At 41.6% G+C, this 70,047-nt stretch overlaps 5 protein-coding genes across 9 annotated transcripts; 2 read left to right on the top strand and 3 right to left on the bottom strand.

Annotated features, from left to right (window-relative positions):
• The first annotated feature begins 21,659 nt into the window (after window positions 1-21,659).
• Window positions 21,660-37,225, top strand: rpn2 (ribophorin II). 3 transcript variants are annotated; one of them, XM_066702568.1, is made up of 18 exons: window positions 21,660-21,718; window positions 22,305-22,492; window positions 22,759-22,854; window positions 23,365-23,540; window positions 23,965-24,040; window positions 24,220-24,354; window positions 24,696-24,872; window positions 25,980-26,098; window positions 27,196-27,301; window positions 30,635-30,726; window positions 31,049-31,163; window positions 31,304-31,498; window positions 32,066-32,152; window positions 32,700-32,795; window positions 33,231-33,306; window positions 33,938-34,067; window positions 34,632-34,727; window positions 36,148-37,225. In XM_066702568.1, exons 1-17 carry the CDS (start codon window positions 21,706-21,708, stop codon window positions 34,681-34,683), a joined length of 1,929 nt encoding a protein of 642 aa, XP_066558665.1. In that variant the 5' UTR covers window positions 21,660-21,705; the 3' UTR covers window positions 34,684-34,727; window positions 36,148-37,225. The 3 variants fall into 3 exon arrangements, with proteins under 3 accessions (XP_066558665.1, XP_066558668.1, XP_066558667.1); XM_066702570.1 differs by lacking the exon at window positions 21,660-21,718 and adding an exon at window positions 21,734-21,865; XM_066702571.1 differs by lacking the exon at window positions 34,632-34,727.
• Window positions 37,226-37,495: 270 nt separating this feature from the next.
• ghrh (growth hormone releasing hormone) lies at window positions 37,496-39,945 on the bottom strand. Its single transcript, XM_066702881.1, has 5 exons — window positions 39,941-39,945; window positions 38,811-38,918; window positions 38,520-38,624; window positions 38,076-38,210; window positions 37,496-37,767 (listed from the first exon to the last, which is right to left on the bottom strand). Exons 1-5 carry the CDS (start codon window positions 39,943-39,945, stop codon window positions 37,689-37,691), a joined length of 432 nt encoding a protein of 143 aa, XP_066558978.1. The 3' UTR covers window positions 37,496-37,688.
• Window positions 39,946-42,625: 2,680 nt separating this feature from the next.
• On the top strand, window positions 42,626-68,186 carry cdk5rap1 (CDK5 regulatory subunit associated protein 1). 3 transcript variants are annotated; one of them, XM_066702565.1, is made up of 14 exons: window positions 42,626-43,459; window positions 43,818-43,921; window positions 44,049-44,083; window positions 44,299-44,399; window positions 44,563-44,773; window positions 45,036-45,156; window positions 45,601-45,831; window positions 46,505-46,602; window positions 47,281-47,336; window positions 47,634-47,764; window positions 47,897-48,046; window positions 48,167-48,307; window positions 48,614-48,772; window positions 65,683-68,186. In XM_066702565.1, the coding sequence occupies exons 1-13, from the start codon at window positions 43,171-43,173 to the stop codon at window positions 48,728-48,730; spliced, it is 1,785 nt and encodes a 594-aa protein (XP_066558662.1). In that variant the 5' UTR covers window positions 42,626-43,170; the 3' UTR covers window positions 48,731-48,772; window positions 65,683-68,186. The 3 variants fall into 3 exon arrangements, with proteins under 3 accessions (XP_066558662.1, XP_066558661.1, XP_066558660.1); XM_066702564.1 differs by lacking the exon at window positions 65,683-68,186 and adding an exon at window positions 49,898-50,215; XM_066702563.1 differs by lacking the exon at window positions 65,683-68,186 and having other exon boundaries at window positions 48,614-50,215.
• LOC136748645 (bactericidal permeability-increasing protein) lies at window positions 50,173-58,896 on the bottom strand. The gene is made up of 17 exons (XM_066702566.1): window positions 57,795-58,896; window positions 57,023-57,188; window positions 56,222-56,336; window positions 55,792-55,923; window positions 55,318-55,473; window positions 54,978-55,041; window positions 54,739-54,799; window positions 54,021-54,112; window positions 53,469-53,645; window positions 53,239-53,301; window positions 52,683-52,844; window positions 52,433-52,500; window positions 52,250-52,292; window positions 51,955-51,999; window positions 51,058-51,142; window positions 50,549-50,625; window positions 50,173-50,309 (listed from the first exon to the last, which is right to left on the bottom strand). The coding sequence occupies exons 2-17, from the start codon at window positions 57,123-57,125 to the stop codon at window positions 50,268-50,270; spliced, it is 1,485 nt and encodes a 494-aa protein (XP_066558663.1). The 5' UTR covers window positions 57,126-57,188; window positions 57,795-58,896; the 3' UTR covers window positions 50,173-50,267.
• Window positions 59,033-67,102, bottom strand: LOC136748646 (bactericidal permeability-increasing protein). The gene is made up of 15 exons (XM_066702567.1): window positions 66,992-67,102; window positions 66,415-66,529; window positions 66,042-66,173; window positions 65,784-65,939; window positions 65,252-65,315; window positions 64,049-64,109; window positions 63,797-63,888; window positions 63,382-63,558; window positions 63,006-63,065; window positions 62,456-62,623; window positions 62,113-62,180; window positions 61,947-61,989; window positions 60,184-60,247; window positions 59,874-59,950; window positions 59,033-59,203 (listed from the first exon to the last, which is right to left on the bottom strand). The coding sequence occupies exons 1-15, from the start codon at window positions 67,092-67,094 to the stop codon at window positions 59,162-59,164; spliced, it is 1,422 nt and encodes a 473-aa protein (XP_066558664.1). The 5' UTR covers window positions 67,095-67,102; the 3' UTR covers window positions 59,033-59,161.
• Window positions 68,187-70,047: the final 1,861 nt, after the last annotated feature.

Genomic DNA, 70,047 nt, shown 5'->3' with positions numbered 1-70,047 from the left:
GAAATAATGTATTATGTACTAATAGCTAGAGTAAGAACTGATCTTATGTTATTACCCCCAACACACAACAATACCCATGAAGTTATATATTTTGTTAATTTAAGAAAACTGGGTGAGTTTATTGGAGAGGGGAATGATTGGAGCAGCTCCATGACCACAGCTCCGGCTCCGCTCTGGCTCCAGCACAGCCAGCTCCAGCTCCAACGAACAACTAAAAATCTGTCCAGCTCCGCTCCAGCACTGTCACTACTAAAAAACTGTCCAGCTCTGCTCCAGCTCCAGCACTGCCAGCTCCAGTTCCACTCCGATCCGGCAAACAACTAACAGAAACTGTCCAGCTCCGGCTCCAGCTCCAGCTCCAGCTCCGCACGGCCAACCCTAACTTGTTCCCTTTAACATTCTGTGTGGCGAAGACTCCAAGGCCAAATCATTTCCTAGAGAAGGAAGGACACAAACGAAAGCGGACAGAAAAGAGAAAGTGTGTAAAGAAAACAATATTTTGCTCAGACCTGGATCAACTACGGAAAATAATTGGCATTTGTATTTGGAAATATGATTTTCCATGTATGAGAGTGTTTTTAAATAACCTGCCAAAAAACAACTATTTGAATAAATACTTATGACAATCAAATACTCCTGTCATGCTTATTCTTCATGTTTTTTCCCCTTCAGTCAGCTCAACTCTCATTGGCTGCTGCTGGGCTCTGTTCTCAGAATCCCAAATCAGCCTACAAGTATTGTAGTGTGAGCCTAGCTTTACAGTATGCAGACAGAATGGTTACTTATATAGTCAATAATGTGCTAAGTCAAGGTTCACGAATAAAAACTAGAGGTCAATAAAACTGGCTCACAAAGTTGACAAAAGTATAAATAATACCATTATCTAGAATTGCATTCAAAATGTTTCCAGGTTATTCTGAAATTTGACTTACCTTTAAGATTGCATCCATACAACTGGCCTCTCTGGACACGGACGCCTGGGAAAGCAAAAACATTTCTTATTAAAATGATTAAACTAGAGCTAGGCCTAATTTTAAATGCTGATTGCTGAATAAAACCTATTAACATTCATTCCAATGATACTGTTATTTGGAAACAGCTAGGCAAAGACATATTTAAACACATCATGCACCTGGGATGTGATCCAAGCACCAGCCAATCTCAGACAAATGTTTCTGTAGCCACTGACCTATTTCACAGGGGGGGGTTCACAATACGATCAGTGGACACCCTTACTACATCATTTAAGATATTAACAAAATAAGGCACGATTTACACTGATAATGTGATTGCCCAGGAAAAAAAAGACATGCTTCAGAAGAAACACTTACCTCCAGCGGCTGGGACGGGATGTTAAGCTTGGAAAGAGACGCCTTGCTGCCGGACTTCTTGTCTCTCACACTGCTGCTGTGCGCCCGACTGCGGTTTTCAGACGACGTCTTGGGTTTAGCTTTCTGGCCATCCACAGGGTGCACACAGGCTGTGGGCTTCTGCATCCTGGAGTCGAGCTTTGGGAGGAAAGCCTGGCTGGAGTGCTGCCTGTTGGGTGCGAGTGAGTGGCTGTGGGAGGGAGCGCCCCTGTGGGTTTTGCGGTCGCAGGGGAACCTGGACCGATGGCGCTGCTGCTCCCCAAGAAATGACCGTGTGGATTTCTTCTCCGGGGTCACAGTGGATTTGGGGACCATAATGGGCTTCTCAAGACCCTTGTCTCCAATTGGGTCCTTCACTCTGCACTGTAAGAAGAAAAGTACTACCGTTACCACAAGAGAAAGCATACAAGACAGGTCAATTGTCGGTAATTTGATCAGTGTAACTAGAGCAACCAAGGAGCACCGATTTTGAATGGAAATAACTTGTTACAATTGCTGGATTGGTTATCTATGATATTGATTATTTCTCCCCCTTGCAAAATCATGGCACTGGCCTGCCAGTAACACGTCACGAGTAGCTCCAGACTGTTTTAATGTATTTCTTTGTTTTATGTGTATTTCTAAGAAAAAACAATGATGTATTTATTTATCAGAGGCACTACTATGATCTCTTTAATCATCATATGTCTTATTACTCTTAGTGGGGCACAGACGGATAATGGACTTTGTATGCTTAGCTATGGCATTAAAGAGCTTCATGGTCTCTTAGGAGATTCCAATCTTGACTTGCAAGAGGAGATGCAAACGAGAAAAACTACAAAACGGGAGGAGAGGTGGAATAAAGCATCGCAACGACGCACAAGATTTTAAACCTTTTTATCTTCGGTCATTATGGGAAATTTGAGATCTCTACCTAATAAGATTGACAAGTTGTCAGCAAAGAGTGAAAACAGAGAGACTATCAACAATGCATTCCCATTGCCCTGACGGAGACGTGGCCAAATGCGGAAACTCCGCACTCTTGAATGTCAATAGATGGTTTTCTATTGTCTGCGCGGACAGAGACTGTATCAAGGCTGGGAAGAAGAGAGGAGGGGGGCTGTGTTTGTATGTCAATAGACAGTGTATGTCACAAAGGCCATGTGTGTGTGTCAAGGAAGTGTTGTGTTCACCTCATGTGGACTTTAGGACTATCGGTCTGAGACCCTATTATCTGCAGAGGGAATTCTTGCAGAAGGAGTTAAAGCAGAAAATGGGGAGGGTAAGGAGAAGGATAGACAGAAATTGGAAGCAATACACCAGCAGAACATTATCAAGGAGGTTTGGAATGGCATGAACAGGATCACTGGACACAACCAGATCAGAGAAGCACATGCATCTGAAGGCCGGGTTGATCGGGTGAATGAGCTCAATAACTTTGTTAACAGGTTCGAGACACACCCTGTGTTGCACACTGACAATGGGGACTTCCTTCCCAGGGGCACAGTGGAGTGGGGTAGCTACCTCTCTGGTAATTAGCCCACATCACATGAGGAAGGAACTTGGGCACATTAAAGTCAATAAGGCTTCTGGGCCTCATGGCATCTGTCCCAGAGTTTAAAGGACCTGTGCCAACCACTTATGCCATGTTTTTGGAAATAGTTTGAATATGTCCTTGTGTTATTACTTTTCAAGTGCTTTTTATACAGTCCAGCCCCATGAATATCTCCTGTCTAGACCAGTCTGTTCGACTCAATGGCACTACATCAGACAGACATGTTGCTTTGCAACACAGGAGCCCCACAGGTGACACTGCTATCACCTTTCCTGTTCACTCTGTAAAGTATAGATTTCAAATACAGCCAGGAAACCTGTCATCTCCTGGGATGTGATCCAAGAACCAGCCAATCTCAGACAAATGTTTCTGTAGCCACTGACCTGTTTCACAGAGGAGGGTCACAATACGATCAGTGGACACCCTTACTACATCATTTATGATATTAACAAAATAAGGCACGATTTACACTGATAATGTGATTCCCCAGGGAAAAAAAGACATGCTTCAGAAGAAACACTTACCTCCAGTGGCTGGGACGGGATGTTAAGTTTGGAAAGAGACGCCTTGCTGCCGGACTTCTTGTCTCTCACGCTGCTGCTGCGCACCTGACTGCGGTTTTCAGATGATGTCTTGGGTTTAGCTTTCTGGCCATCCACAGGGCGCACACAGGCTGTGGGCTTCTGCATCCTGGAGCCAAGCTTTGGGAGGAAAGCCTGGCTGGAGTGCTGCCTGTTGGGTGCGAGTGAGTGGCTGTGGGAGGGAGCGCCCCTGTGGGCTTTGCGGTCGCAGGGGAACCTGGACCGATGGCGCTGCTGCTCCCCAAGAAATGACCGGGTGGATTTCTTCTCCAGGGTCACAGTGGGTTTGGGGACCGCAATGGGCTTCTCAAGACCCTTGCCTCCAATTGGGTTCATCACTCTGTCGTAATCACCAAACAGCCTCTGGATGCGGCAAGCTAGTGCATCTCCCTTCCTGCACTGTAAGAAGTACTACCGTTACCACAAGAGACAGGGTACAAGACTGTCTGTGATTTGATCAATGTAACTAGAGCTACCAAGGAGCACCGATGTTGAGTGGAAATAACTTGTTACAATTGCTGGATTGGTTATCTATGGTATCGATTATTTCTCCCCCTTGTATTATTGTTCAGAATTAAATCAGCAGGTTAGTACCACCCTCAAAGTAAGACAGCGATAAATCTTCCAGTGAATTCACTATTACTTATCTTTGGAACGAGTCTCTTGATTCCACTTAACGACAATATTAAATGCTACAGCAGGCTGCAGATGACAACAGTGTCAGGTAGCTTCGGTGGACCTACACTAACAGACTCTTGTCTGCATACAAAATCTAACTGCTAAGAAATAACTTGAATTAATAATAATGTGATAGCTGGAATTAAGTGCTTGTATAGTACTCTGATCATTCTTCGTTGTACCATATCTCTATTACTTCCATCACTCTATATCACAAATGTGAAAACTAATTTCTTTCCAACATTTTAAACTGATTTCTTTCAAAAATGTCTACATTAAATATTTCCATCTATATATTTAGTTTTACTCAGAAATGTTGTTTCAAATAAATTAGAATGTGCTGCGAATGTTAAATCAATGGATTCAATGTTTCACATGTACATGTACATTACAATAAATTTGCTGTTTGTCTTCCCCCGTCTCTAAAACACGCCACTGCAGTGCATGCCGGGACTTGAGCCAGGTGAGCATTTACACTGTCAGAATCAAATGCTACCGGTGCATTTGATCCGGATCAGAAATGGCAGTGTACATGCGACTAATGTAATTTTGACTAGAGAGAACGCCAAGTAACATTATCCATGTCATGGCACATACTGTTACAATGCAATCAAACTCACTTAATTTAAAGCAGTAGAACCAGTTTTTTCCAACATTTCTTAAATCAACCACAGAGATTAATATGACCATGTGAGAAGTAAAACTGAAATTAAAAATAAAAAGCAAAAAAAAAAAAAACTTACAACTTTATAAGGTGCAGGAAAGAGAGACTCTGGAAAGGTCTCAGAAGCCAGCTGGATTTGTTGTCTTCTCCTCTCACTTTCTTTCCAACGGAGCGCACTGTGGTCTTCACGGTGCATGCTGCTAACAACAAAGACATGGCCACTAAGTGGAGAACAACTTTCAAGGCTTTATTTTTTATTTTTTAAACAGCCTACTTAAATGTACTAAGTTTTCAAAAATCCAAAAGACCAAATGAAAATATTAAACACATTCAGAAAAACAAATGAAAAAGGAAAATAAGATCCATGCTATCATAATACTCTACTTCTGCAGTAATGGCAGGACAGAAGCTACAATTAGGTTGGATCTGAAAGCAATAGCTGTAAGCACTGCTGATTTGCAAAGCACACAATAAGTAGACTAAATGTAAAGGCTTGCATAATATTGCTCACAAAAATTCAACAGAGGAGCGATGTAACAATTAGTTAAAACTGATAATGTATCCCGAAGGAGGAAACAAAGGGAAAAAGTGTGTGTATTGTATATAAAAATATTTATACACAAATCACACCCAACCCGATTAGACACTGCCTGATGTGAAGTAGGACCTGAGTGGAAATCACTGATGCAGATTTTGTGATGTAGAATATCAGATTATTAAACATTTATCCCATGAGTAGACCAATCCCATAAAAACCATCTCAAAATACCCTGCAATTGATAGCATCAGGTATGTACAATGGGTTTGAGTCAAAGTCAGCTTTAGATACTTTTAGCATGTGCCTTCTTCTGCACAAAGCCCAAAACACAAAGAGGGCAGTATCTGCCAAACTAGAATTACAGTGCAAGAAAGGTAGATTTGCTAAACAACTTTTCCTACAATTACAAACATCCTACTGAATGTGCACACGCATACATATACACATTCATACATTTACACACACACACACACACACACACACACACACACACATATATATATATATATATATATATATATATATATATATATATATATATATATATATATATATATATATATACACAGTACAAAGCTTATCCATCAATGCCACAAATTGCATACCTTATTTTGTGCAACTACTTACAAACAATAAACAAACGATGTAGTTGCTGAATTATTCTGTGCCTTCAAACTGCCGTAAAAGGTTCAACTAATTTAACTTGTAAATATTTGTTAAATATTTTATGAAGAGACAATGAAAACTGTGTACTCACTCCACCTATAACGTACTCACAGTGGACAGTAGAATTAGTGCTAAGACCTGAAACTACCTGACAGAATTCGATTACAACATACGTCACAATACACTGGTTGTGTTAGAATACGATGATGTCATACTCTTTAATCAATTCAGTTGCCTACCATTTCGGTCAGCCCCTATGGCCACCACTGGCATCCCTCAGTACCAGTGCGTTTGTGCACTTGAACATCTGAAAGAGCAAGGGGATTGGAGAGGGGGAGACCAAAGAGAACTCGCCATTATTCAAATTTCAATCATGCTCGTCTCCTTACTGCAATTGTTGGCCCCTATGAAATCCGCGTTGCAGGAATCACGGACAGAATCGTGGGATTCAGGGGACAAACAGAATTATTCAGTCTAACACATGACAACAAAGCCAGTTTAAACACACAATATATTGTTGTATATATATTTAAACAAACAACATCACTGAAACAGCACAGTGTGTGTATAACAGGAACACAGCCACCGTACACTATGTGTAAAAACTGCCTCTATGACACTTAAGCTGGATTCTCTCCATCTCTGCATACATAGACAACATATAGACATCATTGTAATTTTCACAGACCAACTCCAACAAAACATCCACCAGACAGCAAAAAAGCAACTCTTACCACTAATGAAGTGCCGCTGCTTGTCCCTGCAAAGGGCGGACAGACGGAGCCGATTGCCGCTCAACAGACATCGTCGCCGGTCCTGCTTGAGGAAGGGAGTTCAATCTCAATCCGGATCTGACTGTCACCTGTCACTGAGGCCACAAAATCAGACACATCGGAGCTCTGCAGCGGTGCGGCTCGGCCCCATAAGCGCACATGGGTCTGTGTGTTTGGGGATGCATTGAATGGCGTTCACAGCAGTCGAAATGCTTGACCGGTATTTTTACTTATATTTCACGATGAAGATGCTGCCGCTGCCTCGACAACGATTCTAAACTTCAGTATTACTTTCTTCAAGTCAAAGTCTGACCTGTCAAAGCCCCCTGGCCTGTCACTGCGCCTAGTCTGAGCAGAAGTAATGAGCCAATCAGCGCTGGGGCAGAACATGAATAAGAGATTTGATTGGTTACTTGCCTTTAGAAGGCGGGATGTACATGACCATTTTGTAAACTTGGAGAGTTTAACAAGTAAAAGACACGCTTTACACTGAGTGGTCCCTTTACATTCATTTCCCAATTGTGTGTTGAGTTTCATTATAAAGGTGTTCGTTTCCCCCCTGCACCCAGTGTCAAACAGGAACTGACACTGGCCCGGCCCACCAGCAGTGCAGTCAAACGTTTCCCTTTGGAGGGTATTAGCAAGAACCACGACTACGTTTAAAAGACAAGCCTACATGTTATATTGCCCCCATGTTGGCTTGGAATGCCAGTTGTGGCTTGGTTTCCAATGACATTGTGGCCACATCTCCTGCCTTTGGCCAGATTGAACCCAGCCTCCTCCACAAAAACAGAAATGTGGGTCATTTCATGTCCTTCCAGCTCCATTATTCTCTATATAGTAAAGTAGAAATGTTTTCTGTTCTTATGGGTATCTACAACTTCAAGTAGTATATACAGGAATTATTGAAGTATAGTAAAACTCCCTGTACAATGTACCATGGGCACACCAATGGTTTACCTGGACATACTGGTACCACAGCTCCTTCACTCTGTCACTATTCCTCTCAAATGGCACCTTGTAGAGTTGTTTCATACTCATTTCATTTTTTCAAAACTCTGTCTATAGTGTAAATGCTGACAAAATTGATACTTGCGAAGATAGTTGTCATTTATGATTGCACTTTGGATCTCTTAGCCTGATGGAATTGTTGGCTATGACCAGAGGTGGAAAGAGTACTGACAAATCCTACTCGAGTAGAAGTACTGTTACTTTGATGAAATGTTACTCAAGTAGAAGTAAAATTACTGGTATAAAAAACTACTCAAGTAAAAGTAAAAAGTATCTAATTTAAAAAGTACTTGGAGTACAAATTACATGGTTTCTTTTAACAAAGCGCTGTCACATGATCTCTAAGCAAACAATAACACTATACAGCTATTTTTATTTTTATTTTTTTCCTCAATCATGGCCAGAGTGCAGAGATGTGTAACAATAAAGTAACGGTTCTATTGATTTAAAAGTTTGTGTTATTATTTCTAAAAGGCTGTAGCTGATATTTAAATAAATTAATACAAATCAAATCACAATACCTACTTACCTAGAACACAAACAAATGTGGATATAACATAATATATCTTGCGGGGAACATCACTGGTCAGGACAGAAGGCCATATTTGGGACAGATTAAAACGAATGACAAAACGGAATGCCCATTGACCATAATGGGGAAAACAGAAGGACGGCCTATATCTCCAAATCCTAGACTGGGATTCTAAAATCCTGAATACACTTTCTTTAAAATAACCTCATATAAAACATGCTTTGACTGACAACACACGCTGTGATTGGTATGTTGAGTGCTGTGGGCAGAATCAGGGTTTGAATCACAGGGGGGATTGAGAGGGTTGAACCCCCCTAATTAAGACTTGGACCCACCTGAATGAGACAAAAATAGAAGGGTGGGGAGGTCGAAACATGAATATATCATAACGTAAAATGCGGTCCAATACTTACCTCAAAACATACTTAATTAAAAGTAAAATGACCAAATTTGAAAACAAGTACATGAAAAAGCAACTAAATTACAGGAACGAGAGTAGTTGTAATGCGTTACTTTCCACCCCTGGTTATGACCATGCTCTGGAGGAAGGGGAGTGGAAAGGAGGCAGGGTTAGTCTTCTGGCACCAGAAGACCACAGCTGTCTGGAGGGGATGTATGGAGAGACGATAGTCTGAAGGTAACTTGGTTCAGTCTGATCCAGACTGGTCCAGACAGCGGTAGGTGAGGGTCAGTGTCTTGAACTGGATGCATGCCAGGATTGGGATCCAGTGGAGGGAATGGAGCAGTGGCGTGTGCGATATCAATCAATTACACACATTAGCAGCAAAATCTCCTCCTCACTCACCTCAGCCAAAAAGTCTTACTACCAGTCACTCTTTGAATCCACTGTCAACAAGCCCCGCAAACTCTACTCCACCTTCTCCTCCCTCTTCACCCCTCCTCCCCCTCGTCTCACTGCAGATGATTTTGCCTCCTTCTCCAAGATCACAGACATCCGCAAGCTCTTCAACAGTTCCCCCTTCTCTCCCATCACACCCAAGTCTCCCACCGACCAAGCTTCCTTTTCTTCATTCTCTCCTCTCAGACTCTGAACTTCCCTCTCTCCCCCTAGGTCACAAACATACAACGTGTGCCCTGGACCCTCTTCCCTCTCGCCTCCTCCAAGCAAGCTGCGGAACCTGTTGGAGGCCGGAGTCATCGAAGCAATCAATGCTGCCCCAGTTGGAGATCCTTTGTCACCCTCGCTATACGAGGGTTTCTTTTGGACTCAGCTCCGTCCCCAGCTGTTTCCAGAAGATCATGGTGGCAATATTTGCAGGGATCCCTGGTGTGGTCATCTACCTGAATGATATTGCTGTACACGGCCCCATGACAACCATCCATGATGTGCGTCTCCACCTGGTTTTTGAGGCATTAGTCAGATACCGCCTCTCAATGGCGAGAAATGTGTCTTCACAGTGCCTGCCATTGACTTTGTGTGGCTTCGCCTGACAGCTGACAGCCTCAGCCCATTCCACTCCAACACCGAGGGATCCCAGTGCCTCCCTGAGCCCACTAACCCAGCCCAGGTCACCTCCTTACTTGGGATGACCGCATACTACCTTCACTTCCTGCCCCAGTATTCGGCCACCGCAGCACCACTGCATCAGCTGCTGAGGATGGACGCACCATGGGCCTGGACACTCACCTGCTCCGAGGCCTTCAGAAGCCAGAAGGCCTCGGAGCAGGTGGGTTCACCGCCTTTCCTCGCACACTTTGATCTCTCCAGACCCACAATTGTCACCTGAGATGCCTCCAGCATGCTGTCCTCTCCCCAGGCCTTTGCGCTCTAAGCCCTGCAGAACAAAAATACTCAGTGGGTGAATGTGAGGCTCTGGCCTGTATCTGGGCATGTGAGAGATGGCATATGTACCTCTATGGGTGTGCCTTCATCCAGCGGACAGACCACCAGTCCCTCACAACCCTGCTCGCAACATCAGGCACAGGCCACAGGGGACTCTGTCTTTACCGCTGGTCTGAGAGGCTCCAACAGTACAATGTCATGTTGCAATTAACCCCCCCCGTGTGAAAAGTTTGTGGCAGATCTGTTGTCCTGCTCCCCTCACAACCCACCTGCAGCTCCTGGCACCAACACTGCTGAGTCGTCAAAGAGGAGTTCATGTGTTGGAATGATTCGTAAGTCACCTGCGGACTCCGCACTGTGGACCCCAGTGATCTTCAGGCACGCATCTTGTCCATGGCGCATGAAGGTCACTTAAGCATTGCACACTTTAAACAACACCGTTGGGACCTGGTTCGGTGGCCGGGGATTGACAGGGCCATCAAAGCCCTGGTCAAGGACTGCACAGTGTAGCATTATGTTGGGTGTAAGAGCATTTTAGCTCTGAGCTGAAGCACTGATCTAAAGAAGACCTCTCCCCCCCAAAGTTATCAGATTTCCTTAAAGCGTGGGACTGGTTTACATCAAAGTGACAGTCGTGGGAGGATGGCACAGAGAATAGGCCAAATAGTTTGAAATCCTGCTGTGAGATGTCTGGGGAAGGGGGCCTGTAGGTAATAAAAACTCTTTGAAATGGACGAGAGCCGAAATCCCGAAACAGAGCTACGAACCCGGGCCAACCGGCATTTCCAAAAGATGGCATGGATTGACATCAGTCATAAATCAAGCCCCCCTCCAATAGGACACTGGGGGCTGAAACCGAAATCCAATCTCACAAACTCAAGAACCAATCATCTATTGATCTGACAGGCGTATAAATGGTAGCGCACGGCCTCTCTCTCTTTCTCTCTCTCACCTGAACCAGAAACTCGCTGCCACAGCTCAACCTGTAGCTCTGTTGCCAGAACCGGAACCAGAAACCAACTAAGTCTTTGCCGGCAACAGAAGAGTTAAACTGGGAGAAGGAGATTGAGCTGTACGAAGAATTCTTTTAAAGGACTTTATTAAATAAAGAACTTTACAGACTGTGCCTGCCAACCTGTACCCATCTGATCAGTGGAGTTTTACAGCTGGAAAATTGACTAAGTCGACTGAATACGAAAGTGTCAGTCATTTAGATAGCTATTTGAGTCTTAAGAAACTCGACCCTTGGAACCAAACAGGGCCCTGCTTTCCTCAAAGACTTTGTCTTCAAGTAACTATGGTGGAAAACCCCGCTTGCCAAGAAGACATCCTGTGCACAACCTTGGAGCCTTCAAACCAGTGGAAAATCTGTTTGGAAAAGACCCTGTTTCGCGAAACCCCAACTTCCAGGTGCATCGATTGAGTGGAAGTTCTTGGACAAAGCCGAACTGGACTGCCTTTGTTCCAACCACACTGACCTCGTGCCGTGTACTGTTATCTGAGCCCGAAGCCAGAGAGGCCTCTCTGCAACGAAGTTCAGATAAGTTTAACAGTTTGGAGTTTGAGAAATCAATTAGAAATGTTAATCTGTGATTCATAACTCTAGAATGTGTAATATCATTTAGTTTTGCTTAAATATAAATGTGTGTTGCATTAAACTGTTTTGTTGATAATTTAAGAAATAAAATCTGTCAACGCCGAGAAGTATTTTCTCATTCCTGTTTAACTGTTTAGTCTGAAATTGACACACGTTAATAGACACCAGATTATAAGTGGCCCTGCCTATCCTTAATCATTGAATAGTAATCAGTTAAGGGAAATTGTGGTAACAAGTAATGATAGGATCTTTCTCGGCACCTAAACGTAAATGAGACTGATATATATATATATATATAACGAGAAGTTACCTGACATAAATACTAACCTGCGTAGTTATTTAATGTCTGACTAACAATACTAATGAGAGACTCACCTTCGTCTTACTAACCGGTATTGTAGTCAATGTGTTTATAACCTTTCTTGTTTAACGATTTGTGTGTTATCATATGCAATCCCATGGTCTTTGATTTGGTCACGGAAGTGATTTGTCTTTGATTTGTTGATCTACAGTTGAATTTTAATTAGTTTTTACCTTTTGTATAATTAGTGTAGTGCTACATTTAGTCTTTGTTTTTAATAAATTTGACAATTTATATCTATGGAATTGGTGTCTGCATCCAATTATTACAGAAATTGAGTTCTACAAGATTCCAGGATTCGTGATAAGGTGATACTATAAAATCACTTCTTTAATTGAAATTTATAAGTGTACCTTACGCTACAATAGCCTGCTTGGTCAGCGGAAGAACTCTGACCTACATTCTAAATGGCCTGAGGTGACCTCTGCAGGGTTTGTCACAACCCGAGTGGTCACAGCCTTCCTTAATGATCTTTTTGACTGCTGGGGACTGCCTACAGATATCACTACAGATACCAGGCCCCAGATTGTGTCTGGGATGTTCTCAGCATTCTTAGTTGAGACGGGCATCTGTCACATTCGCACAGCCTTTTATCATCCCGAGGCAAACAGGGGGGTGCAAAGACTGAACCGGACACTGAAGAACGGCATCAGAGCTCACCTGGCCATGGGGCTCGTGTCCGGTCCCGGCCAGGACACTTTCAGGACTTTGTTACTGAGTTTGAGTTTGACATTTAAGAGCAGTTGAATGCTAATCTGGTTTGTGGGTCATACTGTTATGTTTGTTAAGCATATATAAAAAAAGGGAGGGGGGTCGACTATGACCTATACTGCTTGAGGTATACTACTGTAATTGGGAGTTTTGCTGCTTTTTTCTATGGGGGGAATGTTATGTATATGCACAGAACGTTCTGACTGTGCTGAAATGTTATGCCGATGCACGGCAAGTTCTGAGAGTGTTACAGGAGAGTGATGAACTGCTTGACGGTAGAGAGATGAGAGTGAATAATAAAAGCAGTCGCATGTTAAGCATACCTGAGGATATTGCGTCCCTTATTTACTAATATAACACTCTCCTCCCTTCCCAGCACCATTGGCTGCCCATGAAGAAGTTGTGGAAGTCCCTGGCTCTGGATGCCATGGATATCAAAGAGAGCCTCCCAGTGAGACTGCAGGCCTCCAGACCCCCTTCGGCACAAAGCCCCAAAGTAATACAGGTGCCTGGATCTGGACTGGGACATTATTATTTACTGTATTGTAATTCTCCCCAGGGTTCAGTGATTTGAATTAATTTAATGGGACAATATAATGTATAAAACAATGACATGGTTTAGGTCCAGAAAAGAATGTGATGCATGTGAGACTTCGTGTCACTTATTTCCTGGGAGAGTCCTATAAGACTTGCTTCTCTTAATGTCAGAATAGAAACAAATGCAGAATATTAATGATGGAAATGGACTTAATAATGTAAAATAGCTGAGGAATTAATTTTATTGAATTAACTCTTCAGAGTTACATCCAAATAAAGTATAGTGAAATCTGTGTATTTAAATGAAAACCTGTCAAGAGTATTGTATTGGTCAGCGTCCCATTAAATGATTAAGAACCATACAGATCAATTTGTCCTAGTAAGCAGAGAACTGAATATTTTGTGAAAGGAAGACTTTTTTTAGCATTGAATACTTGGGGGAAGTTATGATTGTTGTGACTGTGAATGTTGCCTTATAAAACAGTGAAGTGTCCCTGAACTCGTGGCGTAGGTTTGGTTTCAGAATTGGGGGGACGTGTACCCTATGCCTATGGAGCCAGGCGTACATTATTGCGGGGGGACAATGTAACATTCTCTCAACATGCCGTCCCCCTTAAACCTACACCTATGCCTGAAATCCTCATCCCTCTCCATGAAGTAGGAGGAGAACGTCTTGGACCGGGGCTTCATCCTGGCCCCCTGTGACAGGACCCCCGACCCCAGTGCTGCTTCCCCCACACCGGTGAGTGCCCTGGCATGCTGCCACAGCAGAGAGATGCAGCTCTTATCAGCTGTGACCTGGCTGAACCAGCAGTAGAGCAGCTTGTATCAAACAGACTGGAGGATGCATTTGGTAACCTGAGAGTGTTACTATTAGACCAAATGAATGTTAACGATTAGAATAAATAATAGTCATAAAAATGATCTCTCTCTTGTAAGTTGTAACTTGTAACTGTTGTAAAGTGGTTGTTGCTTTGTGTATTTTAAGGCTGCTTATCTGACACCCAGCTTCAGAGTGCCAGTTCCTGCTTTCTTACAGAGACACCTTAAGATGATTAGGCAGTTGCCATTTTAATACACTTTTCAAAAAAGTTTACAAACTGCTTAATTTAAAACAAAAATTGACATTACATTTTTTTCCAAGCATTTTAATTTTCAATTTTCTTAAATAAACATTTTACGATTGCAAATGATGGTATGCAGTGGCATAAGGTCTTCACTGAACCTGTCTGTCTTTACAACTGTAGTGAAAAGGTGCCAAGTAAATCAATGTGCAGTAGGTGCTACAAATAATTTTTTTACTAAATAGAAATGTTCCTCACAGAGAATTACAACAATTAAAAAAATATTAAAGTCTAATTAAAATAAATTTGTGTTAAAGGTGTTAAATGACTTATTTGTATGAAAAGCTAAATCTAAATTTTTTTGTTCATCTATACATTATTAATCCCTCTTGAATCCCAAGCTACAGTGCTATTCACATATTGCTTTCTAGCTAGGGATCGACATGAAAACCCATTATTTCAATATCTTCCTTCTGCAATAGAGCTCAGATTAATTTGTTCAGTGGAAGTGTTTCTTAAAGGCCCAACATTGTATTGCTTTTTGTGTTAAAATGTTTATAATTTATGTCTCAATGGCATACAATCACCTTTTAAAATGGTAAAACTGTCTGAAACAAATATTACATCTTTACAGTTACCCCACCTTTTGGTGCAACTTTAAATAAGTCAACAATAATCCAAACTATAGGGTACACCAGATCTTTGAATATTGTGTTAAATGTGAGCAGATGGACTGGTTTGTCACCACTGTTGTAAAAGGAAATGATACCTTTCTCGTAGTTCAGACGAATTTCAAATTTCTCAGGTTTAGTGGGTGACCAAAGTTTAATGCTTTTTCCATGATGGAAAGCAGACAGTTGACTATTACACCACCGAAGTGCCCAAGAGTCTTTATTGTACCCTACTGCACTAGTAAGGTTCTCTTTAGTCTTCATACTCTTGTAGCACACCCCCACCCCCCAATCACACTCCCCAGTTTCAATTTTCCAGCAGTGTTCTCCAGATGAGAAGCCCTGGGTGCACATCACCTGCTCATACTCAGTAAATCTCTCTGGATGCTCTGGGTAGGGCTGTGCAGTGGCAGTGTATGTCACTGTCCTCAGGTCCTCTGAGAGAAGCAGGTTGCAGTGAACTGTGTTTGGATCGAAAGTGAGAGGAGACAGAAACAATTGCAGCAGGTCACTCTGCACTCGTCCGAATGTGCCCCTGAACTCCTTGTTGAGAGCCCTGCAGACTTTCTGTTTATCTAAAGGTTTTGCAGTCAGTTCAGTTAAGGGCTTGTCTGTGGCGTCTGCAGTTTGTGACTGAATTGACTGGATCTTCAGAACGAACACAACCTCGTCCTGCTCAGCCAGGACCGATTGGGCCTGGAGCTGTGTGGCCTTCAGAAGCTCCTGCTGCTCAGCCACTTGACACATGCTCCCCTGCAGGCTCTCCTCACTCAGGCTCTGCTCAGTGTCAATCAGTTCAATCACCTGGGCTCTGTAGCTGTTCACCAGCTCCACCATGTGGTCCAACAGACCCACAGCCTTCTGTTTGAGTTGAGTGTGCTCAGCATGATCTGCAGCTTTTCTCTCCTCACCCTCCTGCAAGAGCAATTCTGTGGATCTCAGCTTGACTGTGATGTCTTTCACCTGTGACTCCAGCGTGGCTCTGAGCTCTGCCTGAGCTGTTTTGAAGCTCTTCACACTGTGATTCCTGTGCTTCCCTTCAACAGTGCAGGAAACGCAGATAGAGGACTGGTCGTCTGTGCAGTAATACTTCAGAGCTTCGTCATGCAGTGGGCATTTCATTGCACTGAGATCCGCTGTGGGGTCCATTAAAGTGTGGCTTTTAAAATTCTTTTTATCCATGTGACGCTTCAGATGTTGAGTGCACAGAGAGATCTCACACTTCAGGCATGTCTTTACTGCCTGGAGAGGATTCTCTAGACACCCGGGCTTCATTCATTACAATGAAAGTGCTTTCAGAGAAAAGCAGGATATGCCAGAATTGCATGGACCAATGGGATGCATCCTGTGAAAGGGGTGGGGATTACTGGGAAATGAAACTGAAGCTGTATGCTTGATGCATGAATTAACTATTGAATACATGTTCACTCTTCAATATTGCACAGAACTGGGATTTGTTATTAATAAAGGTGCAATTACATATTTTATTTGTACTTTTTATTAGGATAACACATCTGCCAGTAGGGAACAGTAGAAGTTATGCATTACATTCAGTTTGTTTGATTTCAGTATTGAGCTCAATGGTTATGCATCTCACAGTTAATATGTGAATAAAATGGTCAGATTACCAACAAGATTGTAAATATGTAATTCCAGTAGTTTTGTAATAGACAGTCTTTATATATGAGAGTAATCTACCTTTTCTAACTATCATGCAAGAATTATTAATCAAAGGCAATGACTACCAAGTTAACTATATCCTCTATACAAACAATGCAAACACAGCCCAAATGTGAAAGGTGCCATGAAGGCACTGACCACGCCTGAGTGGTCCGGAATCAGAGCCTCAGGGAGATCCCTGAGGAACTGCTTCAACAATGAAGTCACGACAGGGATGTCCCCCTGCGTCCCCAAGTCCACTGTCCCTCCACAGTCGAACCTGGACTTGAGCAGCTTCCCTCTCGCCACAGACCCTCTGACCTTGAACAGGCCTTCCTCCTGCAGGCCTGGAGAGGACACACAGGCCCCGTTATCCTGATGCACAAGCAGCCACAGAGCTGCCTTCTTGGCACAGATTTGTTATGCAGTAAAACAACCAGTGCCCTTTTTAAACAAATCTAGTCTAAAACAAAAGAAAAAAAAGAAAAAAAAAGTATTTCTTAATGGGATTTGCAGTAGCAACATTAATGGCACTGTTTCACTGTCACTGGAAATGTGTATAAATATGAAATGAGGTTCAAGGGACAGTAGGAAGCGACTGAACCAAGAGTCAATCTGACCGTATAGGAGAAGCAGGACAGGGTGAGGATTGTCTCAGCCCTTTGCCCTCCTCTTGGCTGAGTTGTTGTTTGCCCTCTGTTCAGATGTCCCAGGCCTGGGAGGCGGTGGTCTGCGGCCGGAGAAAGGACCATCTCATCATGACGGAGAAGGCCAGGCGTACCTGCGCTCGCTGAACCCCAACCCCACCAACCGAGCCCTCATCCTGTCCTGAGCTCCAGCGCCCAGCAGCCCAGCCTGCCCCACACGCTGCCCCAGCCCTGTGCCCCAAAAGCACAACGCAGCCTGCCCCTCCGGCCTTATAGACCAAGAAACAGTGTGATTTAGCTGTACCGAAAATCACAAATATATGCACCCTTCATGCCCCAGTGCTCAAACAGCTGATGAGTCAATCTGCAGGGTCAAGATGTAAAATATTCATGACAAGACTTCAATCATAAATCATGAAGGCTTAACTCACAATTCAGTATAGCATTTTTTTGGGGGGGTTGGGGTACATTTCTCATCTGACTCTTTAGTAGAACTGTAACTAGAGAATACAAAGAAATTACATCATTTCAGCATCAACAACTCCTTCTACTAGGGTCCAGGGGGGCAGGGAGCTCTGACAATGGGAGATGTTCCTCTAAGGAAAGAAAACAAAGGGAACCCGCTAGTAGGAAAGTCCTGAAATGTTTGTACCTCAATGCCAGGAGTATAAGGAACAAGATGTTGGACTTAGAAGCCACAGTGCTGGCATGTGACTATGATGTTGTAGGAGTGACAGAAACATGGCTTACAGAAAACGATGGGGATGAATACAAGTTGATACACATAGTTTAGGAGAGACAGGCAAAATCGAAGAGGGGGTGGGGTAGCATTACATGTGAAAAATGGCATTGAGGCAGAAGAACTAAAATTAGATCCCAGTAACAGAACAGAATCTTTGTGGCTGAAACTTTTGGACAAGAGATATGGAGGATTAGCGGTAGGAGTGTGTTACAAACCACCCAACTCAGATATAAGATGTTGCATTGTACAGTGTAATCAGGACTGCATGTAGCAAGGATGTGGCTGTTATAATGGGGGATTTCAATTTCCCAAACATAGACTGGGAAAGCCCGGTTGGGACTACAGAAGCAGAAATAGAAATGGTTGAGATGGTAAATGACTGCTTTCTAACTCAATTTGTCAGGGAACCAACCAGGGAGAGTGCATGTATTGACTTGATCTTTTCAAATGACCAAGATAGAGTCAGGGGGACAGTAGTTAGAGAACCAATTGCAAATTGTGATCACAATATGGTTAGGCATTCTTTCAAAAAAACAAGGCCCAAGTCTAAAACAATGGTCTATAATTTCAGAAAAGCAAACCTTGAAGGTATGAGGTGGCACTTAGAAGAGGTAGACTGGAGCACATTGGATACAGAGTCAGTTGAAAATGGATGGGTATATTTTAAGAATATACTACTTGAGGCTCAGGAGAAATTTGTACCAAAATTTAGAAAAGTGAGCACCAAAAAACAGTGGCCAAAATGTTTTAATAGAGGTATGCAAAAAAATATCAAGGGGAAGAAAATGTTGTATAGTGCATACAAAAGGGATGGAGACGAAACAAAATACATAGAATATGTTGAGCTGCAAAGAGATCTTAAGAAAGGGATCAGGAAAGCAAAGAGGGAAATAGAAAGAAACATAGCTCTTGGAGCTAAAACTAATGCAAAGAGCTTTTTTCAATACTACAACAGCAAGAGGACAATAAGGGAGGAAGTGAAACAGATAAAGGGCAAAAATTGAAGTATCTTGAAAAACGAACAAGATGTAGCAAATGTTCTAAATGAGTATTTCACAGAGGTTTTTACAAAAGAAAAGACAGATAACATGCCGTAGGTTAACAATCAGTCCAGTCAAACCCTAAGAGAGATCAGGATAAATGAGGAGGAGGTACTAAAGGGACTAGCAGAATTAAAAACCAACAAATCACCTGGGCCAGATGGGATATTTCCAACAGTACTTAAAGAAATTAGGGAAATTATTTATAGGCCGCTAACTCAAATATTCCAAATGACACTTAGAACAGGGGATGTGCCAACTGACTGGAAGACAGCAAATGTCATACCAATCCACAAGAAAGGGGACAAAACTGAGCCAGGAAATTACAGACCAATCAGTCTCACCTGCATCACCTGTAAAATGTTGGACAAAATGATTAGACAGAAAATAGAGGAGCATCTTAATGAAAACCATATTCTTGGAGATAGTCAACATGGGTTTAGACGAGGCAGATCATGTCTTACTAATTTATAAGAATTTTTTGAACATGCAACTGCAGCTGTAGATCATGTGAAAGCATATGATCTGATATACTTAGATTGTCAGAAAGCTTTTGATAAGGTTCCACACCAAAGACTGATCCTGATTGGAAGCTGTAGGCATTCAGGGTAATGTAAGTAGATGGATTATGAACTGGTTGCTGTATAGGAAACAGAGGGTGTCGATTAGAGGAGTTGCTTCTAACTGGAGTGAGGTTGTTAGTGGAGTTCCACAGGGATCAGTACTAGGGCCTTTGCTTTTTCTAATCTATATTAATGATCTGGACTCTGGGATAGTTAGCAAACTTGTCAAATTTGCCAATGATACTAAAATAGGTGGCTCAGCAGATACAATCTTAGCAGCACAGGCTATTCAAAGGGACTTAGATAATATTCAGTTGTGGGCCGACACCTGGCAGATGAAATTCAATGCAAGGTATTACTTGCAAGTAACAAAAATGTCCACTATAATTACACTATGGGAGGAATAGAACTAGATGATGTAACGCATGAGAAAGACCTAGGAGTCTACGGGGACTCCTCACTTTCTCCATTCAAACAATGTGGGGGAGCAATAAAAAAGGCAAACAGAATGCTAGGGTATATTGTCAAAAGTGTAGAATTGAGAACAAGGGCAGTAATGTTCAGACTGTACAATGCGCTAGTTAGAGCTCATCTGGATACTGTGTACAATTCTGGGCTACACACTTCAAGAAGGATATCGCTGCTCTAGAGGCCGTTCAGAGGAGAGCAACCAGACTTATTCCAGGTCTGAAGGGAATGTCCTACGTGGGGACTTGATCCAAGTCTTCAAAATCATGAAGGGCATCGACCACATCAAACCAGAGGAGCTTTTTCAGATCAGAAGGGACACACGCACCCGGGGACACAAATGGAAATTGGGCTTCAAGGCATTCAAAACGGACAACAGGAGACACTTCTTCACACAGAGAGGCGTCACAATCTGTACAAACTCCCCAGCGATGTGGTAGAGGCTGAAAGTTTGGGAACATTTAAAAATAGACTGGATAGGATCCTTGGATCACTTAGTTATTAATGGACACCAAAACGAGCACGATGGGTCGAATGGCCTCCTCTCGTTTGTAAACTTTCTTAAATTCTTATATTCTATATTCTTAAACAGGTGCAAAATCAGATTTTAATGGAATAAAGGAGCAATCTATCAGTCTACCAAACAAAACTTTTCCAGAACTAAAATGCTCTTTCTAAATATATTTACCTCTTTAGTGAGATTCCCATTGATTTATCACATTAATAACATATTTCTGTCTTAACAGTGTAGATTACACCACCTCAAAAGGATTTACTGTTTGCAATAAAGTCCATAATTTATGTATTGAAAAGACTAAACGGGGATAAAGAGGTTCAGCATTAACTATATAAAACTTTATTTATTTAGTTTTGTTTCCTTAGGTTATAAAAATCAAATACACATAACTTCTAAATCTCATAATTACTAAAGAAAAAAAGGATAATAAAACAATGAAGGCTGATGGGGACAGTCTTCAGACTGACTGAATGATTGACGGCAGCAAGTAGCCAATCACAAACAGACACATCTGTAAAGGACCTGCCTCTTTTTGAAGAAGGGAAATGTGAAAATTAATAGATCTACACCTATTCAACAGCCGTGATTTTATACGCAGACATGAGAAATTTCGATAGACAACGATGCACGTAATTCTCCCTTTTTCGGAATCATAAAATCGAACACATTTTCCATGTAATTCCAATGAATCATCCTTATACTCCTATTGTGGTTCAGACTAATCTCTAAATAGGGGTGACAGAAAAATAATAACATTATTTTTTGCAATTTATTATATGTTATTGTATAATAGGAACATTCACCAATATATTTATATATATATACACATATAATAATCTTATTAAATATATGTATTTTGTATCTGTTTGAAGCTGTATTTCTCAATATTGTACTGTCTCCCCTCAGCGAGTTCAGTGGTGCAATCCCTCAGTCCCGGAAGCACTCCGGCGGGTCTTGGTGACGCTACACTCGGCGACATGGCGCAGCCCCGTAAGTAACCGAGAAGAAACCAGAGCAAGAAAAACTAGCATTACATCCACATTGTAACAGAAAGCTTAATACGCATCACTACATGTTGTAGCTTTGTGTCAAGAATTCATTTATTAATCGCGGTTTAGCATATCATGTTGCGTGCAGGTATGGCTGAAGAAGCACATAAGTTCTGCTGTAGCTTCTGTTAAAGTACAGTCAATGAAATGCTTATTTGTATTCACTCAACGTACTTCAGATACATTTGTAGCGTGCACACACGTGTAATTAACAGTGCAATAACTCACAATGCCCCAGCGTGTTTGTTCAGATTTAGTTTGAAGGACCGCCTCGCTGCTGCTCTACCGACTATTGCATATACGTGTACATTGTTGCGGTGGGGAGGCAGAGCCCTAGCATGTGACAGCATTGAATGCGACCTGTATAATCGTGTGTGTCAAGTGTATCTACCTAGTACCGAGTAATGCACATGCAGTTTAATTTGGACAAGGTGTGCGATCCCAGCTCTTTCCGCTCCGTGCCTTATGCAGTGCAATAACCAGAGGTCCACTCTGGGTAATCAAGTGTGCCTGGTGTCTTTCTGCAGGTTTGATCTCTCTGGTCTTGTTTGGCCTTGTGCTGGGCGCTCACAGCCTGACACCGTCTTATCACCTCTCCCCTACGGATGTGGCCAGACTGGAAGCCTTCTTGAACCAGCCCCTAACGGACCTGGAGTCGGCCTACTACTCCATCGTGGGGCTGAACAAGTTGGGAACCCGAGTGTCCGATGAGAAGGTGAGGGGCGCAGTGGTTCTGGTGATCAGAGGCTGCTTTGACCTCTGAGGATATTTATCAGAGCTTCTAAGTTCACTGAGAGACGCATCTGCATGAAAACAGATTAAGTGTTTACCCCATGTCAGTGCCAGATCACACCTAATGAATGCAGGGTTAGAGTGGACTGGTATATGATAAGGATAACTGTAGATCTGATTTCTATCCTAGGTGTCTTTTTTTTTTTTTTTGTCTGTGTAATATTTACCCTCAATCTCTTCTCTATCCAGCATGCTTGCCAGTTCCTGAAATCCCAGCTTGACCACAGCAGTATTGACTCACTGTTTTTTGCGGCGGAGGCCAGTCAGGCGCTCTCAGGCTGCGAGGTAAGATCAGCTCCCAGTGTGCACCTGTAATGCTGCATGTATACTTTGATAAAACATGATTTTAAATATGAAATGTACACAGAACCTCCCCCTCACTCTCTGCAGTTCAATAATGCAAGTGCAATTATATCAATTGCATGGCTTTGGTGTTGCTATTTAAACAGTGCATCTTTATTGAGAAGACAGCACAAGCAAAGTGATATGAGAATGAGTGGGGCTTTATCTGATGTCTAGCTGAATTCCCCTGCAAGATTCATTCTTATATAAAGTATACATTAGTACAGTGCAGGGTTGGGGTCAAATCCACTCATTCAGTTCCCTTTTTAAACTCATTCCAAATTCGTTTTTTTCCCCCACTGACACAAGAACATCTACTGGAATTGGAACTGAATTGAAAGAAAAAGGAATTACAAACAGAATTGGAATGTAAAAACTGGAATTGGCCCCATCCCTGGTACAGTGGCTGTAGAGTGTGCTGCAGACTAAGCCGTGTCTCTCTATCCTGTCCAGATCCCAGTGTCCAATGAGACCCGCGATATCCTCCTGGCGGCTGTGAGTGAGGACTCCACTGTGACGCAGATCCACCGCTCAGTGAGCGCACTGGCCTCTCTGGGCCTGCCCCTCGCTTCGCAGGAAGTTGTCAGTGCCCTGGCTACCCGCATCACCAAGGAGGATAATGTCCTGGCGTACGTTTCTCTGCCCTCTTCAGTGCTCTTCCCTTAACAAGATGCACCTCAGAAATAACTGTCCTCATCAAACACTACTGTGGTTCTCTTTGCTCTGTACCTCTGACAGATCACTTATCAACATCATTTGTTCTGTTAAATATCAGAGTCATTGACCACCGGTTGAGGAGCTGGTTATAAGACGAGTGTGCTTCTGTCATCCAAACATTAAAATACCTTTGCAGGTATTTGTAATGTATACTGTAGCTGAACTGTAGGTGGTGCTGCAGACTAGTTCGGAACACCTTTTATCTATTACTGAAAAGACAGGATTGCAATGCACAGAATTCAGCAATAGTTCCCACACCCCCAACCCATTTCAGCAGTTTCGGGATGTTTTGGATGTGTGTGTCTAGTCTGATGGTCGTGTCCTCCCCATGTGCAGGATTACACTGGCGCTCCAGACGGCCTCTCGTCTCTCTCAGCAGGCCGAGCTGGGGGGCATCCTCGAGGAGATAGAGGTGAGTGAGTCAATATATGTGTTTATATATATTTTTGAACAATCAAACAACTTTTACCGATGGCCCTTGTTCTAAATTGTAATATTCCAGTCAGTAAAGTCACCCACCATTGTTTTAAAACCGTATTTTCAGTTTTTTGGATGCTACTGTCCTCACTGTGTCTTCCCCCCACCCCTCAGGATCTGGCAGCCAGGCTGGATGATTTGGGCGGGGTGTACCTGCAGTTTGAGGAGGGGCTGGAGGTCACAGCCCTGTTTGTGACCGCAGCCTATGCCCTCTCTGACCATGTGGGAATGGAGCCCCCCCTGAAAGAGGTACATTGCTTATCTTCCATGCCTGTAGTAAACACTGGAAATGAAAGACTGCATGACTGAAAATAAAACATTGAAGGATGCAAGATACATGTACGTGTTTTGTTCGGGTTCCTTTGCCCTAACAAAAATAGTCTTGTATAATTGGAACTCCTACAGTTCACTATCTGTTATTGTCTTGCGAAATTGCAAGCAGGATATTTAAATAATTTGAGCAGCTACTGTTGCTTCATGTTTAAAGTGCTATAAATGGAGTTTATTGCAAAACACTAGGAGGATATTTTATTTTGTTAAAATAACTGAACTGATTCATCTTTACATGTGGGTTTCTCTGTCCTCCCCAGGATCAGGTAATCCAGCTGGTGAACTCAGTCTTCAGTAAGAAGTCTTGGAGTTCTCTCGCGGAGGCCTTCAGTGTGGCCAGCGCTGCGGCTGCCTTCTCCAACAACCGCTTCCACATCCCCGTCATTGTCAGTGCCCAGGGCCCTGCCACCGTGTCCCACAGACAGCCAGTCCTGCAGGTACGCCCACTCCCTTCACACTGAGACTCCAGATGATCTGCTACGCTTGATAATGTCCCCTGCAGTCGGCCCTGGCCAGCTGCTTACGTGTTCTAGGTTGACCGTTAGAACCTTATTGGCCATGCGGTTTCCTCTGAATGTTGAAGTAAAGCTGGGGTCACACTACACGATACAACCCGACCCGATTTTGATAACTGTGGGCAGCTCATACTTAACGACTATTTTGCACTGAATTTGTCTTGTGTCGTGAAGTAGCGCACACAAATACAGGGGGTCACATACTTCACGACTGATGTCAAACCCTGTGTCGTGGGGAGCTCCGACACAGCCTCGAAACTCCCCACATCTCACAGAAACACACGTTGACATTTACAGGTCACGTTCGTGAAGCGCAGATGACCGCAATTATGCCTAGAACGCAACCACAAGTCACTGTTTGTGTTTGTCTGTGCGGACAAACACAAAAAGCGTAGAGAAAAGAGGATGTGTGAAGACATGTCAGGGCAGGCGAGGGCAGCCTGTCTACTCTGTGAGAGCTGAAGATGATCGCAGACCTGGGCCAATTACAGATACTAATTGGTATTTGAAAATATTATTTTCCATGTATTACAGTATTTTAAAATAACCTACGCCGAAACAACCATTGGTAGTTGAAGTATTTTAATAAATACTTATGAAAATCTTATTCTCCTGTCATGTTTATTCTTCCTGTTTCTTTTCTCTTCTTCAGTCAGCTCAGCTCTCATTGGTGGCTGATTACGTCACCCTCCACGATCGGTGCTGATCTAGTCGTAAATATTGAACGTTTAATAAAATCGTAGCGACTCCAACAAGCTTACGATCGGATCTGAGGGTGAGCGAAGGCATCGCAGCCAGTCTCTCACTACACGACCATCAGCAGCGGGGACGTGGCCCGACCAGGTTGCTTGTCGTGACGATCAGTGACGATTTGTCGTGAGGGCCAAGTCGGGCTCAGATCGGGCTTAAAATCGTGTAGTGTGACCCCGGCATAAGTCTTCCATCAGAAAATTTAGGAGTATGTTCTGCACCATAGGCTGGGTCTGGGGGGAGCCACAAAGAATGTTAAAACCTGTGTGTTTGTCTCAGCTCCTGGTCACCAATGTGCTGTCCCAGTCCCTGACCTCTGCCAGTGTCCAGGCAGAGTCCGCACGTGCCGTGTCCACCAAGAGTGTTGTCCTCAACCAGGCACCCTTCACACTCCGAGAGTAAGTATCTCACAGCCCACCCACCTTCCACAGGTAGGGATACAGCTGCGCTTTTCCTTTGGTGGTCAGCAGTACATCCATTCGTAAACCCTCGTTCTTGGTGACAGATCTGCCTTTGCCTAGTATTCAGCTGTGACCTCTGGTTCTGTTATTGTTGTACGTTCTGCTTTCTGAAACTAGACCCCATTTGGAATATACCTCGGCAGGTTCAGATAATTACCTGGGTCCTCATCTCTCTCCAATTTAAAGGATTGGTTCATTAAGCAGTAATAGGCTATTGAAGTTGTCACTGTGTAGTATTTCAGCCTTGCAGCAGAGTAAGATCACAAGAGATCACTGTGTTTGGTGGAGCTCATGTGTTTTTTGACCTTACTCCAGACAAAAGTCACAGTTTAAATGAGCCTCTCATCCCACTCAGGGTTTACATGATTTTAGTCTATTGAACTCGAGACGAGCTGCTGTTTACCCGATGTCATGCAAATTAAGGGAAAGCAGTGAATTAATATGTAAATTAGCTCTAGGAACGGCTCTCATGCTGTCTTTGCAGTAACATCCAGGAAAGGGTGGTTTCCATGTGTGAAGAACAATAATCGAGACGCATCACCAAATCCATGGCTGTCATGCGACTACATGTTCAAATGAAACAGTGTACAGTTTTTTACTAATCACTACTGGAGCAGCAAGCCATGAATAGAAGTGTTTAATAAAGTTAGGATTACAACACAATGTACAGAACTGAACAGTGCATAACAGATCCACAGCAATATAGAGAGCATAATGATAATTGGGGGGGGGAAATAGAAAAAAACAGCTTCTGCATTGCCATTAACCTGAAATACACCCCAGTGCTAACCATGAAATGTCCATCAGCAACTTACTTTACCCTAAAACCACAATAAACTGACCAGTTATCTTTCACTTTTATAATGTGGTCATTGAAGTATATATATGATTATCTCAGTAGTATTTACATGTGGGTATACATGTGGAAATTGACTTTTTCTCCAAACGTGCACGCACTTCATCACTTCACGAGCTACAAACACTTCATGTGAACTCCCTGTCTGTCTCCTCTTTGCCTTGGCTTTCTGCTTCAGGGAGAGCTTTGAGCTGAACTTCATGGACAGCCAACCAGCCAGCGGTTACTACGAGTTCACAGTCGCTGTGTCCGGGGACAGCCGCTTTGTCGCAAACCAGGTGGAGGTAAGTGTGGTTGTGGAGTTTGCCGTCATGACTGAGAATTCCTCACTGTGATACACAGGGAACTAAATGGGTTCGAATACTGTGAAATGGTTCTGCTCAATGTGTTTGTGATGATATTCTGAAACATCACGTGGATAGGATAGTAAAAGTGTCAGTCCCATGTGTGAGATGAAAATCAAACCAAAAAAAAAAAAGAGATGTGTATCCAAATAATTTCCTGAGTTCATATGAAATTTTAACTTGGAAAAAATACATTTTTAGATAGTGCCTTTTAAAACTTTCTCAAAACACTTTACAGGCGGATAAAAAAGGGAATTACAGAACACTAGACAAAGGAAGCTAACTTATATCAAGTTAGCTGTTTTCAACTATCTACAATCAAATAAGAAAATATTGAAAAAAAAACAAAAAAACATTGGATTTGAAAAAGACCCTGGTCCTGGTTCAAAAATCTGACCTATTAAATGACAATTAGACCTGCAATTCTAATTAAATGCTGGTAGCTTGTAATTGTGGACTTCTGGCTTTAAGTAATGGATGAAGTGGATAATTGTACAGCAGTACTATGCGGTAAGTTTCATCAACTAAGATCCCAGTGGGGGAAATGACTGACTGTTTTAAAAATAATATAATGAATCACTTTATCAGGATTTTACTTTATGGACAGGCGTGCTGGAGAAGGGGTAATTTGTCTGTATAATAAGTAAATGCGGCAGGCTTTTGAAAAGCTGTAAATCCTGACAGGGGGAGTAGAGACATTTTGTACCAACTGACCTTAAGTCAAGCTTGATTCACAAGACCATACTTTTCCATGATAATGACAGTGTGCTTTTGCCTCCTGACTTTCAAATGGCTTTGGCCTGTGACAGTTATTACAGCCTCGGTTTAAGCCATCTAAACTGAAAGGGGAAGGTGACATTTTAATAGCTTTTTAGCAGGGTCTTCTCTCCTTCTCTGTCTTGCCTGAAGCTGGCAGAGCATTAAAGAGTTTATTTTTTTCATCGTCCTGTATATATTTATATGCTCGTTCTTGGCATTGCATCTTGTAAGCGTCATCATAATGATACTAGAATAAGAATGATTATTGAACTTCAAGTTCAAGTAAATTAATTCATCCAGTTTCCAAAGTGTTAATCCTGCAGAGTAAAATTTCTGGCAGGGGAAAGTGGGGCAGGTCAGTTATTAAAGGTGAAAGATATGACTGTGGTGTTAGAAATGAGGAAATGGGGACAGATGGAGTATTAATTGGAGCATTGTTTTCTACCATCATTATGGGGACCTACAGTGAGGGGAAAAAAGTATTTGATCCCCTGCTGATTTTGTACGTTTGCCCACTGACAAAGAAATGATCAGTATAATTTTAATGGTAGGTGTATTTTAACAGTGAGAGACAGAATAACAACAAAAAAATCTAGAAAAACGCATTTCAAAAAAGTTATAAATTGATTTGCATGTTAATGAGGGAAATAAGTATTTGATCCCCTATCAATCAGCAAGATTTCTGGCTCCCAGGTGTCTTTTATACCGGTAACGAGCTGAGATTAGGAGCACTCTCTTAAAGGGAGTGCTCCTAATCTCAGCTCATTACCTGTATAAAAGACACCTGTCCACAGAAGCAATCAATCAGATTCCAAACTCTCCACCATGGCCAAGACCAAAGAGCTGTCCAAGGATGTCAGGGACAAGATTGTAGACCTACACAAGGCTGGAATGGGCTACAAGACCATCGCCAAGCAGCTTGGTGAGAAGGTGACAACAGTTGGTGCGATTATTGGCAAATGGAAGAAACACAAAATAACTGTCAGTCTCCCTCAGTCTGGGGCTCCATGCAAGATCTCACCTCGTGGAGTTTCAATGATCATGAGAACGGTGAGGAATCAGCCCAGAACTACACGGGAGGATCTTGTTAATGATCTCAAGGCAGCTGGGACCATAGTCACCAAGAAAACAATTGATAACACACTACGCCGTGAAGGACTGAAATCCTGCAGTGCCCGCAAGGTCCCCCTGCTCAAGAAAGCACATGTACAGGCCCGTCTGAAGTTTGCCAATGAACATCTGAATGATTCAGAGGAGAACTGGGTGAAAGTGTTGTGGTCAGATGAGACCAAAATCGAGCTCTTTGGCATCAACTCAACTCACTGTGTTTGGAGGAGGAGGAATGACCCCAAGAACACCATCCCCACCATCAAACATGGAGGTGGAAACATTATGCTTTGGGGGTGTTTTTCTGCTAAGGGGACAGGACAACTGCACCGCATCAAAGGGACGATGGACGGGGCCATGTACCGTCAAATCTTGGGTGAGAACCTACTTCCCTCAGCCAGGGCATTGAAAATGGGTCGTGGATGGGTATTCCAGCATGACAATGACCCAAAACACACAGCCAAGGCAACAAAGGAGTGTCTCAAGAAGAAGCACATTAAGGTCCTGGAGTGGTCTAGCCAGTCTCCAGACCTTAATCCCATAGAAAATCTGTGGAGGGAGCTGAAGGTTCGAGTTGCCAAACGTCAGCCTCGAAACCTTAATGACTTGGAGAGGATCTGCAAAGAGGAGTGGGACAAAATCCCTCCTGAGATGTGTGCAAACCTGGTGGCCAACTACAAGAAACGTCTGACCTCTGTGATTGCCAACAAGGGTTTTGCCACCAAGTACTAAGTCAAAGGGGTCAAATACTTATTTCACTCATTAACATGCAAATCAATGTATAACTTTTTTGAAATGTGTTTTTCTGGATTTTTTTGTTGTTATTCTGTCTCTCACTGTTAAAATACACCTACCATTAAAATTATAGACTGATCATTTGTTTGTCAGTGGGCAAACGTACAAAATCAGCAGGGGATCAAATACTTTTTTCCCTCACTGTAAGATGAGGCATTAGCTGCTGATGTCAGAAGGTTTTCCCTGGGCGAGGGGATGGCACTTTTCCTGATTTATTGAGTGGCATTAATACTAATTGTCTTAATGATTCCAGGGTTCTGACACTAATGAGTTTGCCACTGCAACCCACAGAAACCTATTGTAGCAGTTTTAACTCCTGCTGAGGTCTTAACACTGAAGTGTCTCTGTCTTCAAATGCATTTATTCACACATTTATGATTGTCTTTTTGCCGTGCTTCACCCATTCAGATACCTTTATGAATTAGCAGATTGCTAATTAAGTTATAGTGGGCCAAACAAAATATTTTGGGTTTTAGGCATAGCTTTATTGGTATGCTAGTTCTTAAAATAAAAATAAAAAAAGCTACAAAGAATAGCAAGCCTGTAGTGCAGTGTAAATAAGACCACTGGCGTTGGCCACATCTTCATAATTGCATTTATTTTCCCTTGCAGCTGAAGGTTAAAGTTTCTACTGAAGTGGGCATCACCAATATGGATCTGTCTGTCGTGGACAAGGACCAAAGCATCGGCCCAAAGACTACCAGGTCAGGCAATATGCATTTTCATATTCGCCAATACTCAACCATCCTCATTTTCCAGATGTTGATTTCTCATTGTATAGTGGCCATTGTGTTTTTCCCCAGTAAAACTCAATCTCCTTCTGTTGTAAATATCAGTTCTGTTTGGTTTTTGACTGTTTTCTCCCCCCCATTTTGTGGTATATTTTATCATTTTATTTCACTTTAGAGATAGGATTGAATTAAGTTTTACAGCCCCTGGAAAGGTTGAAAGACTCCTGATTTATTTACACCCTGCACTTGCCTTCTGTTAGTCCCATTGATTTTAAAATCTCTTGGTTTTTCCTAGGGTGGAGTATCCCAATAAGGCGAAGGGCAGCTTCACTGCAGACAGTCACCAGAACTTTGCGCTGTCCTTCCAGCTGGTGGATGTGAACACAGGAGTGGAGTTGACTCCGCACCAGGTACAGAGCTCACACAAGTGTCTTTGATATGGTGGACAGGTTTTGATTGAACCCCCCCCAATGATGCTGAATGTTCATATCCTGCCAGTGTTCTTTTCAGGATTTTGTCTTTGTGTGTGATTCCCCCACCCCCATTCTAGACCTTCGTTCGGCTCCATAACCAGAAGACTGGTCAGGAGGTGGTGTTTGTTGCTGAACCGGACAGTAAGAACGTGTACAAGTTTGAGCTGGACACCGCAGAGAGGAAGTCTGAGTTTGATTCCATGTCTGGTACCTACGCACTGTACCTCATTGTGGGGGACGCAACTTTGGAGAACCCCATCCTCTGGAATGTGGCAAGTCCTCTTTTAATTCATGCAGCTGTCCTTGAATCAATGTACCTCTACAGACGTAATACATTTTTCTTTATCAATAAATACATTTAAATACATTTTTAGTTATTTATTCTTCAGACCTTTTGATAGTTTGGCTTATTCTGAGAGCATCGCTTCCCATGGGAATGACTTCCTAGAAAAACAACAGATCTACTATCTGCAGTCAGACGATCCTAAAGTGACATAATTACTCTTACTCATAATTGTACTAATTTGTGTCTCTACTGGCAAGTTAATTGGAAGGACCTATTTTTTTTCTTCTAATAACCTTGGCATTTGTGACAACTTTTGTACGTAATTGTCCTTTGTACGTTAGTGTGACTCTTTTTGGGTTTTAAAGTCAAGCAACCTTCTGGTCCTGAATGCCAATGTAGTTTAAACACCACAAGAATATTTTTCAAATGTTTTCTAGTTTCTAGTTTAAGTGGTTTTTTTTTCAATTATATAATTATTGTCTGAGAACTTTTTGAAGCCATTTGATTATATAGAATCAATTTTAACATATTTTTTTCTCTCTTCACTCATTAGGCTGATGTTTTGCTGAAGTTCCTGGATGAGGAAGCACCCTCTGTTATACAATCCAAAAACCTCTATGTTCCCAAGCCAGAGATCAAGGTACAGACGCCTACAAACCCGCTGTAGTGCAGAAGCTGCTCTTTTATAATTCCCTGCCTTCCTTATCAAGAACCTCTCACGTTACATCCGGCTCCCAGAAGGGTTCTGACCCCTCGGCTGCATGATTGCATACTGCCATATTTAGAAAAGTGTAATTCCCCCCTCCATGGATCATGATTGTAAAGTTTTAAATCCTCAACTGCGTGAGTAATATGAAGTTTGACATTTCAACATCAAATGTCAAGAAAGAAAGAATATACTGAGAGAGTGACGTGGAAAGGAAACCAGAAGAATACCTGTTTCTTATGGATTGTGTCACTTCTGCTGTATATTAATCATCAGGTCGGTTTTAGCCCTTCTGAACTCCAGGGTCTGTCCTTGTCCTCTTAAATCAGAGATCATCTCTCCCTCCCTGTAGCAACAGCTGCTACAACATTTCAGGGTGGCATTAAAATTATTAAATTGTACGCGGTGAATTGTCACACAAAGTGAATTTAACATGAGTTGTTTGTATCTATCTGTAAATGTGTTCCTCTCCTGATTGCAGCATTTGTTCCGGGAGCCTGAGAAGAAGCCACCGACGGTTGTGTCCAACACCTTCACAGCCCTGGTTCTCTCCCCCTTCCTGCTGCTCCTCATCCTGGTCAGTACCACGAACCTTCATTAGCAGAAAATTTGCTTGGACTCAATCAGTGGAAAAGTCGCACGCCTGCGCTCACACGCTATTGGAATGGCTCACTGGACTCTTCTATGCAACCCCCCCTATGGTTTATTCTCTGCAAAGTTTCACATCTGAAGAAGTCCTGGTGGTCGGAGTGAACTGTTCACTGACTGAATGACTCATACATGAAGTGGAACCATCGAAACTACTGTGCGCCTGTGTTTTGTATGTCATGGGGAGCCTAATGGATCTGTATTAGCAGCCAGGGTTTATTTTGCATTCCACCTGGTAGACGTGAGAGTGAGATAATCGGAGCAGTGCAGCATGGGCCTAATCCTTGGGAGTGGAGTATTAATCCTTGAATGTTATTAATCACAACATTGTGGTAATTCTTTGCTTTCCCCCCTTTCTCTCTAGTGGTTCAAGCTCGGTGCCAACATTTCAAACTTCAGCTTCTCCCCCAGCTCCATCCTCTTTCACCTGGGCCATGCGGGTGAGTGCCGAGCCTTTGCCAGCCCACTTAAACAGTGTTGACAGTGAATAGTAATTTTACATTTACGTTTTGCATTATGGTACGCATCTGATCTGGACTCCAGTTAATGATGGTGGGTTTTTGCTGGGTAGAAGGAAGAAGCCTCCGAAAAACTAAATCTTTAAATCAGCAATCTCTGTTACTTAGCTGAGATTAATTTGCCAATAAAAGTGATGTGTCCCGAGTCCTTGGAAACTCCTTGTAATTAAATGAGAATAGCCCTGGAAGCCAAGCCTCCTTTAATGTCCCTTTGATGACGTCTAATTACAATCTAGTACTTATTTTCCATGTTGATGACCAATCTATCTAATTGAAGATCTTCTTGCTTTACTAGAGATGGTGTATCCAAAAGCAAGTGTCTTTCAGGATTGAAGCCTTTTAAGTTGTAGATTTTATTTATATTTCTGAACCTCTTGGAACCATTCACCTATCAGTTTGCACGACAACATGAAAAAAAGCACTCCCTAAGGAAAAGGGTTATGATCAAGTAGTACCATACTTTGTTTTCAGGTGTTCAAGGAAGAACACACTGAAGTTGTGGAAGGAGTGTGGATTATCTGTCTGGTTATAATGGATGTTGTGTGTGTTTCAGCCATGCTGGGACTGATGTACGTGTACTGGACTCACCTCAACATGTTCCAGACCCTCAAGTATCTGGCCATCTTGGGCAGCCTTACGTTCTTGGCTGGAAACCGAATGTTAGCCCAGAAAGCAGTGAAGAGGTAGGCCAAACAAGTGGAGCTTTGTGATCATCGACCCCAAATGAACAGATTGCTTCTATATTAGAGTAGGAGACAACCTTTTCATATTACAGTACTGATCCTGTTCCAGGTCACAGGTAATATAATTGAATGTGCAGAACGGAGTGTGTTTGGATGCTGTGTGAAGCAGAGAATTTTTTTTAATTGTACGGTTTCTCACAGGGGCACAAGCAAGATCTGGTACTTTGAGCATTACTCGGACTCTCCTAAGATTAAATTCAAGTACCTTGTTCAATAGAAAACCTTTCTGTGCTCTGCATAGACCTAGAGAGACTTGGACATTGTTCACTAAACTAAATTTGAAAGAGAACTCCCTTTTCAAAATGGCCGACCACCGTGTAGTCTTGACATACTCCAAAAAGAACAAGGGAGATTTCCTTTCCTCAAATGCTTCACCAGCTTTAACCGACTTGTGGCTTGGGTTTATTCAATCTGTTTCCCTGTCATCTCCTTTTTACCTCCAGTGCTTTGTTCTCCTTAACCCTGTATCCCTGCCTCTTTCTTCTTTCTCTCCTCCTCTTTCAGGATTGCTGCAGAGCAGAGTTGTAGATTGGCAAAGTATAGGAGCCTGCGGTAAAGAGGGCTTTTTACAGAAACAAAGTTGCAGTCTTCTGGGCTGAAGTAAGGGCTGAGTTTGCGTTCTGTGCATCATCACGCCCCCTTCCTCTGTATTCTGCATGCTTTTCACTGTGATCTTCACAACCCCTTCAGACTGAACTTGCAGTGTGCAGCCACGCAGATTTATTTATTCTTCCACTTCCCCTGCATCTTTTCTTGTTCTTGTTCAAGTTAGCCAATCGCAGCTGCAAGCAAATTTGAGGAGGAAGAAAAGAAAACCTATCCAATGGTGTCTTAGGCTCGTGCCTTTGATTCAGTAGTGGAGTTTCTCAGTCCCTGTATTGCTCTTAAAGTACTGAAACACTGTCCTGCATAAATTTATGTTCTGACCTGCACAGCACACGGTACACTGGTCATGGGCTTTTTTTGTTGTCAGTCCTTGTTTACTCAAGCAGCAGTTACATTGTTACAGTACAGATGCTCTTGGCCTTACTTTAAAAGTTCCATAAGGCATTAACATCTTCGAGTTGCAGAAAAGGCATATTATAAGGAAGCAAAAAGTACTACAGTGTGCACAAGGATACGAGAGTCGTGTTCTTGTTTCCCATCAGATACTCGTGGCATCGTGTTACTTCTTCAGTGTTTTTTTTTTCATGTTGTATAAACATTATGTACTGTACACACACTTACACAAACAAAACCACATTGTACAGTATTACAATAATATATATATATATATATATATATACTGTACAGTATGTTTCCAACTTGCATACAATTCAGGTTAGGCATGGCTTTCTGTAAAGGAATGCTGACATATGTTGGGGAGCATCTGTACATCTAAAATAATCCAGTGAAGGTAACCCATCTGAGTGTCTCCAACCCATCCATTATGTTGTCTGCATGTCCTTGTGTGTCGCCTGCTCGTCCTATTCTGTTCTGTTCCTGCCTGGGGGGGTACAGAGAGTCCTGTCAGTTCTGTTCTGAGTCAGGTGTGAGATCCCCTCCCTGTACTGTTAAGTCAGTGTTGCACCTTGATAGATAGGTTTAATGAGGGTTCCCACAATTCTGGAAAGCAGCCAACGTATGTTGAAATGCAAAAGCACTCGGCAACATATGAAGGTTTTGAGGATCTGTTTGTAAGGTGGGAAGACAAGCCTATCCACTCTGGCATGGAATGGCAGTTAAATGTTAAAAAACATTGAGGAAAATTCTTCTTCCAGGATTGTGGGAATCCTCTTTAATGGTGGATCCATTAAGTTCTCTGTTTTTTAGAGTGCATGAAATACAAAAGGATAACCGACCACAAGACTTACATTTTCAAACCTCTTGGCCCGTCATGACAAGCATCCAAATGAGTGTCCGGAGTTACTGTGCAGTCTGATATAGCTAACAGTCACTCATGCCTAGCTGTGCTCCAGTCTGATGTGTTGCATGTCTTCAGAAAATGGCATTCATGTTTTCCCTTTTTTTTCCTCTCCAGAAGCGGAAATCCTTCATAATACAAAAGAGGTGGAAGATTTTGAAGAATTTTTTTTTTTTTTTATAAAAAAAAAAAAAAAAAAACGTTTAAGAAGAGGAAAAAAAAAAAAATGATGTTTTGCTGTTCAGGTTTTTGTGGGATTGTGAGCTCCTGACAGCCTGCTCTATTGCATGGGGTTTGAATCTCTTGTCAGATGGGGTGTGAGGCAGTGTGGGACATTACCCTTTCTACACCAATGTTTATCAACTTTTTACAGTCCTGGCTGACTCGTGTGTTTGGTTTCTAATTTTTGTTTGTTTTATATTTCTTTCTGTTTTGAGTTACGAGTGTATAAATTCTGGAAAAATTATAGTGGATTTTTAATAGCAGTTGAAGTCAAGGTTACACTCTGGACTACATTATCTGACCTTAATATGAATCATTGTCAGTTTTTCTTTAGTTCATGTGCAGTGAAATTGATTTTTGAATCCAGCAATTAAGAACTTCATATTCACTGTAAAACCACAGTGTAAATAAAAGTGAAGAAATCAGAATTACGCAAAGGGTTTTAACCTGCATAGGGGTTCTTCTTTGCTGGCATTTGTAGAGCTATTGGTTACTTTGTTATAATGAATGTGGAAGAATATAACCCATTGAGTTCATGGGTTCATTTTTATTTTTGACATGTTTTTGTAACAATATTGTACATCTGTGTCCATCTCTGCATCGAGACGAAGCTGTGAATACACTAATGCATTGAAAAATCCACTATTTCACTGCCATTCAGAGCAGTTCTCTTATGCAGTACATGTGGGAAGGCATTTTTTTATTTTGTATTTGATTGTTGACATCATTCTTTAAATGATGAGACCCAGTGTGTGGCACAGCCGTGTTTGGCAGCTTTGAGTAGCTGGTGCATTGTATTCAACTCCATCGCCACCTGCCCTCTCCATCTGCCAATCTTCCACAAAGCAACGCACCACCTCACCTCACACCCCCAGAGAACAGGGCGGCACAGGGCTGTTGACCAGGAACCCGGCAGATCAAAAGAGAGTTTTGTAATTAAATGGAAATAAAGGAAAAAACACGAGGGATAAAATCATTGTATTTGTGTTTTCTTCCTCAGAAATGTGCTTGTGTGTGGTGGATTAGTTTATGGCTGGTATGTTTCCATTGTGTCGCCCAATGACACAAACCATCACAGATGCTTGCCAGCTCCATAATCTGGGGTTCAGGCTTATTCGCACATGACTGGTGTTAGTCTTGACCATTAGGGCAAACTGGGATTGGACTGTACTGGACACTTACTGCTTGACAATGTTATTCAGTATGTACATGGTTAAAAGATGCAACAACCAGAAAATGCTGTCAAAAGTTTATTTACAGAATTATGTCAGGTAAGACTTTCAAACGTGTCTGCTGCATACTCTTAAACCTTAACTTCGATAGAGCAAGAGCAAAATGTATTGGTTAATCAAATGTTATTCGTTTGTAAAACGTTGCAGATCTCCAAGCTGGACTAATGTGTTTATGGTCAAATCAAATTGCATACTATTCAATAACTACAGTTGTAGAGGTTGGTTAATGGGTGATCCATAGGTCTCCTTGTGTTGTCCCCAGTCTGGCAGCTGACCTGTTATTCTGCGGAAACAGACCATGTCAGTATTCCTCCTGTACAGACACTCGTAGCATTGTGGGATAACAGGGTGGGGACTTGCTTGAGAAATTCAAAGCTGCAATGAGGTTACACTAGTCGAATTTCTAATAAACTATTCTTCCAATAAAAATAAAAATGTTAGTTTCTCTAGATAGATTGTATATACATTCAGTAACATATTTGATGCAAGGAACTGTGAATATAACGCATGTACATGATGGCAAAATGTGATTATTTTGAGTGCACCATTCTCAGGAGGCTTTGCTTAGGCCCACGTGTTGCAGGGAGTTACCTTGGTCTGTCCAGTCCCAGCCGCCCCCTGTATCGCTGCTTCCTCTCAATAGTGGTGAGAGCCTGTCTGTAGGTGTCTGCATACATGCCTGTCTGTCGTTTAGCAGTTTTCATAGTCGTCTCTGAGCTCTCTTTGCTGTGTAGAAATACAGGACATTGCTTTAAAAGTTAAACTGAAGACCAACATTTGATGGAACCAAATGAAATTACACCTCTCAGTTTAATTTAGTGCCATAATTCAAGAAGTGTACTTAAGGTTTTGGGAGCATTGATGGTAAAGGATCTCTTTGTTCTATTCTACTTTCTCAGAATAAAAAAACTAAAGCATTGCAAAAAATGTTTGGATATGAACTGTTCCATTTTTTGTAGTTGTTACACTGCATGGCTCATTTAGACTGACCTTTTATATCCAATATTTGTAGGAGAAGTTAAATAGTAGGCTCACCCCAGCCGCTTTCCCATGATGGTCTGAAGGAACTTCCTGGCAGATATCTGGCCCAGAACCTTCCTGTAGCTGTTTGTGAAGATAGCATCGGCGTGCCTTCCTGTTCTGAGAGCGGAGACCAAACGGGAATGAGTTAATTTTTCTTTGCTCTCACCGTGCATTTTATTTCACCGATTGTGGAAAGGATTCACAATGATTGTCATGAGGGAAAACGGGAGGACTGGAATTGGAAAGGGGATGCTTGTTAAGGGAGACAATTCACTGGGCAGTGTATATGGACAGAAGACTTACCGCTTCTCTGTGATGTCCCTTTGGGGGGTGCTGTCATTGGCGACCTGGCTGTGGTTTTCTGTAGAGGAGCTCACCAGGATCGAGGCGGCTGAGGCCTTCTGACCGAACCTGGAACAAAAGAATAGAGAAAACCTTTCATATTACTATTATTATAGTAGATGCCCATTGCCAGGGCTACTTACAGTTTACATAAGAAACATTTCAAAGGATTACAAAGTGCAGTCATACAATTAGTAAAAAAAAAAAAAACCTGTATTGCAGGTATGTAAAGTAATACCAGACCATTATACTTCAGGGCTGCCATCAAGTGATTCTATTTGGAAGTTTGGCAACAGCCTATGACCTAGGAAAACTAATTGCATTGACACTTGACTATGCATTTTGTGCTGCTTTTCCCAGAACCTCTAAAACCATCTGCATTGCAGCACGTAAAACCCAGAGTTAGAACATAAGAAAGTTTACAAACGAGAGGAGGCCATTTTCCCCATTGTGTGCATTTGATGTCCATTAATAACTAAGTGATAAAAGGATCCTATCCAGTCTATTTTTAAATGTTTACAAATTTTCAGCTTCAAATCCTTCACTGGGGAGTTTGTTCCAGATTGTGACAACTCTGTGTTGTGAGTCTAGAGTCCTTCACATTGGCTCTTGTCCCCTTGGATTCTTGTTGACATCCACCTTAGAACAAGGGATTGTCTGTCTGCCTAATCTGAACAACACTAAGGCACGCAAAACCACACCAGTGTCAATGAGGCTGAAGGATGGCACTTGTAAATAGAGATAAATGGACAATAGAAAGAGTTTACACCTGCATGCACAGACAAAGAAACTAACTCAGCAGCATTAACATCACAAAAAATTGAGTGTGAGCCCCAAACACCTGATGGATGTGTGATACAGCAGTGTGTGTGCACTGTACTCTCCAGCAGCGATGACTAGTTCCTCTTATGGGATGAAGTCTTTGTGCTGGTTCTACATGTGGTCCTCATTACATTGTGTCCCAGTTTTTAGGCCAATTTAGGCTTCAAGGATTTTTCCCTTTGATGCGTATTCTTTGTTTATTGCAACAATTTGAGTCTTATTGTAATTTTAAAGAACTACCATTCATCATGAGCTGAATAAAGTGTTACCTCATCATCAGTTTGTTGTAAAATAAGTGCCCTCCTGCAGCCTGTATTTGATAGAAATTGATATGACTTGCATGCAAATCTCAGCATTAAATCACAACCGCCACTCCTCATTTTTCTGAATTTGTAAAAATAGCAGTAAAAGTAATGGTGGTGGAAAAAGATTAAGTCAATTTTCATTCAAAAGTCCAGATTTATAGTTGGTACCCTTGACTTGCTTTGATACAATTGAAACCGTAGATTTAGTGAGGAAACCTGTACAACTGTCATTTTAGAAGTTCCACTTAAAATGACTGACTGATAATTGCAGCCGTAGGATAGTGGAAGAGCTGAGCAGAAGTGAGTGGCAGTAATTGCTCAACCCACCACTGAGAATACCACACACCAGGAGGGTTTCACTTCATCTGAGGTTCAGAGACAAAAGGTGCAGTGAGTTCACTAAAATCAAGTCACTGAGCCTCTCAGTAAGTAAGTAAGTAAGAAAGGCCCAATTTAAAGAAATCCCTAGAGTTATATTTATGTATTTTAATGGAAGAGCAGTAATAATTATTTTTGCGAATCCATTCAGACAACAAGCTATCAGCCGTTTCTCAATGTACCACTTTAAACCCTCCAGTCTTAAAATTACTAGTCATATTACTAATATACTAAGAAATGATGGGTTTAAATCAGGAAATGTTTTCCCACTCCCAAATTCAAGTCAGTTCCCTTACACCACCATTGAGAAAAAAGTTGAATGCTATTAAAAAAATAATACTGCAAATATTAAACATTTGAATATAAAAAGTCTAAATTACTAAAAGTTTAGTCAATATTAACTCATATTTCTACTGGCTTAAAAAGCAGTATGAAAATATGTTTTGTTTTCTAAAGTTAGTATTTTTACAAGAAGTAGCTCAGCTGTTTGTTCATATGTATATGTTGCAGAGTTATAATGAAAGTGTTATACGTTTTTTTTGCTATGCAGGCGCTAGAACACAAATCCCAAATCACTTACCTTAATGCTGGGTAGTGAGATAAACACGCTGTTTGCATTGTGAGGCAGCAAAGCACCAGCAGGACACATTTCTCTGCCATTGTGGGGGGTTTACAGAAGAGTAAAGCCACTGTTTCCACAATACTGACAAAGTTGATCTGAAATGTAACAAGAGTTTTAGCAGAGATTTTGATGTAGTTACAACAACAACAAAAAAAACAGCCATTAACTGTAACATTAATATCAAATATAAATACAAATGTATTTCATAGAAAGAATGTAAGCAATTATGTATACCTCTATAACAATAATAATAGCAATACCTATGTTAATATTGCTTTATTGAAAATAAATACAATTTGAATGTATACAAAAATATCCTAATATTCCAACTTACCTTGATAAATAGCAAGTGTGTTTTGAGAAGTGGATCTTGGTTTTCTGCTCTCGCTGTCCTGGGCTATTGTGAGAAAAGCTCACTGTTCTCCACTCTGTAAAGTGCAGCTCATTTTCATCTTAACAGCCTTTCCCCACCCAGGAGGGGTCAGAACAATGCCAGCTGTAGCTGTAGCACAGTGTGGGACTGGAGCTGCTGCGATTGACTGGATCACATCTGTTCTTTCTCACTTCCAGTAGCTCTTTTTTAAAGCCCAGCGAAAGGGACAAAGGTGACGTCGTACAATATCTGTTTAATTCTGATATCATCTTCAACATCGCGTTTCCCTTCTCCCAGAGGAGGATGTCGTACCTCCTGTCAAGTTGACAGTGAATAAAAGCGGGGGTATCAGGAATGTGTGCATCATGGAATTATCTCGAAAACATTTGGGCTGTTCAAGTTCAAGTATAAATGTAAATTAATGTATTACCTACATGTGTATGCTCAAGGTCCCCAAAAAAGAATGTTGTACATTACAATCCATTATAGTATTTGAAAGGTACAGTTTTAATATAAAATGTAAAATGAAGCAGTTATTGTTAGTTTAGATTAGTGGTTCTCAAACCTGTCCTGGAGTACCACTTACCCTGCTGTTTTTTGTTCCAACCAAGCTCTTAATTATTTAATTGAACCCTTACTTTAAGTAATTTGATTACATTTGACTCTTTAAATTGTGTAACTGATAAAAAGTTGGATCCTTAATATTTTCCTTAAACAATTTTATACTTACCCCTACTGTTAAAAATAATTAAAAGGCCCTGATTTAGAAAATTATTAGTTCAATTAAGGGATTAAGTAATTGAGAGCTCGGTTGAAACAAAAACCAGCATGGTAGGTGGTCCTCCATTACCGGATTGAGAACCACTGGTTTAGCTGATTTGTTACACAGATATTTTGGAATTTCATGAAAACTGAAAATCATTCATACACATGCATTTTTCGTTCTATATATTACAATTGTTATGTTTTTTAAAGCTCAGGATGCCATCTCGACCACCCAAATAAAACCTCTTAGCTGCTGAAGTGGATAATATATACCAAAGGTATATGAAGTTGGAAAAACTTGGCATTTTATTGTTTCTTAGTCTCCATGAGAGGGCAAAATCAGGCACGAATTTAGCCAAATATTTAATGTGGAGACCGTAGCTGTACAGTACATTGATAGTCACACAGACGTCATGTGAATGTATGAAGAATGTATGTATGCGTGTCACTTTAAAAGTAATCGGTGCCGAATATCTGCGGAACGCTGCGAGGGCGGGCTGTTTCCCGGGGACTCTTTAAACACGGGGACGGGGGAGAGGAGAGTTTGCCTAACTAAACCAAAACGGACAATATAATCATTTTAAAGCTACAAAATGGTATTTAGACTAATGAAAGTGTCTATTCCGTTTGTAGGTCACATGGATAGTCAAGGTGATTGACGAGACCTTGTATCTACACGTCTGATATGTATTCGTTATGTATCAGAAGTCAAACGACATTGTTAGGTCACATCAATAGACGAAATGCTATAGACAATAGAAAGACTTTTTGAACTAACGTCGGAACTGGACATGTAATATATGCATCGTACCTTAATGCGCTTCTCCCTTTCTTAAGATCCCTACTACGCACAAAGCATTTATGTATCAATAACTTCATGAGCTGTGGGCTTTGCACTAATTGTGCTCTTGTTGAATATCGTTAAGCATTTACTTAATGCATTGGTGATATTTGTGCACTTCAAATACTTAGCCTCGTCTGCTGCAATCTGACAACGAGATCGACCCACTGTGACGGGATCATTATTGAAAATAAAAAATAAAATGTTTTGACAAAATGAAAACTATGCACGGTTTGAGAGCTTTGCTACACAGAGCGCAGTTGCAGCGCGGAGGGGCCCCAGGGCGCAGCTATTGCTCAGGGACCCTAAAGACGATCACTGGACAGAAGCAGCCCAGCAACAGTGCCGATGCATGGAGAAAAAAACTTGCATCAGGACCAGGGTTTCAAGATTTCATTGAACATGCTTCTCCCAAAGACAACAAGTCCCGGCTGCACCAAGTGGTTCTGGAGGAGATGCATCCCTATCTGCCTGAGGACCCACAGATGGGGAAAGGGAGAAAAGGTCAGTGCAGGCTTGGATGAATGTCCCTTCAGAGATTATGAAACTAAATGCAATTCTCTGATGCCCGATTAGTCATCATGCAAATTACAGTTTTGAAGGCAGGTAGTGACAGCAGAAATGAACTAGCCCTATTTATGTTGTTGCATCTATATTTGTCTTCAGTGTTGACAGCCTGTTGTGTAAAGGTTTTCTGATTTCTATCTTGACGTGATACTTAAAGTAGTTTTGCTCTGAGTCACTGGCAGTCCAGTTCCAAAGGTTTTAAGTATTTTTTTCCTCCCCTTTCTTCGCCTGATTGTTGTATTCTGGCTTTCTGACACCTGTAATTTTGTCCTGTGTTTGCCTGAACTGTCCTTAGTGTACTTCGAAACGTACGGATGCCAGATGAATGTGAACGACACGGAGATCGCCTGGTCTGTCCTGCAGAAGAAGGGATACCTCCGCACAACTGAACTCACTCAGGTACACAAGTCAACCTGGGAATGATGTCTCTTTGGCACATATCACCGCTTTCTTTTAGTTATGTGACAATGATAAAAATTGATCCAGGATTTTATTTATTTTAAAAACATAATTTGCTCTTTTACAGGCTGATGTGGTTCTTGTTGTTACATGCTCCATAAGGTAGAGTGAATATTTTGTCCTTTTGATCAAATGTATCAGACAACAGATCAACCTCTCTGAATGGACTTTTCCCATTTATCTATTAATTCTTGGTAAAATTCTGGTACATTTATTCTGTCGATGAGTCGCTTGAAGCAGTTTTGGCCCACTTTTGCTTGTTTGTTTTGTGATCTGCCTGTCTCAAGCTGTTTGTGGTGTTTCCTTGCTGCTCGCAGGGAGAAAGCAGAGCAGACTATCTGGAACAGACTGCGACAGCTCACTGCCCTCAAACAGAGGCGCCCCAAGTCACACGCTCCACTCAAAATAGGAGTTTTAGGTCAGTAACCACCAGAAGGCTTGAAATACCTCAGATTGTTGCATACATTTGTACCCAAAAACAAACAATCTGGGTTAAACATATCAAAATTAAATAAAACGTTAAACGCACAGGGGATTTTTGTCGTTTCTCTTGACGAGTGTATTTCCCTCCGTGTGCCCAGGGTGCATGGCAGAGAGGCTGAAGACGGAGCTGCTGGAGCGAGAGAAGCTGGTGGATGTTCTGGCCGGGCCTGACGCCTACCGGGACCTCCCCCGCCTGCTGACAGCCGCCCATAGCGGGCAGAGGGCCAGCAACGTGCTCCTGTCACTGGAGGAGACCTACGCTGACATCATGCCTGTCCAGCACACCTCCCAGGGCATCAGCGCCTTTGTGTGAGTGCTCTTGCACCTACTACTTTGACTGCAGTTTGGTTGAGAGAAGTTTTTATATTTTCCCATGATTGCACATTGCTCTCCTACACTTTACTGTGGTTTTACCATGGTATGCTACAGTCTAATTTTATACGGAATAGTATTTGGAACAGCTGCATTAAAGCAGCTTTGATAGTGTACAGGAAGAGCGGCGAGTTTTACCTCCCAGCTCCTGCACGCGTGTGGTCTGTCATTGATGGTAGTTGTATGTGTTGTTTGTCAGCTCCATCATGCGTGGCTGTGATAACATGTGCAGCTACTGCATTGTCCCGTTCACCCGTGGCCGGGAGAGGAGCCGCCCGTCTGCATCCATTCTGGAGGAGGTCCGGATGCTCTCGGACCAGGTGAGTTTACACAACATTGTGCTGGATTGAATTCATCAGTATGACTTGGTGAATAAGAAGAATTGCATGGGCATCATATCATAATACATATTTAAGGACGCATATATTGAAGTCATTTTCAGATCCTTCTAGACCAGGGGTGGCCAACCCTGGTCCTGGAGAGCTGCAGGGTCACAGGCTTTTGTTCTATCCAGATCGTTAACTGCTTAATTTAACCAATGATGGGTCTTAATTCGGCAAAATGTCCCTGTGTTCAAGGTATCCATTAATTGGTAATTGAGAGAGACCTGGAAATCCTGCAGGATTGCTGCTCTCCAGGGCCAGGGTTAGCCACCCCTGTTCTAGGAGGTTCTTTTTTGTGTGGTTTCTATTCAAGTGTGTTTGACTTTCAAATGGAAAATGATCACGGTAACAAAATAGACTTTGTGTGTGTGTTTCTGTCAGGGAGTGAAGGAGGTGACTCTGCTGGGGCAGAATGTGAACAGCTACAGAGACACCTCAGAGCAGCAGTTTTCTGGCACTCAGCCCACACAGCTGAGCCGCGGCTTCAGCACGCTGTACCGGGGTCGGCCGGGGGGGCTGCGCTTCACTGAGCTGCTGGACAGAGTGTCCCTCCTCGACCCTGAAATGAGGGTCCGCTTCACCTCTCCTCACCCGAAGGACTTCCCCGACGAGGTACGTGGTCAGTCCAAAACCACTGTCTGCACCACCCTGCTTTCCAGCTCAGGGACATCTTCCTTATAGTCCTGTAGTACCATCAGTCATACAGTAAATTCTGGTGCAGTGAAATGGGATTACTATAAACAGACAGCATCAGAGTCCAGATCTGTAAGCAGCTTCTTATTGCAGACGGTGTCCATTTACTTTTAACATAGCAGGCTGTAACGTATTCCCTTCTGTTGGGAGCCACAGGGTGGAGAATACCACACAACACAGTAGGAAATAGAGAGAGCAGTGTAGGAAACAAAAGTACTAAAAGATAGTGGAAATGAGGACTGAGAAACCAGGAGGAAACGTTACTACGAGACAGTGAGTAGTACTTATAATGAATGGATAGAAAATATGTATTATTTCATTGGAACACTTGGTTCAGTTTTCAGGCAGTTTGTTTCTGTTCTGAATCTGATTTAAACCTTAATTAACTTCCAGAAAATGACTTGCAGCCCAGATAACATTGTGGCTTTTCCTGTTGTAAGGGATTGACTGTTTAAAATTGAGCATAGAGTGACACCTAGTGGGTACCTGGTGTTGTTCTGATGTCAGACAGTTTTTGGATTAAAATGGAAGATGTTGGTCACAGACGCACACTGACACTGTGTGTGCACACGGATGGTGTGCTGTTCTGCAGGTTCTCCAGCTCATCCAGGAGAGGAGCAACATCTGCAAGCAGATCCATCTGCCAGCCCAGAGTGGCAGCAGCAGAGTCCTGCAGGCCATGAGGCGAGGGTGAGGCGGTGTCTCCGAAAGTCACAGATCGCACTAGAACAGAGCGCAGCCACTCTGGAATACTCTGGAATCTCTTTGCCCTGCTGTTCTGAACCTGGCTCTTAAGGATGTACTATCCCGCTTGTTTATGTTCCAGCTAAGCTTTCAATTACTTAATTTATCCCTTAACTAAAGTAATAATTTGGCTACAATTATTCTGAACATTTGAGGAAAGCTAAAATGATATGTTCATAGCATGCCCTGCCCTATCAGTTTCAATTTGGTAACTGAGGGCTCATTTGGATCAAAAACCAGCAGGCCAGTGAGGAACCCCTGATTTAATTGGTTAAAGTCACATGAATGCATTATTACCCTGAAGGATTAATACCATTTTAGAAGGTAGAATCTGATGGTTCTCATTCTTCACTTCCCACTATTACACCACACTTTGCTTCAGGAAAGTTTTTATGTGTATCTGCTGACTGGGTGCTCATGTGAGAAACCAGAAAGAGACCTCAGAGATTTTGTCCACACGTTAGCTGTACCCTGTAGAAATGTAATAATTTACAAGGCTGCTGAATACCTGGCGAGGGAAGGTTCATGAACAGTATAAAGTGGTTGTGTGTATGCACTCTGCTCTGGAGGTTTAATAATCAAGGTTATTCAGTTGATTGTCTTTGTGTTATTGTTTTGTTGCAGCTACACTAGAGAGGCATACTTAGAGCTGGTGGCACACATACGGAAAATAATACCAGGTATCGTTTCTTTCTGTGTTTTGTGGCATTGGTAAATGAATGTGGTTTGCCAGCATTAGTGCCATTTGTGTACTGTCCCTTCATAAATGCATGCTTTAATAAAAAAGGTTTTGGTGTATAATGTAGCCTATATAACCTAGATAAAAGTGCTGTTTTTATATTTATATGTCAAGAAGCTCTCTAAAGCATCTGTTTTCCATTTGTACCCCAGTGGAGTAAAAGCATGTAGTAGTGGGAGGGTTATTCCTCTGGGCTGCTGTTGTAAGTGTCTCTGCTGTGCTTTGACTGTGTTGTCAGGGGTCAGCCTGAGCAGTGACTTCATTGCCGGCTTCTGCGGAGAGACGGAAGAAGACCACCAGCAGACCGTCTCCCTCCTTGGAGAGGTGCAGTACAACGTGGGCTTCCTCTTTGCATACAGCATGAGAAAGGTGAGAGCCTGAGCAAGAAAAGGACAGACATGTTTTATGACATGCACCCATGTTCTATAAAGACCGATCTGCTTGTGTGTGTCGGAGAGCACTCTCTTCCAATATGTAGCCCGCTTCCTCTCCCTCTTGCAGAAGACCCACGCCTTCCATCGCCTCCAAGATGATGTCCCGGCAGAGGTGAAACAGCGCCGCCTAGAGGAGCTCATCGCTGTGTTCAGGGAAGGGGCTCTCCGAGTGAACAGTGGTCTCATTGGGAGCACACAGCTCGTCTTAGTGGAAGGGGTGGGTATGGCACGGGTCTCAATCCTCATACTCTCTTAGGCTTGAGTGAGGCTGGAAGGAGTACAGCCCGTGGTTTGAAGGTCCTAGGCAGTGACCTCTGCGTGTCTCTGGTGTCCGCAGGAGAGTAAGAGGTCGGCGGCAGACCTGTGTGGGCGGAACGACGGCAACGTGAAGGTGATATTCCCCCGGCAGGATATCCCATCAGCCCCCTGCTCCCCGAGCACAACAGCCATCCGTGCGGGAGAATACGTGCTGGTTGAGGTACGGGGTGCTGAACATTAGCAAACTGCACGGCCTGCTTCAGTCAGTCTTTACGCCATATTGGCAATCCTCGTCACGCATGCGTCGTGCATCTGTGCTTTGCTGTGCTGCTTTAAACACGACCTCTGCGATCCTACTGCCCTCTTCCTACTGACCGATTCCCAATAGCATCCAACAAAACGATGGCCTTTCTAAATATCCCCTTCACTGGCTTTTGCTGTGGAGCTGTGAAGTTGGGAACCAGCTTGCAAACATTTGGCTGGGTGGTCACTGGTCATTTTACTGAAGTCGCCTTTTCTTGTTCAGATCACGGCCGCGAGTTCCCAGAGCCTGAGAGGTGTCCCGCTTTGCCACGCGACAGTGAGCTCAGCGGGGAACACGCTGCCTCAGACCTGTGAAGAGGGAGAGACAGCCGTGTGCTGACCCAGACTCGAGGACCTCGCACACGGGTCTGCACTGTCACTGGTAACTGCAGCTGTATTACTGATTACACAAACAAACACACACCCACTGAGAACCGTAGGGCTTATAAACCAATAAAAACGTGTTTTACTAAAACCCCCGAAACCAATAGAAAGTGTTTTTGAAAGCTGAGCTTCATTTGAGTATCCATGGTTTTGGTTAGTGTGTATTCTTGTCATGACTGAAGATTACTGTATACTATGGCATAGAGGCGTAGTTTTACTGAAAAGTGAATTAAATTGCTTTTCAAAATTCACAATAGCAATTAAAATATGACAAGCAAGCTCTGATCAGAGTGAACAATCTAAAGAACATGAGTGAAAAAACACATCTCAGACAGTGTTGGATAAAAATGAAAATATACACAATATTTAAAAAACTTAAAATACTGCATTGTGTTTTGGCTGTAGTGCAATAATTTAAACGGATACAGTAAATAAGTTACACTTTTTAGGGCATTTTTAAATGCATATAAAGCAGAGCTCCCTCTCGGGACTGCTTCCTGCACTGTAAGTATAACTTGTCACTGTGTGATCGGCAGTATTGAGGACTGAGGAGGACTTGTAAACCTGAGAGAACCTGACAAGTGTAAAATGCTAATATTAACTAGGCCAGCACTTAACACTATCTGTATTCTAATGTATAGAACATGCACGTTTTTTTCCTTTATTATCCCTTATTATAATTTAATTTATTTTTGCAATGTTTGATTTGTGGTTATATATGATTAAAAGTAATGTTAACTCTGGGGGGGAAGAAAAAAAAAACGTACAGGTATCGGACCCAAAAAACCTGTATCGGTCGGGCTCTAATACTGATAGGCCAATAAAAGTGCAATGCAGTTTCACATGTTGCATATCGCCTTCTTAATCCTGAAACATCTGTTCTCTTCAGCTTAAGGCTTCCTGAAAAAACAATGGTTTGTTTTTGTGATTCATAAGGAAGGCTTTAATCCTCTCTCCTCTCCACTCCTTTTGTATTTTTGAGATACAACATTAATTTAATTTGTTTTTACGCTTGTGTTGAGAGCTATCAAATACCATACCATACCATTCTACACAACATACTATTACTGTTATTTCAGAATGTCCCATATCAAGATCTCTGTGCTTTGGTTTTATGATCTAGATTGTGCAAAGGAAAGGAAAGGAAACCTGGAGAGAATATGCACAGATCTGTTTAATGAAGGTAACATGAAGAAACAAGGTTCACCAGATTCTAATCGTGTTTTATCAACATTGTATAAAACAAACACAGATGAGAAAACAAAAACATCAAGATAGTGCCTAACTGCTATTTGAGTCGAGGAAAGTAAATAACATGAGATTCACGACTGTATATAAAGAAAAGCTAATGTTGTGTATAAGTTTAACACTGTTTGTAACATTGTTACTTTGTGTTTATAAGCACTGAAACAGATGTGATTAAAGTTAGATTTGTAGCCCGGAGGTTTGTTGTGTTTGAGTCTCATCAGGACCCTACTGCCGGCTCCCTGAAGTCAACCCGTATAATGAGCATCGGTCCCGATCAGTATGTAACTCTGAAATACACACACAAACATTTCACATCAGAAATAGCTTGACATCAAGTGAGAATCTGCTACAGAGTGGCTTAGGCAGTTCAAGTGATTCAAATGTGTTTCAGGTAACAAATTCCTATTGAACTGCCAGAGGAGAAGTGGTGGCTGAACTGTTTCCCATTCTCTTAAGTCAAATCTCTCCCTAATCCAATTAATTCTCTTTTTAAGAAATGGCAGAAATGCAAAGGACTAATGCTCACCTGCTTCACCTGAAGCTGTGGGTTAACAAACTGCATCCAGCTAAACGATGGCAGAGGGAATCCATTGCTGAGTTGTGCTGTAAGACACAACATTGTGACATTGTGGCAGCTTTCTTTGTTTTCAGAAATTACAGTGGAGACTGTAATGAAAAGCTCATCCCACAGATATTACTGAACTTATTTGTGGCTTTTGTTACCAACATAACATCAGTTCCTTACATAACATTTGAGCAGTAGCCTATGTTAAGAATTCAAGAACACAGTGGTAATAATGGTCAATTTTAAAATTTGTCCGAAGGCTCAGTAATTTATCCTTAAGAAGTTCCCATTTGTATAGAAAAGTATGTAGTATTAGTAAACAGTATTAAGCTTCTTCTGTTGTAATTAGGGGTTTTAAATGAATCCACCTCTGAGATAGTTGGGCAGATTTGATCACTGAACTGTGCAACATGAGTGTTAATACTGCTCAGTAGGTGAGCTCCAGCTCTGAATAGATTTGTAGATCTTACCATTCACCATGGGCATCACTATAGCTTGTACAGCCTGTTCAAGAAGGGGCTGCAGCAACTCGATCAGTCGGGCTATATTTAGTGCCTAAAGATACAAAAAAAATTACCTCACTAACAATACTGTAAAGAAATGAACTAGATCACTTTTATCCACTCAAATCAAAACGTTCTACTTACTTTTCGAAATGTTTTCGCTACACATAACCCTGTTAATTGACACTTTAGTGACCTTTTACACCTTTGTAGGCCCATCCTTCTTGGACTGGAAAAGATTCCACAGTCCTTGATTGAGGTGTTTGAGTTAAGTGCAAGTTTCTGTTTAGGATACTACAATGGCTCTCAAAAGTATTCACCCCCCCCTGTACTTTTTTACATTTCATTGTGTAACAACATGAAATCAGAATGGATTTAATTAGGAGTTTTTGCCACTGATCAACACCGAAGATGTCCATAATGTCAAAGTGAAAAATATAATCTGTAAATTGTTCTAAATTAATTACAAATACAAAACAGAAAATACTTGAATGCATATTGAGCTGTGGTGAAACCAGTTGTCTTTAGAATTCACATAGTTGAATGGAGTCCACCTCTGTGCAATTAAGGTGTGTCACATGATTCAGGTTAAATACATTTGTATCTGGGAGGTCCCACAGTTGTTTAGTTCAATTCCCAACAAAAATTAATCTGCAATTATATTTTTCACTTTGACATTATGGACATTTTCTGTGTTAATCGGTGGCAAAAACTCCTGATTTAAATCCATTCTGATTTCATGTTGTAACACAATGAAATATGGATAAGTCCAAGGGGACCATAATTATGAGAGCCACTGTGCATTGTTACCGAGCTGTCAGGAACTTAAAAAATCTATAGGGGTTGATGCAGGTGAAAACTCACCTGTGTTTCCTTATCCACGCGCAAGATCTTGGGAGCCGGTAGGACCTGATACAAACAAGACCATGTTATCATTTATTGGGGCTTGAATACCAATTAGAGAGAGAATTGACCACTGGAATCCTTGGATTATCATACATGGCTGGACTCCCACTGAATAGATCTCAGCCTTCTCACATTATATTTTAGACAGTTACCTGTGTGGCGAGATGCATAAATACAATCTTTAGGAGATTTGATCCCCTATTCCCTATGTCTGGAATAATTGGGGGGGAGAGTGAATTGTACGTTGTCTTACTTTAAGTAACTCTATGTAGTCACTGCCGAAGGACAACCTCATTCTGTTAAACAGACACATGGATTAGTCAAAATCAGGCATTGTTTTAAATAGATCTTGAAATGAAACATGAAAGAAATCTCAATGCTTTTTCATGCAGGGCTTTCTTTAGGCTGTGCAGCCAGACAAACTGTTTGGTCTTACCTGTTAAGGGATGTCCGTCCAAACAGTTTAATTGCAGAAATCTGAATCTTGACATCGACACTAGCAGTCTGTGTGAAATCAGTTGATCTTTTAGGAATCGGTATTGCATTGTCAATATAACGGACATTTGCACATCATAGAAATGTAAGGCCAGTTAGATTCTGCTGTGTTGTATATTGTTTATATGAGAAAAGCACTTTTGTTGCTGGCAGTGTTTATTATGGAGTGGGGGTGGTGATCGTGAACTTACCACATTCAGAATGAAAAGGTTGCCGAGGGTGGTGCCAGGCAATGCGGCAGTAATGGAGCCAAAAACTTGCAATGTTATATTGTTGGGCTGAAAGGTTACAGATGGCTGTCTGTTGGCTTTTATTTGCAGCTTTATTGGATAGGCAGGCAACTGATCTGCAATCTGCAATTTTGAATGATAGATAAGAAACAGTCGAGATGTTACATTTAATACAGAAGTCCCCTGAATTCACACAGGTGTAGAATGTATTCAAATATCCCCACTTTCTAGGAATGTGTGGGTTTACTAATGTTTTAATCTCCATAGATGACCTCTGTAAAGAACTTTGTTTACAAGTATTTTTAGGCAAGATTAATGCTGTTTTCCCTGAAAACATCACAGGCTATGAGACATCCAGTGAGCTACAGAGGTAACTGTTGTGCAATAAGCTGAGCAAACCCAAACTAACTCAAACTCACCTACCCCAGCCTGATTACATATTGCCTTTTAGGAAATCCCAGTCAAAATCATCTTAACATCCCACCCAAAAGATTCAATGCATACATTTCAGTCTTACCTCAGGCATTATTAATTGAAGAATTGATTTGGTGTTGAGCCTTAGAAGAGAACTCCTTGGAATCTGAAGGAGAAAGACAGAAGAGAAAAGCAGTGTTTGAGTACCTACTGTAAAGTCAATTGAAGTTGCTGTGAATATGTAGCTGTGGATGGGATCGTTGAGGACTTGCTGCTCTCCTTCCTGCACCGATCTGACAGCAGAAAATTGATGATTTAACAATAGTGTCTCACCATGTAATCGGTGATGTCGACGTACAGCTGTCCTGTGCTGAAGTAGACAAAGCCAGCGGTGTTGGCCGTGTACTCTGACATTGCGATGTACAACATGCTGCTGCTGGAGTAAGGGATGTAGACGTAAGGTGGACTGAGAGGGGGCTCCTGGTATTTCCTGTTGTTGTAGAACTGGCCCTAGGGACAGGGGGCGAATATTTGTTGGGAAGAACTGCAGACTGATCACAGGAGTGTAAAAAATCACGCACCTGTTCGCTCTCGTTAAACTGTAAACTGTAATGCTTTGACCGAGGTCTTCAAATATTGTAGCCGAACTGATGTACTTCCTTGATTAACTTGATTACTTCCTTGATTAAGTCATTTTTGGAACCAGAGGCAGGTGCACAATATATGTAAACAAATACATAAAATATAACCACAATATCATGTGCTCAGATTCCGTAACAAAAATAAGGCTCAGTCTTGAGTTGAAAATGCCAAACTGCAGTTGAGCCTAGATAGATTTCTGTAACGGTTTTGTCTCATTTCATATTTTATAAAGAGGGTTCTTACGTTCAAATTCAGATCAATGTAGTTACTGGTTGCCCTTGGATTCATGACCATGGAGTAATCAATCCCTGCATATTTGTCAGCATTTGCCTTTGCTGGAAGATAAATGATAACATAATTTAGGCTTTGAAGCAGCAATGTTTGCATTTTAAGCCACAGTTATGTCATACTCTTTTGGGCTATTGAAAAAGGATCACTTGTGTCATCAGGTATTGAGATTTATTTTCTCTTATAATAGTTTTTTTTCCTCTCCTCCATGTCTAATGTTTTATGTATACATTTTGTATTATTCAGAATCTTGTATTGTTGTTTTAATCCGTGAAGCGCTGTGTGGCAATTTTGTGAAGGGCGCTATACCAAATAGAAATTGATTGATTGATTAGTAGACTCAATCAATACATATAATGACAATAGCCTGAAAAAAAATTAATATCTAGCTAGCCTGACCTGAGGGCCAGGGCTTTTCCAAAAATGTTGTAGGTGACTGTATTGCTTATCTTTTCTTGTGAGAAGACACTGTTTAATGCGCAACAGAGAAAATGAGATTTAGGCCTCCTTATTCTCTTATTGCCCTTTTAGAAGTAATATTCAATTCCCTCGAATTCCTCTGTCAGAATCAGACTAGATACCCAAGAATTGTGTTTTTGTTGCTTTAATTAGCTGTTTATTGAGTCAGTTTTTACAGTATCTTGTAATATGATTAAGTCAAGGCCTTACGTACTATTTAACGTCCTCAGAATGGAATTCAGGTTGTAGATGGATCGCGTTACATCTGGACAGATCTAAATCAAATAAATAGTGAAGAGTTCTCACAAACTGTTCCTAGAAATAAAGAAAACCACCGGCTTTTGTATAAAGTCCTTGTCGGGTTTCTGTTTTGATTACTGAATCATTATAAATCAGTTGTACTTGGATTGTTTTGGTTCAAAGATTACAGATAACAATATAATAAGAGCTTACCTGCCTTTGAAGATTACTTTGAATGTTACTGTTAATGTAGCCAGTGAACAGGTTGTACAGCCAGCTGCAAAAAGAGCACTCAAAATAAGTCAGTGGAGGGCACAGGTGTTTTTTTTTTTTTTTCCTATTCAGTAATCGTATGGTTGAGGTTCAAGCTTTTCTCTTATACATATCTGTTGCTCAATCTAACTATGGGATTCATCCTGTTTCAATAGTCTCTTTGCTAATTCTAGTTTCATGTTGCAAATGAAACTGTAACCAATGATAACTGAAGACTGCTTTTGAAAAAATTACCTTTATAATCAATACATAATAAGACCGTAAGACAGAATGGTCCTACCTTGCGCCACCGTAAAAGCTGAAGCTGACATCACTGATGTCGGAATTGCAGCTGGCACTGCTCACCGTGGGACGTCCTGAATTGTCCATGGCAAACACAATAGTTGCTGAAATGGTAATCTTGCTGATGGACAGCTCATAGGTACCCCAGTCCTCTCTGAACAGTCAGTGAGTGGGGAGTGGAAATCATTTTTTATTTGTCATTTTAAAATGCCCTTCATCTGAGCATTATTTCAGTATAGCTAGGTTTTGGTTTGGTTTGGTTTCTCCGGTGTTATATGTAATTATGAGCTTATGTAGTCCTTTCTTTGAAAACAAGAACAATATATATACATTTTGTGTGTGTTAATGGTGGATGGCATGCAGGCTATAAAGATATCTGAATAGCATTTATTACCAGAACATTTGAATGGATAAATTCTGTCACAAGAGAAATAAATAATGACCAAATGTATGGTCAGAAATTATGACTTACATATTCCATAGGTATTTTAGCCACCAATCTCCTCCAATCTTAATATTTGCATTCCTTATACTCAGTTTGATGCTTCTGTCTGGGATCATATCAGCTGAGGTGGAACCAAGGTCAAGACGCTGCACCCGAGATCTGAAAAGTGGAATTCGGAAAACAGTGCCTTCCCCAAGTCAAATATCTCCTCTTTACTGCAGTTTGAAAGTACTGGTCAGTACTGTCAAGGATCAACTGACAACAGGCTGTTGAAAAGTGTGGGGATGGGAGGGTGTGTTTGTTTTTCCAAATACACCATTGAGATGTCAGAAGTCTGCTTATATGTAGGAGCAAATGATTGAGATCAGGAATTTGCAATCGCTGCGTCCCAAAAAGGAAATGGAGGATTTTGAAACTCCTCTGACAAGTGGCTTGGAAGAGGATGTTAGCTGCTCACCTTGAAATTCGGAAATGTATATTGCCAATTACAGGGGCTGGCAGAGTCCCGGACAGAGGTGGTATCTTCATGTTTAGCAGCTCTCGCCGCAGGATGTTCATGCCCACATTGCGGCCTGAGTGCATCAGAAGAGAAGACAGTCTGATTGAAAACCTGCACGGTGCAGAGATGGCTAACAGCAACTGTCTCCATTGTCAAACGAAGTGGATTTATGAAAAGTCAAAAATTAGCTGAGTAATAAATGCTCTTAAGACGTGAACAGATAAGCAACTCCTGTCTTGCAGTAGTTCTGGTTTTAAACCACAAGGCCATACCACAGTACTACTGCAAAGTGAATCATAATCTAACTCAGAAATAAATATTGTTTGTTTTCAAATTGCCTTGGTTGTGTAATATGCTGTGATGTAGAAATGTGGCTTTACTCTTGTCCAGACCTGACTTGTGAGCGGCCCTGCCTTCGATTAGTCTGCTAGCCATATTCAGTCCGTACTGACCAGCACAACAGTAAGACATGCACTCGTTCTCCAAGTTTAAACAGCTGCCCCTTTTCCAAACAAAACTCTCAAGCATGGTAAACTGTTGTAAAGCTGTTCATAGCCTATTTAATTGGGTATAAGCCCATGCTTCATCTTAATGATGTGTTCAATCCCACTGATAGATGTCTGAAAGTATTGTATATAAAGTATATAAAGCGAAGATATATCTTTCAAGTGATTACATGTGGCACACTGAATCAAAACAGTGGGAATGAGAGTTAATATTGTCAGTAATTAATAGTAGTCACTTCGGCTGGGCACCTACCATAGTTCATTCCTCTCCTTGTGAGTCTCAATGTGATGGCCGGGTTTGAGGAGTGAGACAGGTGGCAAAGAGCCAGTAGGGACAGGAGCCACCACTGGGGCATGGCCTCGTCTATGACCTGGGGGGTAACAGTATCTCGGTACTGTACAGTATGTAAAATCACATGCTGAAAAGTGGCAAGAAAGGCTGTTTAGTGTTGGTTTGTTCTTGGAGCTGATTTGACAGCCTTTGCTGCCACTCAAAGAAAGTGGAATCAAAATGTCTTTTTTTCCATCATGACCCACACTGAAATATGTTCGTATACAGCTGTACTATTCTGGTTATAGAATAAAAACACATTCAATCTGTGTCTCACTCTATTTTTGCTTTAATATTTTTCAGGACATAAAAACAATAAAAAACAAAGAGGAAGGCAGGTAGAAAAGTACAAACACATGTTTTTTATAACTGGGAAATTACTCTGTACACTGTACTGTTTCCTTGCCAAACCAGTCCATGGGATCCTCTGTTTCATTCTACTTCCAGCTGTGCTGTTCCCTTAATGCATTAAAAAAAGTTCTTATTAAGCAAATTGAGTAGAATACCAGTCCAATTCAACTAATTAAGAGTGGAAGGGTTCCACAGAAACAGTTTGGAAGTAGCAGTTTACAGATTTCCCATAGTCAAATTATTGTTTATATTCCCAGCGTGTATATTTCTGGTTTCTCAAATGACAGATGTATAGCCCACCCCGACAGGACCATATTGATATAAATGTGTTAGTTCCTCTTACCTTTGTGTGTGAAGAGTCAGTGTGTCTGCTCCGTCAGTGCAGTGAGGCTTACTCCTGGAATTTCCAACACGTCATAATCTTAATATACTCCCTGGAGCAGTGGGAGGGTGGGTACAGATGATTTTGGCAAAACCATCACGAGGAACAGTTGTAGGAATTTTTCCCATGTCCCAGTTCAAGCTTGGATTAGGTAAAACAAACATTTAACCAAGAATTGAATGCTTAAAAGTCAGTGCCATCCCCTATAGCTGTTTTCTCTTGGCAACACAAGTCTTGCACGATTCACCATGTGATGAGGTATTTCTCATGGGAGATAAATATGTATCATGTTGCCTGTTTATTTACATACATACCAACACAGTAATTAAAGTTCTCCAAGTTCATTTTGTTGATATTCTCAAAAAAGCCCCTTTGCCTTTATATATGGTGACATTAAGACAGAATTGCCCTGGTTGACAGTTTTCTCAAGAAGCATGCGTTGTCCAATAGATTAGGTTGCAGTATTACAGGTAGAGTCTTGACAGGTGTATCATGAGCAGACGCTGGATGGTGTTCAGGGACTGTGTGGTCCTGACTTGGGGGACAGGGTGATTCCACCTCTTAGGGGTGGGCTCTGGAGGAAGGGCAGTGGAGAGGGGGCTCTCTAGTACAGCAATCAGGATTGAATGTGAATACAACAGTCAGCACCCCTAATCACAGACAACCAAGAAGCTACAGAGGTTACGATTGCTTGAATACAGAGAACCCAATTATCCCCTGCTGTCTTTCATCCTCCCACCCCACCTCCATTTCTGTGCTTTCCACCTGGCTTCACTTTGGAGCACTAAGCTGATACACATATGTTTGAAACTCACTTGGAAATTCCCTTGCATTCATCTTGCGTAACATAACTGGCTTTGGTTTGTGATTCAATACAAACTACTTGTCTGGGCTTTACAGATTCTGATAATATACAGTTAGTATAGTATGGTTCTCCACTCTTAGGGCTAGACAAAATTAAATATTTGACCCACCTGTGAATCACAAGTTATGCCCAATTGTGTTTTGATTGATAAATACTAGAGGGTGGCTTCCAGCACTCAATTACCACAAAATTAGGTAGAGATCTGTACTTTGCGATCTGTACATGGGTAGGTCAAACTTGTGATTCCCCTAGATTAATGTATATTGTTCATTTCATTGACCCCATGTGATTTGGCATTGCATTGACCACGTCTGATGCTCTCTTACACCAACAATTGCATTGTTAAAATGTGCTTTTATTAATAATCAGCAAGTAAAGGAAAATCCATCCATTTCAGCAGTGGTTACTATGTGACAGTGATTGGCAGCAGGCATCTGAACAGAACGCTGATGTCACGCAGGACTCAGGGTTGGAAGCGAACGTCGGTTGCGATCAACAGGTAGTTCTGGAAAAGACAACAGAAAATAGAGGGTCTGAGAACTCTGTTGCACGTTCAGACGTTCAGGCTTCACTTACTCTGGAGAATCTGGTGTGCAGCTGTGGTACAGCATGTCTAAAGGAATGCCGAACAAGCTAATGGACTTTCTTTGCGTGGTGTTCCTTGTTTCGGTTTTCCCCCATCCTGGTCTTTGGGATTCATTGTATTTTCTGGCTTTCCTTCCAACTCCTTCCTTCTAACTCTTAAATGCTCAGTCCTTGCTTTTGGAAAATACCCTCTTTGCATGGGTTTTTACAGAGACGATCAAGCAAAGATTTGCTCAGTCTGTCCTCACCTTGTTTAATAGACGGTTTGCTCTCTTCCCCACATCCCTTAATTAATTAATTTAGTCAGTGCTTGGCTTAATTAATCACAATTACCATTTGTTACATTTATTGATGATTGCAAGATAAATACACATCCTCTAAGTTTCATGTGGACATCCACCAAGAGAACAAGTTTTCTGCTTGAATTTTCACTTGAACTACAGACATGAATTACTCTCAAGCATAGCATGATGTGTGACATATGTAATTCTTAACAGTGTGCCTCAGTCTTTGTGGTTCCTTTTCTGCTTGATGATTGTCCACAGTTTGTGTGGTTTTGTGTTATTCCCTTGGGATGAAAATGGCCTTACCTTTTGTATCTGTATCTGGGGATTCACAAGGCTCATCTTCCTGAGCGTTGGAAGAGGAAAGCCCTTTTTGAGGTATGCTGAAGAGACAGACAAGCCTATTAGGACTTGAGCGATTTACTAACATGCTAAGAGACCTTCAATTGCAGCCGCCCTACAGAACCATGGACATCAGCTAGAGGGACTCCTGCATGAATTTTCAAGCACGACCTTACAATTCAAAGGCCCTTTTCTGCGACAATTCACAAGCAATCATAATTACCAAAGCTATATAATTAGTTTTGTAGTAATGAAAAAATAAATGTGTTATTACCATTAACCTGGGGTAGAACAACCGTTTTCAAAATGAATGGAACGACGTTATTGAGGACTTGGACCTGCAAGGACAGAAGTAGACAGACTGAATATATGGGTTTTTCATAAACACCTCTGTAGACAACAGCATCGTGTTTAGATGGTGCCCAGGGAAATGGCAACCAAGTTGAGAACATTTAGAGCTAACACTGAAATCTCTACAACAGTAAAAGAAAGTAAAAGGAAAATATACACTACTGTTCAAAAGTTTGGGGTCACTTAGAAATGTCCTTGTTTTCAAAAGAAAAGCAAATTTTCTTTGTCCATTAAAATAACATCAAATTGATCAGAAATACAGTGTAGACATTGTTAATGTTGTAAATGACTATTGTAGCTGGAAACGGTTGATTTGTAATGGAATATCTACATAGCTGTACAGAAGCCCATTATCAGCAACCAACTGTGTTCCAATGGCACGTTGTGTTTCTAATCCAAGTTTGTAATTTTAAAAGGCTAATTGATCATTAGAAAACCCTTTTGCAATTATGTTAGCACAGCTGAAAACTGTTGTGCTGATTAAAGAAGCAATAAAACTGGCCTTCTTTAGACTAGTTAAGTATCTGGAGCATCAGCAATTGTGGGTTCGATTACAGGCCCAAAATGTCCAGAAAAAAAAGAACTTTCTTCTGAAACTCGTCAGTCTCTTCTTGTTCTGAGAAATTAAGGCTATTCCATGCGAGAAATTGCCAAGAAACTGAAGATCTCGTACAACGCTGTGTCCTGCTCCCTTCACAGAACGGCGCAAACTGGCTCTAAGCAGAATAGAAAGAGGAGTGGAGGCCCCGGTGCACAACTGAGCAAGAGGACAAATACATTCTAGTATCTAGTTTGAGAAACAGACGCCTCACAGGTCCTTAACTGGCAGCTTCATTAAATAGTACCCGCAAAACACCAGTCTCAATGTCAACAGTGAAGAGGCGACTCCGGGATGATGGCTTTCTAGGCAGAGTTGCAAAGAAAAAGCCATATCTCAGACTGGCCAATAAAAAAACTGATTAAAATGGGCAAAAGAACACAGACACTGGACAGAGGAAGATTGGAAAAAAATGTTATGGACAGATGAATCTAAGTTTGTACAGGGTAAAAGGGATCTTGAAGAAGGAAGGCTATTACTCCATTTTGCAACACCATGCCATACCCTGTGTATGGTGCTTGATTGGAGCCAGTTTTCTCCTACAACAGGACAGTGACCCAAAACACAGCTCCAAACTATGCAATAACTATTTAGGGAAGAAGCAGTCAGCTGGTATCCTGTCTATAATGGAGTGGCCAGCACAGTCACAACCCTATTGAGCTGTTGTGGGAGCAGCTGGACCGTATGGTACGTAAGAAGTGCTGAGCAAGCCAATCCAACTTGTGGGAGGTGCTTTAGGAAGCATGGGGTGAAATCTCTTCAGATTACCTCAAGAAATTGACAACTAGAATGCCAAAGGTCTGCAAGGCTGTAATTGCTGCAAATGGAGGATTATTTGATGAACCCCAAACTTTTGAACGGTAGTGTATCTTATTCAGTACAAGTTATTTTATTTGCAAACCCTCATAAAGTAGTATCACTGCAAGGTTTATCAGAAATAGCATACATGAGTCCTGATGTGACTCTTACGTTTCTTAACTTCCTCTCAGAAATGTTGCCATTGCACATCTCACTAAAATCAGTGAAAACTATTTCAGAATCCATCTAGAATCTGTTTGATCAGGATGTGTTACTGGGGTTGTTCTTACCTGAAAAGGTCCCACGTAGCTTTCCACCAGTGATATCTCCAACCTATGGCAATAAGAGGGCATTGCTTTCATTTTCTTTTAATACCAACATGAGGCCTCTGTTCAGTCTTTCTGAATGGCCATACCAGTATTTACTCTCAGCCAAAGGAGTACCTAATCTGCTTACCCATTCAGTGACACAGACCCAGCTATGTTCGTCCCAGTGATGTAGACCTTAGCACTCACACTAGTGACCTGCAAAACCAAACAGAGTGGGAGTCTGAGACCATGCAGTGAGCCCACCTACCTGAAAGCACTTGTCTGTGAACAGTGTGAGGTACTTTTCAAAGTACTTGGTTACCAGACTCTGATATGTCCATCAAAGCCTATACTAGACAAATGACTACATGAGAATAAAATGAAAAAGGATGGGGTAGAACATAGAGCGGTGCAATGTGAAACCATTGTTATCATAAATGCTGTGATTTCCATGCACGTTGCAGGTGAAGTGGACATCATGTCAGACCTACCACATTGATAATAAAGAGTGGGGCGAGTGTGGAGTTAGGCTGGATGGCATAGGCAGTGACTGTGCCAGCAGCCTGGAGAGTTGCATTGTTGGGCTCAAAGGTGATAAGTGGCTGCTTGCTGGTCTTCACAACACATTTCATTGGCATGTTGGGATACTTCTTTTCAATCTGAAATGCAGAGTAATACGATTGAAGATCAGCATCATGGGTCATCAGTGTGAAACCTGCCAAGCTGCAAAGACATTAGTCATGGCAAACTTACAGCTTTACGCTGGTGGGAAATGGGGAAAACGTAATGCAAGTTTCATGTATATTTCTACTGTGTTTTCATGCAAGGGTGGACATGACTAATGTGAGCAATGGACAAAAGAGTTTAAAGGAAAACAGAAACAATAAATGTAATTTAGACTAAGAATATAGAACTGCTGACCTGCTGAGAGCAGGAACAGCGCTTGCTTTCAGAAGCCGTTGAGACAGATAAGTTACTTTTTTATGACTCATCTACTGTACTTGAAAACTGACAAAATGTTGGAAAGAGGAAGTACGTCACCTCAGGAATGATCAGTTGGAAGCTTTTGGTGTTGAGGCGGAAGGGGGAGCTTTTGGGAAGCTGAGAAGAAAGTAGAGGGGATTAAATAACCTTCCCAACCCGAAAGAGACCCATTTCCCTGCAAAATATTTATTGTCACAAAATAGCTTGGTTGGAGATATTAAATTGGCATGCACTTTTATTTTTGTATTTTCACTTGTGCTTTTTTTTCGGTCACAAATTCTCCGTTGCAGCTCTCCTTGGTTCTGATATATACAGGTGCAAATGTAAATCTGCTGACCCAAGAGGCAATTATTATTCTGCTTCCGATACCCAGTAACAACCAGGGCACAACCGCAAGAACGCCAAGGTGTTGCCCAGCAATTTATCATCTCACCATGTCGTCTGTGATGTCAATGCTGAGCCGTCCTAAGGTGTTGTAGACAAAGCCAGCAGTGTTGAGTGTATATTGGGACAATCCCAAATACAGCATACTTTTGGCCTGGTCTGGGAGGGAGAAGGCTGGGGCCGTAAAGGGAGGCTCCTGATGGTGTGCAATGGCATAGAACTCACCCTATTGAGGGATGAGAGAGAGATGGATTGAATTATCTGAGACATGGACTTCTCACATTGTGTCTTCTGGTTTTCATTCCAACTGAACTCCTTATAACTGATCACTTAGCTAAGTCACAGAAAACAGTGTAGGCCTACTTAATTAGATTATTATGGTTATTATCTGAGGCTCAAATTCCTGCATCACTCATAGAATGCTCTTCTATCCCAGACATTATTTAATTGGGATCATTGCTTACCTTTAGGTACAGATCAATGTAGTTCTTAGTCACCGAGGGGGAAGACACCAGGGAGTATTGAATCTCTGAATACTTGTCCACTTTTGCCAGCACTGGAAGATGGAAAGACAACAGTGACTAGAAAGTCAATCCTTTGCACATGCAGGATGCCTTCTTAACATCCCGCGTTAAGCAAATACTGAAATGAGTTACAGAAGTGCATTCACTCCAAATCTCCAGAGGAGTGCACTTTCTGGGACTTCCAATACACACCATTCAATGTCTGCAGCCGAGGATTCAACCCTTCTATGGATTTAGCGACCAAGGGACAAAGCTGAAATGAGAAAGGGGATCATGGTGTGAGATTAAAGTGCTTACAGGAGCTGCACAGAGGAAAGCACTCTTACTGACTGTTTAATTGAAATGCTTGTTGCTGACTCAAATCCTACAATGGAGCCTGATTCAGCACTCCCGTAACACACTGCCACTGCACTGATCGTAATGTACACCGATCAGCCATAACATTATGATCACTGACAGGTGAAGTGAATAACACTGATAATCTCGTTATCATGGCACCTGTCAGTGGGTGGGATATATTAGGCAGCAAGTGAACATTTTGTCCTCAAAGTTGATGTGTTAGAAGTAGGAAAAATGGGCAAGCGTAAGGATCTGAGCGACTTTGACAAGGGCCAAATTGTGATGGCTAGACGACTGGGTCAGAGCATCTCCAAAACTGCAGCTCTTGTGGGGTGTTCCCGGTCTGCAATGGTCAGTACCTATCAAAAGTGGTCCAAGGAAGGAAACCGGCGACAGGGTCATGGGCGGCCAAGGCTCACTGATGTACGTGTGGAGTGAAGGCTGGCCCGTGTGGTCCGATCCAACAGACGAGCTACTGTAGCTCAAATTGAAAAGGTTAATGCTGGTTCTGATAGAAAGGTGTCAGAACACAGTGCATCGCAGTTTGTTGCGTATGGGGCTGCGTAGCCGCAGACCAGTCAGGGTGCCCATGCTGACCCCTGTCCACTGCCGAAAGTGCCTACAATGGGCACGTGAGCATCAGAACTGGACCACGGAGCAATGGAGGAAGGTGGCCTGGTCTGATGAATCACGAGTTCAAGCTGTTGACTTGGCCTCCAAATTCCCCAGATCTCAATCCAATCAAGCATCTGTGGGATGTGCTGGCCAAACAAGTCCGATCCATGGAGGCCCCACCTCGCAACTTACAGGACTTAAAGGATCTGCTGCTAACGTCTTGGTGCCAGATACCACAGTACACCTTCAGAGGTCTAGTGGAGTCCATGCCGCGACGGGTCAGGACTGTTTTTGCAGCAAAAGGGGGACCTACACAATATTAGGCAGGTGGTCATAATGTTATGGCTGATTGGTGTATTTGTTGCATTTAATTTGATCTGGAGAATATGTGACCTTCAGTGATTTGTTTTTCTCTCTCTCTCAAATCCTGGTAATAATCACCTGTTTTTTAATAGACTTGCGCAGAGCTTTGTCAATATACCTACTGAAGAGGTTGTAGAGCCAGCTGCAAAACAAGAGACACAAGAGAACATGAAAGGGGTGGGGGGGAGCAAGACATTGGCTTCCAGACTGTTTAGGTGTGCTGTTGGCTGTGCAAGGCCTTTAACAAAGCTCGGACTAGTGAAAACCCAAACAGGCATGTCGTAGTATTTTGCTAAACCTTTAAGTAAAAGTTATCATATATGCAGTTCTGTACAAAATATAAGAAATATATATATATATATATATATGATATCAACATTTTACAACCAAATAACAGGGTTAAATACTGCCAAGTTTCTGGGGCCTTTTAGAGCCAGTTGATTATTTATTTCTATTCAACCTAATGGCAAGGCATTTTCTCATTTGTAATTTTTGTTTTGGTGTAACAGGGTGCTGCCCCCAGCTGGTGGGTGGACCTACGCAACTGTAATACTTCAAGCACACATCAGATGGCACCCTCTTGAAGAAGCTATGGTGCTCTTGGTCTTACCTGGCCCCTCCGTGAAACTTGACTTTAGCACTCCTGACGATGGCCGAACAGCTGGCACTGCTGACCGCCGGATGCCCTGTCCCGTCCCTGGACACGCCCATGCCTGCTGAAATGCTCAGCCCGCTGACAGACAGGTCAAAGGAGCCGCTGTCTTTTCTGCGCAATCAGAGATATGTACAAAGTTACACTCCTGCAATATGCAGACATTGACTGCCATTATTTGATCCCTTTCCCCCAGTCTGCATCTGTCATACTTACATGACTCTCAGGTATTTCACTCGCCATCTGCCTTTTATTTTGATGAAGGCATTGCCGATGGATAGTTTGAGCCCTGAGCTGGGCACCAGCCCCAGACTGGATTGTGGGAGACCTAGATTCACAATTCTCATCCTGCAGGAGAGATGGACAATGGGTTCACAGCAAAGGCAAACAGGTTTTCTAAATCATTACCAAACATTAATTTTATCAGCTCTTAGAGGAGCTTTTTGTTTCTCTAAACTCCCCACAGTGGAGGTGGCATCATGACAGGTTGATCACAACAGCTCTTCTGAAATGCTCAGACATTGAAAGCACCTTAAATGGAGATTTGTTTTGGGGGGTTTCGGTAGATAAACCTGTACCAGAAACTCACCCAGACACGCTGTACTTCACCTTCCCAGCATGCTTCACCTTTACTTTCCCTGAAATGTCTGGAATCTTAATAGATTGGAGTCTCTTCTGCAGAACAGCCATTCCAATCTGCCGGCCTGCAGGGGACAAACAGGATTTGCAATCCAGAGAGAAACCCCATTCTCTCAATCTGTGCTGAAATGTGCTGTATCATTATTCTGCTTTTATTATGCCATGTTCCAGGAAGACAGCACAGTTTCATGAGCACAGATTGAATGGCGTAATATTATGGTAAATGTGCTTAGATTATATTGTTGATATGTGTATATATAGGCCTATACATATAGTTTATATTACCTCATCTGAAGAAAGCTGGGAAATGTCGACACACTCGACAGAATGATACCAATGCATGCTTTGCAGGCTTTACATCTCCAGTGTTTCATGCTTGCACTGTTGCAATTCCTAAGATATGCAATGTCTGTTGCATTTGAGCCCCCACAGTATTGCCTCAAGGTTATGGGGGGGGGTTGCTGCTGCGCAAGGTATCACGATTACAGAAGTGATGGAACACTGTACAAAGTGAGCTGTAAGCCTACCATACTCCAGTCCCTTCTGTGTCAGTCGCCCAGTGACACCAGGGTTTGTACACAAGGTCAGGGGGCAGAGAGCCAGGAGACCCAAGAGCCACCACTTGTTCATTGTGTCTTCAGTCTGTGGAAGGGAACACAACTAAGAGGGTTATACTGTATGAGCTGCGTTACAAATGTGGCATCGCCATAATTATGTATTCCCCTGTCATTTACTTCGGATACATCGTGGAGTCTATTCAGGACTAGCAAACCGTACATGTAAGAAACTACATAGTATATTACAAAAGCATAATTGCCACTACTGGGTTAAACACAAAATGCCAATGTACACCATACACACACAGACACTCCCTGGCCTGGAATGTGCAACCTTTTAATTACAGAGACTACCTGAATAAAGTGTTGTAGTGCTTTTGGCCCTGAAAGATTTGTCAACAGTACCTGAAAGATCAAATTCACCCCTTTACCCCACCCCCTATACAGAACAATATGCTCCGGAGAAGATCCGCCTTGATTGGATTATGCTTGATAAAGTTTTAAACCTTTGTGGCATATATAACCACACATCCCAGGTCAGTCATTTCACCATGATAAGCCATCGGTGACTGCAGTTTTGCAATTGTAAAACTGGAATAACTGCAATCTTTAAAAATGAATCACTGTGAGAGATACAAAGTAAGTCACTGCTTTATACTTCAGTCATGTATAATGTTGTATAAAGGATTTTCTTCTTAAGTTTCAAGACAAACTGATTATTATCAAATGATGATATCTTGAGGGGTTTATTATTTATTTATTTATCATCATCATTCCACATACTAATTTGCATATTATACCATCTTCCCATCATGCCATAAACTGAACATCTTGTGTGTTTGCTAATCATTTACAAATCATGCTTAAAAAAAAAAATGTTGATCAAATTAAGAGGAAATATTAAGAAATGTTTTGTGCTGTGTGTTTTATTATTTCCAAATCCTATTACTGAAAACTTACATTCTTCCTGTTTCTGTGTACATGAAGCAAGCTTTTTCCTTCGTTCTGTAAGAGAAGTACTGTTTTGGCAGCAACACAAAAGGGGTAATTTTCTGTATGAGTTTAAAATTAAATAGTGTTCGCTTTTACCCTGCACCAGTGCCTTGTCAGCAGCTATCTGAGATGTAACTATATGAAGTAAAAGTTTCAATACCTTTATCTTTTAGCTATATCAGTCAATGTGTATGTTTTTCTTTGTTTTTAATATAAACTATAGTATACTTTAATTTTGCATTGCAGAGATATTCTCTGGAAACCCACAGAGAATTTAGTGCCTCTTCACAGTACAAATCGTTTTTTATTATGAAAGTTCATTTGATTTTGCGTGTTTTATTTTCATAAACAAGATATCCCTAAGTATGATTTTAAACAAAAAAATGTTATCTATGTTTTTTTGTATTCCTCCTTTGATCAACCAAGTACATATGTTTCGTATTCAACAAACGTGTTGTCCTTAGGCTTAGGCTGGTTATTGCATATGTATTTTATATTTGTATTTGTTTTGCAGAGCTTCCCTTGAGATCTGCTGATTGAAATACAAAAATACTAAATCATAAAAAACATCAGCATCAGTGAAATCCTACATGCAACCTTATAAGCAAGACCAGACTGAGTTTAAAATGCTAAAACAACAAAGTGTCTGTACTGTAATGGTACAAATACCACATGATACAGGATGAATGAGACCTTGTTGGGAGTATTAGTTATATATTAAATCATGAGTAAATTAAGAAGGGAAAAAAGGCAGGCACAAATGTGACTTGATTCCCTTGATTTTAATAGGCTCCTCTGTACAGAATTTGAGCACTAACCTCTGCCGAGTATAAGTCCCAACTCTACACCCGCTGTGCACAATGTGATTGCAAAATAACAAACATAGGCATATAAAATCACACACTTGGCGAGTAGTGTGTGTGTTGGAGGGGTGGGTGGGTTAATAATAGTTGTCTATCTGTTTATATATATATTAACCATGACAATTCCAGTTCCTCTTTTGTGACATTGCGCAAGCAGGTAAAATACAGCACAATGCATCCATTTAAAACAGATTGATGAAACACATCTATTTAAAAACTCACTTATCGCTCCGAAATCTGTTTTAAATATTAAAATGTAAATCATTGGCTGGGTAAAAGAAATCAAAACAAAAATGTAGGTCTCAATACCCTGTCATGATATTCAGTTTTGGGGATACTCAGCAGGTGCAGTAAAAAGACATCCGTACAAGAGCCAATGTAATACCAAATGACTTCGGAAAAATCCACTGGCTGTAGTAGACTGTTTTCAGACTGTATTATTATTATTACTGCTGATATTAAGAAAATATGCCTTTATCCAACTAATGTTGTTTAACCAACACGAACATTTTTACAATGGCAACAGTATCACTATATAAATTAATGTACACATTGAAGTGAATACACTTGAAGATTAGAAGGGGTGCATCTTTAGTATATCTGTTATAGCATTGAAGAGGTAAGAATTTGGAAACAACAACATCCTTACTGCTGCTTAACCATTCATATACTTTTGTTTACATTAAGATTTTAGTTAGGATTTCAATTATAGAGAGAAATGTCAGAATACGTGACAAATTACATAGGGTTACTATATCGAATATTAGAACATTGAAAATGACCCCTGACATATAAGTGAAATCATTTCAGAGTCCATTTCTCTGGATTGAAATCTTGTAACTCACCTGATTCTTCTTAAAGTCTTCTTAAAAAGTCACATTGTTCTACAACAGCTCTCTTTTCTGTGGCATTTTAGTGAGGACATTTAATTATATTTAAACAGGAAGGCTGTCATTTCTCTGCTGTGGGAAATGGTTCAATCTACTTCGATAACGCACGCCACAGTTGAGTGCACACAGGCATTATCTGAAATTTAGCCATAAATGAACTGCCTGCATTTAATTTTTTTTTATAAATGCATCTTCACACAAACAGTACAGTAGAGACACTGTCATGCATGTTAACCTCTTTAGAAAACCAAAAGGAAGTGTTATTTGACAAGTATTTGAT

The sequence above is a fragment of the Amia ocellicauda genome, chromosome 4 (assembly GCF_036373705.1).
Source record: "Amia ocellicauda isolate fAmiCal2 chromosome 4, fAmiCal2.hap1, whole genome shotgun sequence".
NCBI lineage: Eukaryota > Metazoa > Chordata > Actinopteri > Amiiformes > Amiidae > Amia > Amia ocellicauda.
Note: the sequence above shows the minus strand (reverse complement) of the source record. Positions and strands in the feature narration are given on the sequence as shown.

Excerpts from the sequence above, each read along its gene's own strand:
- rpn2 (XM_066702568.1), top strand. Across the intron at positions 27,302-30,634 it reads TTGTCGCAAACCAGGTGGAG|CTGAAGGTTAAAGTTTCTAC; the intron begins GTAAGTGTGGTT and ends TTTCCCTTGCAG. Across the intron at positions 32,153-32,699 it reads TTCCCAAGCCAGAGATCAAG|CATTTGTTCCGGGAGCCTGA; the intron begins GTACAGACGCCT and ends TCCTGATTGCAG.
- ghrh (XM_066702881.1), bottom strand. Across the intron at positions 38,625-38,810 it reads AGGGACATCACAGAGAAGCG|AACAGGAAGGCACGCCGATG; the intron begins GTAAGTCTTCTG and ends CTCCGCTCTCAG. Across the intron at positions 37,768-38,075 it reads CTGGGACTGGACAGACCAAG|AATAACAGGTCAGCTGCCAG; the intron begins GTAACTCCCTGC and ends CTGTTTCCGCAG.
- cdk5rap1 (XM_066702565.1), top strand. The coding sequence starts at position 43,171 with ATGAAAACTATGCACGGTTTGAGAGCTTTGCTACACAGAGCGCAGTTG. Across the intron at positions 43,922-44,048 it reads GCACAACTGAACTCACTCAG|GCTGATGTGGTTCTTGTTGT; the intron begins GTACACAAGTCA and ends GCTCTTTTACAG. Across the intron at positions 44,774-45,035 it reads CAGGGCATCAGCGCCTTTGT|CTCCATCATGCGTGGCTGTG; the intron begins GTGAGTGCTCTT and ends GTTGTTTGTCAG.
- LOC136748645 (XM_066702566.1), bottom strand. The coding sequence starts at position 57,125 with ATGCCCCAGTGGTGGCTCCTGTCCCTACTGGCTCTTTGCCACCTGTCT. Across the intron at positions 56,337-57,022 it reads AAGGAGAGGAATGAACTATG|GCCGCAATGTGGGCATGAAC; the intron begins GTAGGTGCCCAG and ends TGATGCACTCAG. Across the intron at positions 55,924-56,221 it reads ATACATTTCCGAATTTCAAG|ATCTCGGGTGCAGCGTCTTG; the intron begins GTGAGCAGCTAA and ends TCCACTTTTCAG.
- LOC136748646 (XM_066702567.1), bottom strand. The coding sequence starts at position 67,094 with ATGAACAAGTGGTGGCTCTTGGGTCTCCTGGCTCTCTGCCCCCTGACC. Across the intron at positions 65,316-65,783 it reads AAGTTTCACGGAGGGGCCAG|CTGGCTCTACAACCTCTTCA; the intron begins GTAAGACCAAGA and ends CTTGTTTTGCAG. Across the intron at positions 62,624-63,005 it reads TCCAACTGATCATTCCTGAG|ATTGAAAAGAAGTATCCCAA; the intron begins GTGACGTACTTC and ends TCTGCATTTCAG.